Source organism: Vipera ursinii (genome assembly GCF_947247035.1).
Source record: "Vipera ursinii genome assembly, chromosome: 1".
In the NCBI taxonomy this organism is placed as follows: Eukaryota; Metazoa; Chordata; class Lepidosauria; order Squamata; family Viperidae; genus Vipera; species Vipera ursinii.
This window is the reverse complement of record NC_139512.1, coordinates 196115876-196187964: the sequence shown is the minus strand read 5'-3', so window position 1 is coordinate 196187964 and position 72089 is coordinate 196115876. Positions and strand designations below refer to the sequence as shown.

Sequence of the window (72089 nt, the reverse complement as noted above, 5' to 3'; positions counted from 1 at the left end):
TATGTCACTGCTGTCTCTCTTGGGTGCATCCTGCAGAAAGAAAATATACATGCTATTCCTTAGTTTATAAAACATATTCAAGTCTAGACATGTTCAGTTTCTAATTCATTGTTAACCAGTCTCTTATTTATTTTTTATTTATTTATCAAATTTTAAAATCCACCCTAACAAATGAGGCAGCAGCTCTTACACGGTTTATAATCCAATAATTGTAAGACTAAATAGAAGAATTCTGAAGTAAATAGGTGAAAACTTAATGAACTATTACTATTACAAGAAAATATAAAATTGAAGTATTACTAAGATCTAAAGAACTTCCTAACCAATTGAACCTCTGGTGTTTCCTTGTTTGTTTGTTTGTTTGGCATAAATATATAGCATTTATATAGCCATCCCTCTTTCAGCAAACTCTGGGCACCTCCCAAGCATTTCTTATCTACGTATGAAAAAATTGTTTATCTCTGTGGCATCATTATTTCCTTCTGTTGGTAAGGAATCAGACATATTGTTAAATAAAACTGATGTAATTTGTAAATTAGGGACGCGGTGGCTCAGTGGGTTAGGACGCTGAGCTTGTCGATCAGAAGGTCGGCAGTTTGGCGGGTCGAATCCCGAGTGACGCGTAACAGAGTGAGCGCCTGTTACTCGTCCCAGCTGCCAACCTAGCAGTTCGAAAGCACGTAAAAATGCAAGTAGAAAAATAGGGACCACTACGGTGGGAAGGTAACAGCGTTCCGTGCGCCTTTGGCATCTAGTCATGCCGGCCACATGACCACGGAGACGTCCTCGGACAAGCGCTGGCTCTTCGGCTTTGAAACGGAGATGAGCACCGGCCCCTAGAGTCGGAAACGACTAGCACGCATGTGCAGGGGAACCTTTACCTTTTTACCTAATTTGTAAATTACTATTTGTAAATTACATAGTAAATAGACAACTGATCCAGAAAGATAAAAAAATGTTTGAACAATACATATTTACAAAGTGTATAGAGAAGTGACACAAAGCATCTGGGGAAGAAAGAATTCACAAAACTTTCTCTGCTCTTTACTTCTTCTAGTGAGAATGTGGAAGCCTTCAATTTTTGGGAATCTCTCATGGCTTGGTTTCACACAGATTAATCCATCAGGTGGGTTGTTTGCTTCGGGCTTAACATAATGTGTGGACCCAGGAACTGTCCTTTGCGATTCATAATTTATGACTTTATGCAATGCGTAACATTGCAATCTGAGCATTTTTTTAATGAGTCTGTGGTTGGTAGATCTCTGGTTGGTGGATCCCATGAATCTGAAGTCTACCAAATTTTACCATAAAGAAAGAGGGAAGATTTTCTGAATGCTGCTATTTCTGATCTAAAATAAATAGAGATGAGCAAAACCAGATCTTTCAGCCTGCTATCTTTGGAATTCAGCTTTAAGATGTAGAGGCCAGTCATGTTTGGTCTAGTAGTTAAGGCAGCAAACTAGAAACTGGAAGACCATGACTTCAAATCCTGGCTTAGCCATGAAAGCCACTAAGGAAAATAGGAGGAGGAAGGAGTATTAGATATTGTATGTTCGCCACCTTGAGTTATAAATAATAAGTAAGTAAATACGTAAAATAAATAAAAGTAAGGGAAACTGCAAATCAGCTCCCTGTTCCACTGCAATTGAAGGAAATATTTTATCCAATTCCTTCCTATTAATCTCATATAGGAAACTAAACACTTTAGCCACCCACAGTAGAATGCATTCAGTGCAAATGGCAAAATATAATTTGAATGGATCCTCAATATGCTGTGACTCATACCCAGAATAGCTTTTCACCATAAAGATTAAGAGATTGCTAGAGCTTGCCCGCCCTTTCTTCCTGATTTCATTTAAGTGCAAACTTGAAAGAAAAGAATAGCAAGACTGCCTTGAAAGACTATCATTGTATGCCTTACTTACTTACTGTACCCCTTCGTACTACTGCCAAATCAGAAACCAGCAAATATATCTCTGAAGAATTAGGCCTTTGAAAGGGCCCCATGATCTGTGTTCTTCTTTCATCCAGTGTTGCAGCGTGCATCTTGCTTTGGGTGTCTGGTTGCATCTTCTGCCCACAAAATAGCCACTTGTCAAAATAAGTCAAAACTGTTCTGTCTTCTGCCCTTGGCTGCATGTAGCTCACCTTGCAGCAGAACTGTTCTGCAGACATAGCCTCATGCTTTTTCTCCTTCCTATAAGGTGGAATCCATTTGGCTCTGCTACATTCAAAGTAACCAATGAACGTTTAGTTTTTATTGACAATTTTGAAGAAGAAAAAAGCTTGCACGTGAACGTCTTTTATTTAGTTACTTATCATGAAATTCTATCTTGAAATCAGAGTACTAGTCTAAGCCATCTAGGTGTTCTGTACCAGCCTGCTAATGGCCCTGCAGAAAAGGCAGGGACAACCCCTTTTACAAGAAGGCAAGAGGCTGGAACTAAGCCTGCCAAATTTATTAACATAAAAACATAAACAGAGCAAAGAGAGCAAACACGAACCATGAAACAGGAGCTATTCAAACGGTTGCCTTCAGCAAACCAGCCCTCCCACACATTCCCCTTTTAAACAGTTCAGGGCGTGGCTTCTCTCTGCCTCCTTCCGAGGTGCCCCATTGCCTTCCTCTGTTTACTCCTGATTGACTGCCTCCTGCGTCCGGCGTCCTTGAACAGGGCCAGCTGTGGGTCATCTTCATCCACGCTGTCAGGCTCACACAGCTGGGTCTGCGTCGTGACCAGATGGGAGGGGCCTGGCTGAGGGCTTTGTGGAGCCTCAATATTATTCTCAGCAAGCTCTCCAACACCCCCCTACTCCTCCTCCTCTGAATCGTCCGACCCAACTGCCGAACCCACAGGCTGACTCTGAATCACAACACTAGGTTTTTATCACTGCTTCCAATTGAGCAAAAGTTGTATTCCAAGCTATTACTTAGATCTAAGTATACAGGTGAAACTCGAAAAATTAGAATATCATGCAAAAGTTCATTTATTTCAGTAATGCAACTTAAAAGGGGAAACTAATATATGAGATAGACTCATTACATGCAAAGCAAGATAGTTCAAGCCGTGATTTGTCATAATTGTGATGATTATGGCATACAGCTCATGAAAACCCCAAATCCACAATCTCAGAAAATTAGAATATTGTGAAAAGGTGCAATATTCTAGGCTCAAAGTGTCCCACTCTAATCAGCTAATTAAGCCATAACACCTGCAAAGGGTTCCTGAGCCTTTAAATGGTCTCTGTCTGGTTCAGTAGGAATCACAATCATGAGGAAGACTGCTGACCTGACAGTTGTGCAGAAAACCATCATTGACACCCTCCATAAGGAGGGAAAGCCTCAAAAGGTAATTGCAAAAGAAGGTGGATGTTCCCAAAGTGCCGTATCAAAGCACATTAATAGAAAGTTATGTGGAAGGGAAAAGTGTGGAAGAAAAAGGTGCACAAGCAGCAGGGATGACCGCAGCCTGGAGAGGATTGTCAGGAAAAGGCCATTCAAAAGTGTTGGGGACTTTCACAAGGAGTGGACTGAGGCTGGAGTCAGTGCATCAAGAGCCACCACACACAGACGGATCCTGGACATGGGCTTCAGAGTCGTATTCCTCTTGTCAAGCCGCTCCTGAACAACAAACAATGTCAGAAGCGTCTTACCTGGGCTAAAGAAAAACAGACCTGGTCTGTTGCTCAGTGGTCCAAAGTCCTCTTTTCTGATGAGAGCAACTTTTGCATCTCATTTGGAAACCAAGGACCCAGAGTCTGGAGGAAGAATGGAGAGGCACACACTGCAGGATGCTTGAAGCATCCTGGTCTTCCATAACACCTCAGCAGTGCCACAGTCTGATAGCTTCCATGCCACGTCGCATTGAGGCAGTAATTGCTGCAAAAGGGGCCCAAACCAAGTACTGAGTACATATGCATGCTTATACTTTTCAGAGGTCCGATATTGTTTTATGTACACTTCTTGTTTTATTGATTGCATGTAATATTCTAATTTTCTGAGATTGTGGATTTGGGGTTTTCATGAGCTGTATGCCATAATCATCACAATTATGACAAATAACGGCTTGAACTATCTTGCTTTGCATGTAATGAGTCTATCTCATATATTAGTTTCCCGTTTTAAGTTGCATTACTGAAATAAATGAACTTTTGCATGATATTCTAATTTTTCGAGTTTTACTTGTAGGTAGTCCTCATCTTACAATTATTTGTTTAGTGAACGTTCAAAATTACAATGTTGCTGAAAAAAATTACTTATCACCATTTTTCACATGACCGTCACACGATCAACATTTGGGCACTTGGCAACTGGAATGTATTTATAACAGTTTATACCTACCTGTAATTCAGGATATCATATTCTATTTTATCTTTCTAAGAATACTACCTGGCTAATGTAAACAAAATTATTATACAGGCAGTCCACTTATGACCACAACTGAGCACAAAAATTGTGTTGCTAAGTGAGAAATTTCTTAAGTGAGCTTTGCCCCATTTTATGAATTTTCTTGCCACATTTGTTAAGTGAATCACTGCAGTTGTTAAGTTAGTTGTTAAGTGAATCTGGCTTCCCCATTGGCTTTGCTTGTTAGAAGGTTGCAAAAAGTGATCGTGTGACCCCGGGATGCTGCAAACGTTATCAGTTGTCAAGCATCCAATTGTAAATCACATGACCCTGGGGACGCTGCAATGGTCATAAGTGTGAAATATGGTCTATAAGTCACTTTTTCCAGTGCCGTTGTAACTTTGGACAGTCACTAAGCAAACTGTTGTAAGTCGAGGATTACCTGTACTCCTATGAACGATGAACTGAACACCAGTCTATCCATGTTTACACCTATCACTGGAGAAACAATATGCTATGTTCAATCAAAGGTTATCCTAGCTGCAGGCAGGGAAACAAAGACCTTGTTTTAAAGTTCAAGAGAAACAGGAAGGATAAAAATAAATTTTAAGAACATGATCGCGGGCACTGATGTTAATTTTGTAATCCTATTAACAATAAAAGTGAAATACTTTTAAAATATTCCTACTTCCAGTTTCTTGTTTGTTATGTTATAACACTAACATCTGAAAAAGTGGTTTGGCGTTCATTTAACTGTCTTGTTTGTATATACAACGAGCGTATCAAATTTGGATGCAATGCCCATCTCCTGTCCTCTATGACTCACATAAAACACTGCAGAATGACAACTTCAAACTGCACTGTGCCGTTTTCCTTGTTAGTGCTCGGCCAGTTCTTTGGAGAGATACATTGGGAAATGGAGCAATAATTCTGTCAATGCCTGACTTTTTGAAAGAAAAAAAAAGAGACCCTACAGAGCCCAATTTTGTAGCTCTAACAATTATGCACAATCAACCTATTTGCATGGAGTCACAATACTGCACTGCATCGGCTCACAAGGCTTTATGTTTCAAGTTTGAACACAGGGGCGGGGGGGATGTTTTCCAGATTGTAATTCCTAATAAACGTAGACCCACATATTCTGAAAACGTTCTATTTATAACGAATGAATAAATAACCAAAGGAATATACTGGATTAGAAGAGTCTCTGCATATATAGAAGCATGCTGCCGACATTTTTAGACACGGCCTTGCCTGCTTGTATATTTCTGATGATGGTGGTGGTGGTGATGGTAATGATGATAATGGTTCATTTCTAAAACTGGACGAACCCATAAAAAACAGTACGATTTATATGGATCCACAGCAGATAGTTCTGAAGTCCTGTCTTGAGGCTTTCTTTCTACTTACCCTGCACAACTTCCTTCCAGCCTGCTATCCTTCAACCTCCCTCCCTGGAGTCCCCCTGGCGCTGGCTGTGATAGACTAGCCAGGAATCCCCCACTTCTGCCCCAAAAGCAGAAAGAAATCTTCCTCCCTCAGCCCCCAGGCAAGGGAGGAGGTCAGCCCCTAATTGTAATTGTGAACAATATGGCTATTCATTGTTTTGCAGTTCTGGGAAATACATTTGAGTTCGTCTTGCTCAATGATCTGGCGCTTGAGGAAGCCACAGCTGCCGCATATCTGTCCCATTCCACTGCCCCCAAATGCCGCAGTTCTCATTATAGGCAATTCGTCTTTTGACATATGGTCCTTCCATTATACTTGTGGCCCTGTTGCTAGGCAAGGATGTATATATGCATATGCATATGCATATACACAGGGCTTTTTTTGTCATAGAAAGCCCAGAACGGAGTTCCAGCACCATTTTTGGATGGAACCTTGTAGGGTAGGCAAGGCGGGTTGTATGACGTGTGTGAGTTCCAGCACCTTTTTCTTTTACAAAAAAGCACTGCATATACATATACATATACATATACATATACATATACATATACATATACATATACATATACATATACATATACATATACATATACATATACATATACATATACACACAGAGACAGACACACACGCAGACACAGATACACAGACACAGATACAGACATACACAGACACTCACACAGACACACACAGACACAGACAGACAAATACACACACACATTCTTCCCTCATCAGCAGACCATCTCTCCTGAAAAGAAGTGAAAGGCAGCGCTTTGACTGCCCTACAGGGAAAAGCACAGCAAGGCTGGGGAAACTCTTTAAACAGCACCCCTTGTTTTAATAGTGCTAAACATTTGCAGTCGCTCTCCTCAGACTTCCTATGTGCATCTACAGGAAGAGTTTTCCCTCAGACCACCATCATCGGCTGGATTGGCCTCAAAACCATTCACATTCCTCTGTTTCACGGTGGGCTAAAACACAGGATCTCAACAATTCCCCTCCCCCCCCCAAAATGATACTGATAGTATGGAGGGAGTTTAGGGCAGTTTTCTCCACCCTAGAGCTCTTTAGGTGCACTGGGACTAAAACTTCAAAAATTCCCTGCGTATCTAGAGGCAAGGGTGGTACTGATTATCCAGAAATGGATTACTGAGTGGAAGAACATGATTCCTTCCAACAATTACCTGGGATGAATATCTTTTCATCTGAAAATTCAGATCTTTCACTTGGTGGAGGGCAAGATAGGGAGTTGGAGAGGGCTCAAGTAAACAGGAAAGAGAATGCAGATAATTCTCAAATTACAAGCATTCGTTTAACGGCAATTCCAAGTTACAATGGCACTGAAAAAGGAACTACCGGTTTTCACACTTATAATCATTACACCATCCCACAGTCACATGATCAGGCACTTAGCAATCAGCATGTATTTATGATGTGTGCAGCATCCCGAGATCACATGATCACCATTTATAACCTTATCAGCTGGCTTCTGACAAGCAAAGTCAATGGGGGAAGCCAGATTCACTTAGTAACTGCAGTCATTCATTTAACAACCATGCCAAAAAGGCTGTAGAATTGGGTGCAAGTCATTTAACAACCACCTTGCTTAGCAATGAAAATTCTGGTCCTAATTATAGTCGTAAGTCAAACACAACCTGTAGACCAGGGGTGTCAAACTGCCAGCCCGTGGGCCGGACATGTCACCAGGAAACCATGCCCACCCCATTGCCGGCAATGGGGAAAAAGCTCCGATATGTCACGCGACGTCATGTGAGGTTGCGAGTTTGACATGTCTGCTGTAGACCAATTCATACTTTGCCAACCAACTATAATGTCCTCCAAAACAATCTTAAATCAACTCTAAGCTATTCAGTGTTGCAAGGAGCTTGTATTTTCATTGCTATTGTTTCCCTCTGAAAGAATACTGCAGGTAGAAAGTGACTGGAGTGTAGTTTCAATAATTACAATATTGAAAGAAGTGTGCAAATATTCTTTGGGTAATGCTGAATAGTAAACATTTGTATCTTCTTAGGAATTGTAGTTTTCAAAATAAATATGGAAAGTTACCCAAATATTTTTTGGTAAGCAACATTACGTATTATTTATATTCCTGGTCTTATCTGGAATTCTATAAGGATGAAACAGGCGTCCTCAGAAAATGGCTGACATGGTGGTGCACACGCCCAGTAACATAATGCTTACATTCTGGAAAGCAAACTTGGGGGGATTGCCCAATCTCAGGATTGTGTCTTTTTTCTGAGTAGGTGGGTTCATTGTCAAACACAGGTTGTCAACCAACTACCATTTTTCTTTTCCGAGAATTATGCTAAGACATATATTTCAGCAACATCTTTATAAATAAAAGCAATGTTTACAAAAGCATTGGTCCTATTTTTTATATAATGAAGATATATTTAAATGTAATAGTGAGGTCTGGTGGGGTAGAGACCTTGGTTGGTATGAAGGGGGAGTGCCAATGAACATACTTTCTATCGCTGCTCCTAACCATATGGTAGGAGCAATTTGGAATTGTATTAGGAGATCTTTAGTTCTGCAAGAGAAGATAGTATGCTGTGCTCAGTACAGTACATTGTGAACTGGAAATGTTTGGTGCATTTTGGGACTACTGTTTAAGTCCAGACTGAGCCATTAAGAAGACCCAATAGCCATCCCAAAATATCAATCTTTTTATTTTTACTACCCTGTAATCCAGGGGTGTCAAACTGCTGGCCCACAGGCCGGTTTCATCATACCGAAGCCGCACCCACCTCATTGCTGGCAATGCAAAAAAAAGTTGTGATACATCGCGACACATCACGTGACGTGGCACATTTGACACCCGTGCTATAATCTCTTAATTTGGGGTAAAAGTGGGGCAATTGAATGGAATTGAGCACCCAGTAAATCCAAATGCTATACTTCAATGGTCACATACAATGAACAGAATACAGAAAGGATACAGGGGAAATTCCATGATGGTAAACAGAACATTGCTGCTCTTATTCATTTCACAGGGTTAGTTTCCTCCATTTCCCCCACTGACATATTCTCGCTTTCTGCTACTTCTTTCAGGCCTTCATCAGTTTCGGGGTGTTAATTTTATCTTTGCTTATCTGATGCTCCTCTTTCTTTACTCTCATGCATTCACATCGGGGCTGCAAACATCTTAATTTCCACTTGAAGGCAGCGTGCACAACCCCAGAGAATGGAAGAGATGTTTAAATCCTTTCTACCTGAGGAAGCCCTTAGAAATTGTAGCTGAATAACAAACATTTTAAATGAAAAGTTATTTTGAATCCTGTGCCAGAATTCATCTGAAAATATTATTTCTGTTTTAAAACTCATCATTATTTGTAAGTCATCAAGTCCCTCTATAATGTTGGCATGGAACTGCATCTGAAGAACAGGGGGAAAAACTAAGAAGCATATATATGGATAGGAACGTGAGGAAAAAATGGCAAAGCAATGTTGCAAACAGATTTTAATTATTACACCTCGTGATTAATAAGTGCTGTAATATTCATTGATTTTGTTTTTTTAGGAAAAAAAGCACACAAATTCTTGGATAACATGGCTACTGCTTTCACATGGCTGAAGTGGTATCCTTCATTTCTATGGCACATACACTTTTAGGATGGTAAAACAGACACTTATGGGCAAAAGACAAGGAGCTCTTGAGAATTTCAAGGTTTGCATAAATATAACGTACCATCAGAGAAGGAAATTTCTTTTAAAATGTGGGAGTAGGATAAATAAAACCAGTTCAATAAGGACAGGAACAGGAAAGGAAAACGCAGAGAAGTACACAGCACCTTCTGATATCATTTCCAGCAATCCTTAACGTGGGCCAGGTAGCCTTGAAGTTGTGGTTTAGCAAAAATCTGGAAGGATGTGTTGTGCACCCACACTTGAGTGAATGAAGAGCCTCTGCGCTGCAGTGCTGTAATGTTGTAACTGCTGGCCATGCTAGTTTCACTTTCAAATAAAAAAATATATATGCTTCTTTGCTTGATTTAGATTGACTAGATATGATACTGCGAGTACTAAAAGAGCCTAAAACGGTTTTAAAAACCAACACCAAAAACTAATCGTTACTGTAATATTAAAAACAAACCAGGATGTTGAGTGGGTAAACAGACTTCAGATTCATGAAATGAATATTTTTTTACTTTAAAAGCCACCAACTAGCAAAGTCTACCTGTTTACATAGTATTAAACCGGATGTATTTAGAATTAAAGAATTTTGAATGAAAGAATGTGAGTCCCAGAATTCATCTGAATTCACAGTGTTTTTTTCATCCTTGGCCATGTAACATTCCTCTTTCATTTCAATGGTTTTATCAATGTGGGAGAATATTTTAGTGCTTCCAACGTTAAAGAGTTAAAGGTAAATAAATTCTTGTAAATCATTAGAGCTACCTATAAAACTCAACCTGTTCCCTGTTTATCTTTACATGTAAGTGCCATTTATTATTTATTTATTATTTCCCTATTGTTTGCCTTGTTGTCTTGGGAGTTTCCCGGTACTCCCATGTTACACCTTTGCTCCGCGAGCTGCATTGGTTACCAGTTGTCTTCCAGGTGAGGTTCAAGGTCTTGGTTATGATCTTTAAGTCCTTACATGGCATGGGTCCGGGTTACCTCAGGGACCACCTGCTGCCGGCGTCAACTCCCCTCCGCCCTGTGTGCTCCCACAGAGAGGGCCTCCTCAGGGTGCCTCCGGTAAGGGAATGCCGACTGGTGGCCCCCAGGGGGAGGGCCTTCTCTGTGGGCGCTCCGGCACTATGGAATCAACTGCCGGTGGAGCTCCGGATGACATCAGACCTCCGAACCTTCCGTCGCGGCCTGAAGACCCACTTATTTGAATTAGCTGGTCTGGCCTGATGGGGGAATATGGGCTTTTAAAATTGTTGTTCTTAGTATTGTATTATTGTTTTTATCTGGGCATTGGTTTAATCTTATTTTAACTTTTGTATTGTAATTTATATATGCCCTGTGAACCGCCTTGAGTCCCTAGGGAGAAGGGCGGTATACAAATTAAATAAAACCTAAACCTAAACCTAAACCTGTTTGTAAACTACAGCACATTCTTCTGTTAAAAGAAACTATATTTATTAGTTCTGTTGTTTCAGAGGAAACATAAGGTTCTCCAGATGTGGCTGGACTGGAACTCCCAGCATCCCTCACAATTGTCTATTGATTATACACAGCTAAGAATTGTAACTTGAGGATCTTAAGCCTTCTATTTCCGATCTATATTCCCTGTTTCTGAGGTAATCTTATGAGAAGGGGGGAAAGGGTGTATGAATGTTGAAAACTGGTTTGGCATCTCTATCCTCCTCTTCCTCCTCCTCTCGCCTCCCTCCAACAATTGGAGATGAAATTGTTTCCTCAGCTTTTCTTCCTAAATCAGTTTGACTGTTCTTGGCAACCTCCGTCCTTCTGCAGGGCTAGTGGGGATTCCCTCTTCAATTCCTCCTCTGGGCTGTTCCAGCCATCCTGCTTTGTGCAGCTGCGATGATGCCTTCCTCTGCATCTCTCTCACTGTTAATTATATTACCAGACAAGTCTACAGCCTGAAGAAACAGACTGTCCATATTCTTTAACCCAACAGCACCTAAAAGTCATTTCCTTCAGTTCTTCTCTTCTAGCAACAAAGAGCTTGGACAGATAACAGACAACTGCTCGATTCCCACACCCCTTTTTTTGGCACGCATTTTACTCATTTGCAGAGAGCAAAACATCAGCTTCTGAACATATTCTTCTCTTTTCCCTGGACATGGAGAAATTCAATCGCCAGGATGTTGAATTTCCCAACTGTCTCCAGATGGGGGAGAAAAGCATGCAGATAAAGTGATTACCATATGCAAATGACAGGTAACAAACACATCAGCCATGAGAAATCTGCTTCTTTTACAAGGAACTGTTTTCTGTATAATTACATATGGAATTACACTGGACGTTTTTAAGAAGAGACTGGACAGCCATTTGTCCGAAATGCTATAGGGTTTCCTGCCTGAGCAGAGGGTTGGACTAGATGACCTCCAAGGTCCCTTCCAACTATATTGTTGTTGTTGTTGTTGTAGTTGTTGTTGTTATTACAGTATAAAGAGTTCAACCAGAAGCAATGCAAAGGGGATATAGCACAATTATATGGGTAAAGCAGAAATTAAATACTTTATTGCCTGAAGTTTGATATTATTGTCTTTAGGACAAAGGATTTAGTACTGTATATCAATCATTCATTCAGAAGAACTGCTTGATGTGCTTACTTATCCTGATGTTCCATAATCCTAAAGCTAAACCCATTTTTTTTGTTAACAAGCACATTGCAAAAACCCTACACCTATTTTCACTCAACCATGAATTCTCCATAATCTCAAACACACACTCCTGGGGCTGAGACCCACTGAAGTCAGGGAAAGTTATTTCTGAGCAGAATGCTTGACTTCTGGAGACTACATAAACAAGTAGTATTTGCCACCGTCTTCTTCCAGGATATTTTCTTTTTCCAACTTTCCAGCTAGCCTGCTGTTCTTTGCTGGTGGATTCTCATCCATGTACAAATCATGAAGATCTCAACCAAATGGAATTAAAGCAAATAGTTAATACAGGCTTCTCTTGTTCCTTAATGCCATCTCCCTGTATTGTAGCTTGCGCCTGGTTTTGTGTTTGCTGAAATTCAAGAAAACGGCTCCGTGCATTTGGTCATGGAAGCTGAGGACTGGGAAGGAGAGGAAGCCAGCGTACCAGAGCCTGTTTTTGATCCAATTAATGTCTGACAATCATGGAAGAAGGGAGAGATGTTGATCTTTCAAAACGTTTAGCTTCTAAAGCTTTCTATATTTATCTTTTATACCAGTCAATCTTTTGCCAGGAGACAAAGAAAGCTGCAATAGCTAGACATGATGCAGGATGGATGAGGTTGTCATATTTCTGGATTTGACTGGAATTGTTCATGTTTGTACTGGGAGGAAAAAGATGTTTCAAGGCTACTACTTGCCTATATTTAATTTCTGTATTTCTCTTTTCAACTTGTGTAGGCACATGCACAAGCATTTACAGGCATACACATTTTTGTGTGAATTCTTCCCCTCCAGTTTTTTGAGCACTTTCTGAAGTAATTCCATGTTATACTTTGCAATTCAAGTTTTTGTGCATTACAAGTTTGCTGTCCTTTAAGTGCCATGAGGGTTTTTTTTAATTAAGAAGAGCACTTCTTGATATTTTTCAGCTCCATTCCTACCTTGTTGCTTATCAGAAGGTATAAAACGTTAAGTCCTGAGCAAGTTGGATGCAAAAACATTGTACACTGAAACTCTTACCAGACAGCCCTATACAGGTAGTCCTCAACTAATGACAATTGTTAAGTGAGCTATTTGTTGAGTTTTGCCCCATTTTACAACTTTGCTTGCCACAATTAAGTTAGTAAGTTAGTAACCTGGTTGTTAAATGAATCTGGCTTCCCCACTGACTTTGCTTGTGAGGTCACAAAAGATGATCACATGACCGTAGGACACAGCAATGGTCATAAATATGAACCGGTTGCCAAACATTTGGATATTGATTGCATAATCATGGAGATGCTGCAAAGATCGTAACTGTGAAAAATGCTAACAAGTTACGTTTTTCAGTGCTATTGTAAATTTGAATGGTCTCGTAAGTCAAAGACTACCTGTACAGTTCTGCCCCAAAATTTGCCCCAATTTTTTCTAATCCCATGTCTAAAATTGAGAACTGTTCTGGATCCCTAGATGCTAATGAGACTTAACTCTGATGGTGGTAGTAAATACATGTAAACAAGTATGTTCTGGAATCAGGCTTTTTCTTTAAGACCAACCAGTGCCGGACCTGCCCAAATGCAAGGAAACATCAGTGGAGCGAAAAGCCCCAGATGATGCTACAAAACACCATTAACCATTCTGAGCGTACAACCAGTTCACCCGCTGTGGTACATCCTGGCTAGTGTGCAACTATGAACCAAATGGACTAGTAATCTTAGGCAGCCAAACAACTACCCTGTACTAATCTCCTGGCTAATTACCATAAAATAAATTTAGCACCATATGCTAAATAAATATATAGTACTAAAACTGGTCATGACCTTAACTAGGTGAATAATGGATCTTAGGGCAAGGCTTTTCAACCTTTTCACCCATTGTACCACTTTTAGGATATGGCAATATCCCAGTACCACCAGTCACCTAGCAAGGTGTCAAAAACTTGACAAAAAAAATAAAAGGAAAAAGTGATGAAGTACAGATAGTCCTAAACTTAAAACAGTTTGCTTGGTGACTGTTCAAAGTTACAATGGCAGTGAAAAAAGTGCCCCCCAAGCCACAGCTGAGCAAGACACCTGCCTGCTCGCCTGGTGGTGCTCTTCCTCCTGTCTGAGGTTTTCATTGTTGTGAGCATTTCTGTTGAGGATTGGCAGCAGGGGTGGGGTGGGGGGGGTGTTTGGTTTTTATTTTCCCCACACACACATCCTCTGCTGGGTGGTTGCAGCAGGTTTTGGTTACTTCACATGACCCTGGGACACTGTCATAAATATGAATGTAAATCACAAGACTCTGGAGATGCTGCAACATTCAAGCTGATCGGCGCTTCTTCTGGGCTCAGCAGAAGCGCCAGGATCAGCACTGAGCTCCAGCTGGAGCCTGGCACTGATCCTGGTGCTTCCGCTGAGCCCTGACAGCCCCAAAGAAGCACTGATCCTGGCGCTTCCGCTGAGCCCTGACAGCCCTGTAGCTCCAGCCATCTCTCACTCAGGCTTGTGCGGTGCTGCCACCAGTTCAGCTCATTCCTCTCCCCTGCTACCACTTTTCTAGGATGGTCATGTACCACCTTCCAGGTGCCAATGTACCACAGGTGGTACCCGTACCACTGGTTGAAAAGCCGTCATAGGACAAGTTTTTAAACTAAAATACCTCAAATGGGCTAACCCACAGAATATGTACAAAATCTGGGATCCATGATTCCCAAGGGGTTGAAATTTGGGGAAATTATGGTTGCTTCAGTGCTACTGGCTTCTGCTAGGCTGCTCTTGCAGTCACATCTAAATTTTCAATGGTTCGTGACAGTTTCCCAGCCAGTCTCACAATGCCTTGCTTCTCCCCCACCCCCAGTAGCCTCTTACCTGCCTGATGGGAAGGAAACAGAAAAGGAGGTTTCCCATGCTTGTCAGAAACTCGATGGGAAAGCAGGGTCAGAAGTCACTCCTGCTCCCACTGCTTTTTTGACCACTCTTAAATCATTGTTTCTTTGTTTAGGGAAGGAAATACTTCTGAAATGATGGCTCAACAGGGCACAGATTGTGATGATATATAAATAAAATCCTTGATTCTATATTGGAAAGGTCTAACTCTATATTTAAGGATGCAAATTTTTGAAGCATAGTGCACAATAAAATAAGACTGTAATATATTCTACGTAGGATGTTTTTGAAGGCAATTTGAGAACTTCAGTTGATTCAGGATGATGGACATCTCCCAAAGCATTTTGTGAATTTATTTTTCTATTTTAATTAATGATTTCTTTAATCTTTTTTGCAAGAGATTTGCACCTCTGTTAAATGTACAAACTTGTTTGTTGCCTATTATTTTACATCACCAAAAGGGATTCCCCTCTACTAAAAATGCTATTGACTGGAAACTTTTTGTACTTATTCAGTTGTCTCCACTTAAGGTAAAGTACTGCTAGGTTTGGCTATATATTATATAACAAAATCTTTGCCCTAAATTCTTTAAAATTGTTTATCTTGGCAAGAATAGAAATCAGTGGCTAAATATCTCAGCGTGGAACTGGAGAGGTGAGGAATGCATGTTAATTTGCATGCAATTAGCTTCATTCACCATTAACAGATCCTGGGAATATCAAAGTCAGTTCTCAGTCAACTTGTTTTTTACCCCCTTAGCTCTTGTTGGGACTCCTTATCTTTAGAATTCCTATGTACTTTATTGTCTGTGGCCACAGCCCAGTATAACAGGCCATTGATTTTTGCAGGCTTGAATTACACACAAAAATGATCCAATATCATTTTTAACAGTTTCCTGAATACAGTTATTTTAGAGATTAATAATTGCCAATGTTTTTATTTAAATTTATTTCTGAAAGCTTTGGATATAAGTTATTTCATTTAAATCTAAAGCTCTTTTTTCCCATTTCTGATTGAAAGCTCTATCCACTCTATCCAGAAGAGTTTGTATTGCACATAGCAAATTTTGGGAAAGTGCCTTCTGAACTGTCATGCTAAGGACAATTGTGTTAGTGTATGATATGGTCTTTTGCTTGTTGTCATGCAATTAATGTCTTTGAAGTTGACTGTCTTTTTTTAACACCTTGATATACTTTTCTGCTTATGCTTTTTAAGGTATGTTTTTTTAAAAAAAAGATGACTTACTAATTTCAACAGCATGCCCTATTATAAGGGAGCTCCCTCCACATTCTTTAAATATATTTATTTTATTAGAAATTACACTGATCAGTTAACAAACACTTCTATCTTTGGATTGCTGGCAAAATAGATACAAGGAAAAAAAAGAATAAAAGCTTGTAAGCAAAAATGAAAACCAGACAAGTGGAACCACTATAAAATATTACTCTGCTGTGGCCTGGATCCTAATTCACTGTGGAGCACATTTGCAGATTTATGCTTGTTTGTAACAAGTATCTTTACAGATGTTAAGGCTATATATATTAAGCTTATCATTCCTGCATCAAAAGAGGACAGTACTAGCAGAAATAAATATTTGGAGCCATTATGTTTCATATGAGATAGTTTCCTTCAATTGTCTATTTGCTGTTTATGCTGCCCGAAGCTACTCCAGCCAAATGTTTAGAGCAGACATGTCAAACACAAGGCCCGGGGGCCGCATCCGGCCCGCAAAGTGGTTTCATGCGGCCCGTGAAGCCATCCTGGAAACAGTGAGGGAACGGCCCCCTCTGCCTTGGCCCAGAGACCCTCCTTCTGCCAGAGACCCTCAGATCTGTCCCACTCCTGCCTAGGCCCCCATAGGGACCCTTGATGCCAACGATGCAGAGTTGGCCATGCCCACCCAGTAGGCCATACGCACTCTAGCCACGCCTACCCAGTATGCCACGCCCACCCAGGCCATACCCACCCGGCCCCCTGAGGGCAACCGTAATGCTGATGCGGCCCTCAATGAAATTGAGTTTGACACCCCTTTTAGAGGCTTGTATTTTATAGGCATATATGGTTGAAAGGATCATATATGGACCAGGAAAGGCTTTGTGAGAACTAACTAACTTTCTTGTTTTCTGACAGATCTCCAATCACTGGGTGATAACAATAATTTTTCTGTGGTATGTTTGCCTGAAATGACACAATATTTCAAATACTTGCTTTATTTCTCTTCTTCCCGGTCAAGACTGAGCTGAATATTTACCAGACAAACAAAATGCCTACGTTCTGAGATCTTTCCCCACCCCCCCCACACACATCTGCCACAAATTCAAGATTCTTTTTTTAATAACCTACGGAATTTCCATATATAAATATGTGGATGATTTTAAGTAACATTTAACAGTCATATAACTTTTTTTACAAGAATTACTTAGCACTGATTTTTTTACTGTGTTCAAAATTTAATACAATTCAATTTTTTTGTAATGTACCAATAATTCAAGTTTACAGACTTTTTTTTAAAACATATTACTTATAATAGATAATATCCAGGAAATCCAGTCCCAGATGACATTCTAATGTTGCCCATTTAAAAAAACAACCCTTTATGCCCAATAGCAAAGAAAGAAGAAATGGTACCAAAACAACAAGGGAACGGAGAAGAATCTTAATTATATGTATTCAAGAACACAAAAAGATTTCCTACAGCCCAGGGTAGGAAAATACACTTCCAAGAGAAAAATGCAAGAGGTTTGGGTAACTAATTTGTAGCAACAGCCAAGCAAATTAATGGCTTTTTAAAGGAGTAACATTGAAATTTTTCTTAACTTATACTGCCTGATTCATCTGGTCATAGCCACTTATGATGGTACTTAAGCCTAAAAATATTCTGGGATAACTTTTTTTAAAAAAGGATGCTGGTAGTTTGACTTAATTTCAGAATTCCTATGTAAGAAATAATGTCACTAAACAGCAAATAAGGATGAAGGCAGAAGAATCAAAAAATAAATCACTACAATCACCTGATAGTCAAGAACCACTTTTTTTGAGACCTTATATTAATAAAAATATTTGATCCATGATGAGCTTATAGAATAGCATTACAGCAATAAAGCAAAGGGGGAAAAAGCTTATTGGAATTATCCAACTGCATACTGGGAAGGAAACAATGCAGTAAGCAGGCTGGTCTTTCTCTTGTTTTGTTTGCAAAGAAGTGGTCCAATTAAGTAGTTAAATATAGACACGTTATCAAATATCTAACAAAAAGGAGCAGAACAAAACCTAGCCTTTGAGTCTAAGGATAGTAACAGGCCTTTCCATTTCCTGCAGCTGAGTGACTTCAACCATTGGTAATAAAGGAATGACAACAACAAAGCAGTGATGGGGAAAAGCCTCCGAGTTTATCGAACAGTCACACCAAGTTTCTCAAGCACACGCACTCCCTTCTCTTGATATTCTTGTCTGGTCATCCAGAAGTTGTCTTTGTCCTTCATGATGTCTGCAAGAACTGCACCACCTAGGAACACCATGTGCTTTCGACGAGGTGGATCTTCAATTCGAATCTTAAATTTCTTACAGGGAAAAAAAAAGAAAGATACTCAATATTACTGAAGTTTGTGGGGCAAAATTTCCAAAATATAATGGTGGTGGTGATGATAGGTTTAAAATGCTTTTTGAGTAAGTGGGCAATGAGTTTATGTTCTTAAATGTTAATTAAAAAACATTTATATAAGATCCTTAGTTTAGAGAATATTGTTAAACTACAGAACTATAATTATAAAGTAGTTTAAGTGCTATGGGACCCAGTGGAGTTTCAAGCTGTTTCCAGTTTTAATCGCTTGGATCAATGTGTACTCGATATGCCCGTTCTCTTAACAACACAAAATAATGGACCTATTAAGTCCACTGTATATTAAAGCATGTAAATAAATAAATACTGGAATATTCTTTTATTACTATATAAATTATTTGGAGGTTTTTTTTAAAATCAATATTCCACTCTACTTGGGTGATTTTTGATAAAATGTTGTCTTTAGGGTAAAGCGAACTATGTAAAGCTGTGCAAGCTGACTCCTATATGTAACAGGATTTTCTATCCTTTGTTCCCTCTGCAACCCCAATCTAGTCTTGATGATTCCACAACCCCATGGAACAGAAGTGGGGAATTGAAAGGGCAAGACATCTGTTCCTTTGATGGTTGCTGTTTCCTCAGTTATGGACCACAACTGGATCTCATCTAAAGTTTTACTATATTAAGGGCATAGATCAAAATATATCCATTTCTATATCTACATCTATCTATATCTTTTGGATATACACATCCGCATACACTTCTTCCCAGGAATTATTCTTTAAATAAAATAATCCCTTATGTCACAATTTGTGGGTGCAAAAGGCAAGAGGTTCCAATTTTCTTCAGTAACTGTGAGAAGGCTGGAACTATGCAAGGTTCTAATAAAGAAATGAAAGTAGGTCCTATAAAGTAAAAGTACACTGCCTAGGTTATGGCAAGCAAAATGACAGGTATTTTTTAACTGTGTAGATTTTATAAGTTGCAGAATGTTATAACAAATAGTTTCTTCTAAAATGAAACATGCTTATGTTCTGATCAGTCCCTAAAGGCAATATTGTTCCAAAGTTCAAAAGGAAAATATTAATGTTAACAAATTGAAATGTTATTTCAAGACACACAGTTCTGTCCTATGAACTGTTAAAAGATTCATGAAAATGTCAAATGATGCTATGAAGAGAAAAGAAGAAACCCAGTTCTAATAGTGGTTACATTTAAGGTAAAAGGTAAAGGTTCCCCCGAACATGAGTGCTAGTCATTTCCAACTCTAGGGGCCAATGCTCATCTCCGTTTCAAAGCCGAAGAGCCAGCGCTTGTCCGAGGACGTCTCTGTGGTCATGTGGCCGGCATGACTAGACGCCAAAGGCGCTGTTACCTTCCCACCGTAGTGGTCTCTATTTTTCTACTGGCATTTTTACCTGCTTTCGAACTGCTAGGTTGGCAGAAGCTGGGATGAGTAACAGGTGCTCACTCTGTTACGCAGCACTCGGGATTCGACCCGCCAAACTGCCGACCTTCTGATCGACAAGCTCAGCGTCCTAACCCACTGAGCCACCGCGTCCCTGGTTACTTTTAAAGATCATACTAAATCATGTCATTAGATCATATACTAGATCTTCAAAATCTAGTATAATCCAAAGTAGTTAACAGTCCATAATTATCTGATGTGGAATTTTAATCATCTCTATTCAAAGTTAACATTCAAAACTCACAAACTTAATTCAGGCTGTCCGCTATATTAGTGACCCTCTTGCTCCCTCTAGTGACCACCTTGTGCATGTTGTAATCAGTAATTATTTGATGGGCGAGTACTTACTGAAAGTTTTTCCACATCACCTTTCAGAACTCGTTCCAGATAAAGCTGCTTCAGTTCACGTTCTAGGCGAGATGGTAGGCCAGGGTACATTGTGGAACCCCCAGATAATACAATGTGCTTATAAAATTCAGATCTAGAGACAGAACAGACACCTCATCAAGATTTTTGTATAAATGCCGATACATCAAGGTATATACAGTATAGTCGTTTAATTTATTTGATTTCTGTACCACACCCCCCCATGTCAACAAGTGATATGGGTGATACTGGGTGGTATACATCATAAACAAAACAGAAATATATACGGCTGTTGAGTAAAACTATTGCCCTGAATGTTAATGTAGTCGAGCACTGGGGCCTTTAACATACTTGGCATGCAGTACATATACCATAAACCCTCAATTTAATGAACCTCAGATTTAACAAACAATATGGGCTTTGGCTGAAAGGTTCCTGTGGTTGATATCAACTTGATGTCTATGCTCACTATTCATCTCTGTTGTTTGAACTTGCTAGAAAAACTAATCTGGTGTCCAGGATTGACCTGGATTGTAAGGCTGGTTGTTATTCTGGCTCCTAGTATGTCACACTTATGGTTGACAGATTTATTTTCACAAGGCTACTGCTCAAATATCTGTGGCTTGCACTGCCTTTTGCTCCCAGACCTACCTACCTGCTTCAGCTTTAGCAGGAAGCACTTCCACCTCACTAGTTAAATCAAATATTGAGCTTCCACAAAAAGAAAGATAGTCCACTAATAAGCATGCAAATGCTATAATAGCCATATCCTCTTCATTTCAATATCCTCTCTGTAACAATGACAGATACCACACATATTACCATTTTTTATAATCCGTGAACATTTTTCTTTTTAAAGAATTTCCTCATCCAAGTAGAGCTACAAATCAGGACATGTCTTTTCTCCCATTAAATGGTTCCTGCGTATGTGTGGGTTGTTTTTTTTAAAAAAAAACCTGTGATAATAGTGTAAGAACTACCAACATCCAACTCATACCTAGTATCAATATCAGCAGCTTGGATGGTGTTGAACAGCAGCTCAGCAACACCAACTCCTTCCACATTGATTAAGTGAGGCTGGAACAGGGCCTCAGGTGCCTCAAATCGCTCACCTCCAACTTTAATAATTCTGCCATCTGGGAGCTGTAAAATAGAGAGAGTCTGAAATAGCCCTGTTATCATTATTTCTCCTAGTCTAAACTAGGTCAAAAACTTGCTGGGGAAATTTCTCTCTTACTAGCTAGCTGTGTAACTTGGACCATGCTTCCTTTGCTACAAAGTTAATTTTGCTTATAAATGCCATACCACTTCTTTAAAGAAAACATGAAAAGGTAAAGGTAAAGGTTCCCCCGCACATGCGTGCTAGTCGTTTCCAACTCTAGGGGCCAGTGCTCATCTCCGTTTCAAAGCCGAAGAGCCAGCGCTTGTCCGAGGACGTCTCCGTAGTCATGTGGCCGGCATGACTAGACGCCAAAGGTGCACGGAACGCTGTTACCTTCCCACCGTAGTGGTCCCTATTTTTCTACTTGCATTTTTACATGCTTTCGAACTGCTAGGTTGGCAGAAGCTGGGACGAGTAACAGGCGCTCACTGTTACGCGGCACTCGGGATTCGACCCGCCAAACTGCCGACCTTCTGATCGACAAGCTCAGCATCCTAACCCACTGAGCCACTGTGTCCCTTCAAAGAAAACATTATAAAGGTTTAATAACAATTAAAACAAAAATACAACTTTCATTACTGGAACCTCTTCCCGTTTGCCAATAAAATTTTAAAAGTTGAAGAAAAAAAAGGAACATTTCCGACTTCAGTCTTTACTGATTTATATAATCAAATCTTAGACTAATTCAATTTTTTAAAAAAAGATATCTGCCCTGTCCTCTGTAGTGTTAATTGTCACTGTCAAAAGTCATTCTCACTGTTGGTACTATTTCACTTATTCCCAATTTGCAAACATACAGATATATTCTGTGTATATGTTACAGAAGTGGTTTGCCATTGTCTGCTTCCTAGAGCTTAGAGTGCATGGCTGGCCCAAGATCACACAGATGCTTTTGAGCCTAAGGCAGGGCTAGAATTCATTGTTTCTTAGTTTCCAGCCTGGTTAAGTTAACCACTATACCAAACACAAGGCTTCCTTAACTATATATTTTATATAGATAGCTGGAAAGACTACAGAAGAGGATGGACAAAATTAACGGGAGGCTCAAAAACCTCCTTCTCTTCTAGAAAAGGGTATAAAGTTTGGTACTCTTTAGACTAAAATGCAATCAAATGGGGACATAACTGAGCTGTGTTAAACTGCACACAATATAAAGAATATGAATATGGAGAGAAGCTGACCAGAAGACTTAAGAGAGACCAAGAGAAGAACTCCTTTACATAACATTAAGTTAACCTAAGAAATTATAAAATGTGATTAGGACCATTAATTTAGAACACAGAACATCAAGGTTGGAAGGGACATTGGAGATCTTCTAGTCCAGACCTTACACCCTTTCTGGAAAAATGGTTATCCAACCTTCTCTTAAAAACCTCCAGTGATGGAGCACCTTGAGTTTCTGGAGGCAAGCCATTCCACCGATTGTTCTGTCAGGAAATCTCTCCTTTGTTCTAGATTGGATTTCTCTTTAATAATCTTTCACTGTGTTAAAGAAGGCAATAAGCATGACCTGTTTTTAACAAATCCAAACTGGCTTCTAGTAATCACCATGCTTGTTTCTTTGTTGTTGTTGTTGTTAGTTGCGAAGTCGTGTCCAACCCATTGCAACCCCATGGACAATGTTCCTCCAGGCCTTATTGTCCTCTACCATCTTCTGGAGTCCATTTAAGCTCACGCCTACTGCTTCAGTGACTATGCTTATTTCTAGGTACTCACAAATCCGCTATTTGATTACCTTTTTACAGGATTTTCTCAGATACCGTTGTCAGGCTAATTGATATATAGTTTCCTAAATTCACCGTTTCCCCCTTTTTGAAGATTGGAACCACATCAGCTCTGTTCCAATCCTCTGGTAGGTCCCCCATGCTCCAGGAGCAATTGAAGATTTTGTTCAGTGTTTCCGAGCTCATGTCTGCAATCCATCTGGTCCTGAAGATCTAAATTCATCTAGAGTGGATAGGTGTTCTCTTACCAATGTTTTGCCTATTTTGACTTGCATTCCTGTTCTGTCTCCTACAGTGTTTGCTTCTGATAAGTATTTTTTCCTTTTGAGTGAAGACAGATGCAAAGAATGAATTAAGCAGTTCTGCTTTCTCCCTACTACCGTCATCTCCTTGCCATCTTCTCCCATTAGCGGACTAATCGTTTCCTTTATTTTTTCTTGTTTCTCATAAAAAAAGAAACCTTTTTTTTAAATAAAAAATTGCAATTGTTGCAAGTCTTAATTCTTTTTGAGCCTTAGCTTTCCTGATTCCATCCTTGCAGATTCAGACTATTTGCTGATATTCTGTTTTAGTTATGTATTCCTATTTCCATTTTTTTATACTTGTCATTATTTCTAAGTTAGTCAAAGTTCTTCATGCAATCCACTGATTTTGTCTGGGGTCTTTTGTTTTCCTTTTTCTGTGATATTGTGTTAGATTGAACTTTTATAATCTTATTTCAGAGTTTCCCAATCATCTTGAATTGTTTTCCTTTTAGGATTTCCATTCATGGAATCCTTCCTAAACTCTTAGTTTGTTGAAGTCAACTCTCTAAAACTCTAAGCCACTTAGTTTGATTTTGTTCAATAGCTTGTGCCGGCATATATTGAATTCCAGTAGGACATGGTTATTCTTCTCTAAGGTTTCCACAACTTCAACCCCTTCTATCATTTCATGCTCTTGCTTCCTGCGCACCTTAGCTTAACTAATTAGCAAAAGGTTCATCTATTTCATCTGCTTGGTTGGGTGACCTGTAGTATACACCTATGGCTATGTCATTCCTTTCTCCTTTTATATTAACCCAAATGCATTCAAGAGGATTTTCATCCTTGGTTTTGTGCATTTTCTGAAGAAGGCGGCTTTAAGTGGATTGGATACATTCATTATGGACAGATTATTCTCAACTGGAGACAACATGCTTCCAAAGAGCAGGTGCAGAGGAATAATGGTGGTACAGGGTACATCTCTAATCCTTTCCTAAAAACATTTCAGGAGTTCCTGGTTCACTGAGAAATTTGAAAAACAAAATGCTAGGTTAAGACGGGCTTGGTTTGACCCAATATGACTGTTCTTACATTCTTATAAAATACAATAAATCCACTCCACAAAATCTTGCATCATAATAAAGAAACTAGAGGATGCAACCTCAGAACAACTGAATACAATCTTTGAGAAATACTGGAGTACAGGGGAAGTGCCAGGAGAAAGGAGAAGAACTACTCTTGTTTCTATTGCTAAAAAAGGCAAAAAAAAAAACAGGCCCAGGAAACTATAGACCAATCAGTTTCCCTGGTCTCAATATCTAGGGAAATCTTAGAAAAGATAATCAAGCAGTGCGTTTGCAAGCTGTTAGGAAGAATTATTAGAAGCCAGCAAGGGCTTGTTAAAGAAAGGTTGTGCCAAGTAAATCATTTTGCTTTCCTAGACAAAACAAATAGTAGACTGAGGGAATGCTGTGAATATACCATTGTTAAATTTTCAGCAAAGCATTTCACAAAATTGACTATAGCCTCTTTATTGATAAAATGGTACAACCAGATAGATTTGCAGCCACTTGAACAACTGCATTAAATATGTGAGCCTTGATGGTATTGTATCAATATGCAGAAACACATTTTTATGGGTCAATCCCAGTCAGGCTGGCCTTCTGTACTATTTTAAAAATAAGATGTTCCCTAAAGAATTGTGCTAGGTTGTTTTATGAGCCACATTGGTTAGCTGCTCCTGTGTATTTGTTACTGATTGGTAAGGTGAAGAAAGATATATTAGATTTATGGCACACTGTATATTGATGGCTATATAATTGCTTTAAACTAACTAATCAATTCACCTGTCTGTTCATCTTGTGGGGTACCTGAGGATTCTGTCCTGAGCCCAGTGGTCTCCAAAATTTTCATAAATGACTTAGAGGAGAAGATAGAAATTTGCAGATGCCTCCAAGGGATGAGGAGGAATTGCTAACACTATAGAAAACAAACTCAAGGTTTAAAAAGATCTTAACAGATTGAACAAGAAAAGCAGGTGCAGGTACAAGATAAGCAGCTTAGCAATGATACTTGAAAGAACAATGTGCATCTTGACAGACCACAAGTTAAGCATTAACCAGCAATGTGCTGCATCAACAGAAATATAGTGTTGAAACCATACACAAAGACACCGAAAAACTGGAAAAAGCAACGTGTAAGATGCTAAGGACTCTGGAAGTTCAATTTTATGAAGAACCTTTAAAAAGACTGGGTACCTTTTAGCCTAAAGAAGAGAAAGCAGAGGTATCATGATAGCAGTTTTTAAATATTTGAAGGGTTATCACAAGGAAGAGAGTGGATTTATTCTCCATAAATATACTTTCTATTATTTATTGGATTTCTATGCTACCCATCTCACTAATATAGTGATACTGGGCAGCTTAGAATGCAAGTGTTGAGTGTAGAGCAAAAACCAATGGATGGAAGCTTTAGGGAGGTCTAAACTTGACATAAGGAAAAATTTCCTGACTATGAGAACTATTAAGCATCATGACATCCTGCTTTCTGTAGTTGTGGGTGCTTCATTGCTGGAGGATGGAGAAGCATTGTTAGAGATGAGAATTCTTGCCCTGGACAGAGGACTGGACTAGATGATTAGCAATTCCATTTCAACTCTATACTACTACTACTACTACTACCACCACCACCACCATCATGTTACTGTTGTTATTATATTTTTTAAAATATACTGGTTGCTAGTAATGATGGACAATGACTGCTTTATGTAGATATTTGCTTTCCTAAAGCAGTAATTACCTTTCATTACTAGCAACAACCTACAATTTTTCAATAAAGTAACAACATATATTAAAATTCATAAAATTTAATTGAGCATGGCCATAGCTGTCATACCATGATGTAGCCAATCCAATTAATGTTTAAGGGTAGAAAAGAAACAAACAACACATTCATATTTTTGTATTTGCTATCCATTAAAGCAATCAACTTGAAGAACACTTAATAAGAATGGGGGAACATTATCTTTCTAAACATTGGTATAGCATGATACCAATAACTCTAATTACCATTGATAACATTCAACTTATAATGTCTACTTTGAGGGCAATTCTGGATGGCAAACTTAGTAGCTGAATCATCACATTCAATTTTTAGACTTTTTATTCCCGTTCCATTTTTGTCTAAAGAAGCATTTCAAAAATCTCCAGTTTTTGTATGATCTTTTGTACCATTATTCTGCTTATTCTTAACATACCAGTAATGTCTGAACTGTTAACAGGGGCTCCAGATGTCTTAAAGTACCTAACCATGTAATCCCTTGGCATATCAACTAAGGTTTATTAGAGCTGAAAAATAACAGGCTGTCTACTTTTGTATTATAGTGGAAAATTGCAAATGCACAGAATTACTCACCGTGTAGGACTCAACTAACACAGTAGTTTCCAAGGCCAATTTCTGCTCCTGTTCAATATTGTAACCCACATAGCAGAGCTTTTCTTTAATCATGCGAACAGTCTCAAAATCAGCAGAATGATTGAAGGCATATCCTCGTAGTAAAAGTAGCTAGTACAGAAGTAAGACAGTTAATGGCGGGCCTGAAATAAGGCTTTCAGATTGGGACATTTTTTTATAGCAAAAGTGATAAATTTTATCATTTATAGCAAAAATGACATACATTGCATCTTGATTGATAGCTGCTTATATTTTATTTTGAACTCAAACCTATTACTTGAGTTTTTCATCAGCCATTAACAGAAAACATGCAAGCTGATCTACCCAATACTTCAATATACAGACATACCCCTTTTCTTGAAAAGTGTCCCTAGGCTCTTTCTTGCACATAAGGTGCATTTACCACAACTTATTTGCTTGACCCACTTTTAAAACCCAAAATGATTGGGACCTCACGTGTATCTCTGTGAATGCCTTCTCTCCAGATAAGCAAACAAATAATAAATGCCTCCTGCAACAGACAACTGGATCCTCAAGACCAGAGGTGCCCAACCTTTAGGGTACCAGGAACTATTCCATGGGGGCGTGGTTTTGTGTGCTGCCTTCATCCCGCAGATGGGGCTTTGCTTGTTTGTGCGGCCCAGTTGCTGGCATGCTGCGGCCCGGTGCTGGTCCACGGACCAGGGGTTGGGGACCCCTGCTCAAGACAATGCAAGGAGGCCTTGCTCTAAAACTCTAGTGATACCCAAACCCCAGCTTTTACTGATAATAAAAGTACTGCTCCTTGAGTAGCTTATAATAGCTAAAACCTCTTAAGAATGGAAATAATTTCATTTGTTTCTTCATTGCTGCTACACTATTTTGTAAGACAATTTTTCATTTACATAATGAAAATATTGCCATAAATAACTTCAAAGTGGCAAGAGTAGCTTGGAATTCAGCAAGCCTTAGACAAGTAAACATTTTCTAGTATTTTGAATAAATGCTCAGAGCTCATTCCTTCCATTTTTGCTAGAAATATCCCATTGGGTGGTTTTCTGATCTTCCCCACTGTAAGCCTGTGAAAAAAATGAGCTGAAGACCTGGATAGTTTTAAAAAAGTTTTAAAAAGAGGAGCAAACAGCCACATGCTTCTCCCAGAAGAAGGAAGCTGAAGCCACCAGCCTGATGATGACGGATGGGATTCCATCGAAACGTTGCTCGCGTAGAATTGAAGGTGTAGGAGCAACGTTTCGACGGATGGGATTCCGTCGAAACGTTGCTCCTACACTTCAATTCTACGCGGGAAAAAACCCAAATGACCAAAGATCCATATATGTGTGTGTGTGTGTGTGTGTGTGTGTGTGTGTGTGTGTATCTCTATCTATATCTCTATATCTATATCTATATCTATATCTATCTATCTATCATCTATCTATCTATCTATCTATCTATCTATCTCTCTATATATCTATATCTATATCTATATCTATCTATCTATCTATCTATCTATCTATCTATCTATCTATCTATCTATCTATCATCTATCAAATGTAACAACTCCAACTTACTTTGATGAGATATCTGGTAATATCTCTACCAGCAATATCTAGTCTCCTGGTGAGATGAGGAAGAGAAAAGCCTTCATAGACTGGACAAATGTGAGTAACACCATCTCCAGAATCCACAACAACACCAGTTAGCAAACCTGAAGAAAAATAGCAAACAAAAAATAAAACAAAAGAAAAAGAAGAAAAACAAAAACCCTCATGAAACCATTTCAATCTGATTTCAAACACATACTACCTTGGTCTTCCACACTGATCGCTTAGGTTTGCTGAAAGTGACTGACAATTTTCTTAGAATTATTAGTGGTATTTTACCTATAAAAGTATGTTAGTTACAACATTCTGCTGGAAAAAAATCATCTGTTAATACAGGATACTTTATTTCACAGGTGCCACTTCTGGCACAACCAATTCTAAAACAGTGATATGTTCGCAGATGGTTTTTCCATACAGAACATTATAATGTGCAGCTGTTGTTTTTCCTAAAAATACTTGGGATGTTATTTTGTCTCTCAGGCTTCAATGTTAGCATCTGCAAGATGCCAATAGAACATTAATTGGACTGAGCTATAGTTCTTGTTAGATTCAGGTGAAGTGATGGAAATGATGAATTAATGTTTGGAAGCAGTAATAAAATGGATGCAAGGCAGTAAAATCAAATTCAATCCAGACAAGAAAAATGTCCTGTTTATAGCTGACTAAACTAGAACGGAAAGGTTTTTTAAAACCAGATTTTTATTTCCTTAAGCTTTTAAGCATGTAACACCATCTGGTTCTGAGTTTTCTACCTTATAGTTCTAATGTGTTTTCTCACTCCGCTGCACTTTGTTCCCTTTTGTGGAACAAAGCACAATGCTAAAATATTTTTCAGATACTTTCTATTTACATATATAGATCTTAATATTTGACAAAGTGTATCTTAAAACAGCCCAATAACAGAACTTCAAATATTCATAAAAAACTGTAAAATCAGAAACAGTAAAAACAGCAACTAAAATAATAATGAAGTAATTAAAAAAGCACAGATGAATTTATACAACAATGCATCTGGATTTACACTTTAAATTTATTAAGCAAAATAATATCCTTAAGACAAAAAATACTGCCAGAAAGGCTGCCTAGTTTAAGGAATTTTTGTAATCTGGATTTGGTTCAAATATATTTCTTTATGAACATATAATTCAAAGTAAAACTTATTCTCACCTTGTGCATATAGAGTAAGAACTGCTTGAATGGCTACATAAACTCCAGAAAACTGGTATGTTTCAAACATCACCTGAAAGATAAAAATTGCCTTTTGTCTACAAAACTGAAAATTACATAGCTATGAAATATGGAAGATGATTACAAGTATTTCCTAAACAATATGGAACATACGTTGCTGTGTAAACTCTCTTTTCCTAAAAGCAACATAAGAAAAAGCATAATAATTGTGTTTGAGAAGTGCAATATGAATTAATACCTAGTTTCTCAGGAAGTGAGTTTATTACTCAAACAGAAAAGTGAAAACTTCCTTAAATAGTTTCTGCCATTCTCTTCCTCATTTAGTTTTTAGTGTGCCAAAACCACTATTGAGTATATAATCTAAAATTTTATTTTGTCCCAAATAGACCTATTACATTTTTGTTTATTTACGGTCCATTACCAATATTTTGAAATATTTAAAAGACAATATAAAAATACATCTGATATAAAACAGCAGTATAAATTAACAATATAATAAAATGATGCAAAAAATCCTCAAGCAATAATAGCATAAAGGAAGCACCAGATGATTTTTACACATCATGGCCGTTGTTAAAAAATTAGCAACCTTGTTGGCGATATAGGTAGTCCTCGACTTATAGCCACAACTGAGCCCAAAATTTATGTTGCTAAGCAAGATGGTTGTTGAATGAGTTTTGCCCCATTTTCCGTCTTTCCTGCCAGTTATAAAGTGAATCATTACAACTGTTAAATTAGTACATGTTTGTTAAGTAAATCTGGCTTAACACTGACTTTGCTTGTCAGACAGTCACAAAGGTGATCACATGACTACAGGACAGTGCAATAATCATAAATACAGGCCATTTGCCAAGTGTCTAAATTTTGATCATGTGACCACAGGGATGCTGCAACTGCCATAGGTGTGAAAAACAGTCATAAGTCACTTATTTCAGGGCTGTTGTAACTTTGAACAGTCACTAAAAAAATGGTTATGTGAATGTCACTTCCAGAAATCCATTCTGGGCCTGGGAAACAAAAAATTAGCTACCGCTTCTGCTGAAGTGGTGCGAACTGGCTGAATCCCAACACTGACTAAGGTATTCACTCCTAGTAGAACCAATGTGTGGGCTCTACCACATTCTGAAAACTTAACAAAACTTAACACTTTCTGAAAACTTTATAGAATGGGAGGGACCAGACTGAGCACAGGAAAAAGATGAAGTGAAGTAAACAGTACAATGGCAACTTTAGAGCTGAGTATCACTAGCAGATTGATGATACTGCAACCCATGGTGACAGATGATCTCACCCAACAGCTCCATGTAAATGTTAAACAAGAAAGGAGAGAGTACCAAACCCTGTGAGATTTATGTAATAAATTAATGTTATTTTACTTTGAAAAGTGGTAATAAGAATCAGGCTGTGATTGAAAGACAGTTAATATGTATAAGGGAGCAAAAATGTGTATATATTATACACACACACACACACAGAGAGTTCTGTGGAAAACTGTCACAATTGCAGATTGCTAAAATTATTGTGGCAGATGGTTTTATTGGAAGTTATTTTCAGGACGAACAGAGATCCATATAAGCTTCTTAGTACTTCATACAAAATTTTAACATTCTCAGTGGATTCAAAATGGAATATATTTAATTCCACTACTAAATCATTTATTTATAAATATTTGTTTTAATTTGCTAGCTTTATAACCCACTTTTCCTGCATGAATTGAAGGCAGCTTACATGAGGATTGAGACTGAGCAGAGAAAATGAACAACTAACCTAAAGTCACCCAGTAAGTTTTCATACCTGAGAGTGGACTTGAACTGCAATTTCCTCAGCCATGTTCGACGCTTTAATCCAGGACTTTGTAAACTGTAGCATGGTACCCAGTTTGGTATGCAAAATATATTTACAACTATTTCTTTAGGCAAAGCAAGAGCACTCTCAGAACTTAATCTTGCTTTGTCTAGGCAAGCCTGTAAGTTAACTTGAGTGTGCATATATGCATCCATCCGTCAACTAGGGGAGTTTTAATGTTTATTTATCATTTAGTTTTATTCATAAAGGACTGTCACACAAATTCATTTATCATGTTAATAAATTGCAGTATTAAGAATTTAGGAACCCTTGCTTTAAATCTTTGTCTAGGTTTCACTACAGTATCTTGATTCACTATAGAGAGAATACTGAATTCTGTCTAGTTTGTCAGGCACTGCTATTTTAGCTCTGCTCCACGGGGGGAAAAAAAGAATGGATGCAAGATGCATTTTCATTTGTCACTTTCCCGATAAAATTAATGCAGAGCTACTCAAGCTAATAATCTAACTCTACAGTCTTCTTTTAGAGAAACAACCAGGTGCAATGGTCAACTTGTTAGAATAGGATTGCTAGGGGAACAAAATGAAAATGAATTCCCATGTAAACCACTTGAGCTCTTGAAGGATAAGGTGGGATATAAACAGAGGGGGAGGGATACTGTATATCTTTAAGCAGTTGTTAAATTTGAGTTCTGAGAATTCAGTCAGTTTTATATATTCCCATCAAAACTGTTCAATAAAATGGTTTACACCACATATACAATATATTATGACACAATTCCAATTTTGTAAATGAGGTATTACACCATCAGGCAAGGATAAATTGGGCCATAAATAGATCCAAATTCAGCAGCCATTTTTTGTTTCTTGCTCCACTAATAAGAGGTGCATTCATAAAGTTTAAAAGGTGGCACAAAACGTAGCAGCCTGAGTTCTGATGCAGGAGTACAACATGCATCAAAATATTACTCAGTGCTTAAGTATTTACGGTACTCTGAATTCCTCATTTCATTTAAGCAATACAGGATATTGCTCAAAATCCAATTTCCACCCAATTTCTCCTCCTGCCATGGAGCATTCAACCTGTGCATTCAACCTTGAAATCTTTTCCTGACCATTAACTGGAAAGGGTACACAGTAACAATTTCAGAAGGAAGAAGTTAAACTTCATTTTGTTCTGCTAATGAGATTATTTTATCAAATTAATAATTGTATTAGTTCTGGTTATAAAGATCTTTCAGAAGTTCTTCTCTCTTCAACCTTATCAGTAAAATCCATTTCCCTCTGAGCTCCAAATTCAGGAACTGTTGTCAATTTGTAATTCTTTTGTCCTAGAGTTGATAAATCTCAAGCATGACTATTTTACGACATACTGTAAAATGAGCAATTAAAGTGAAATTGTACTGTTTTCCAACATACCTCTTAGTCCTCAACAAATGTATGGAGACCAGAATCAATAAAGATAAAAAAATTACTGCAAATTTAATATGTTTAATTTACTTCCCAGACTACATTACCATATGCCATTTAATTGTGAAACCACAATATGTGTTGTGATGTGATCCTGAGATATATTTATACACCGAATGTAAAAATGTGTCATTCCCCTAAGCTAGACCTCCAACCTGTAATTTTTCCACATTCACTGCATTAACAAAAATGATTACATTTCACCTGTATAATATAAATTTAGCAATTATAGGACATTTCATTTGTTGATAGGATCTTCTCCTCTAAGTAAGAATCAGTAAGAATCTCAGGCCAAATTCTCAACTGAGCCAGACTATTCAACTTCCAGTTTTTGAGTGGAACATCAGATCATAAAAAATTGCTCTATTTGGAAGTAAGCCTATTATATTTGATGTCCTTTTCTTTCAAGTTTGTTTTTAAACAAGGAAATTTATCATACAATTTCTATGTCAACTCGGTTCTTAACCCTTTCTCAATTTTGTTTACCATGCAAAGCAGTATTATAAGCACTCAGGATACCAAAGCTCTAATTCTATGAATTGGATTATGTTTCCGATTATCAGGATGTCCACTTACACGTTTTAACAGAATTACTAAAAATATTTGCAAGCAAGTAAGGTGATTTTATTTTAGAAAAAAATATGCATAACTTCATTCAAAAAGCATTCTATAGAACTTTACTTCTACAGTACTGTTTTTTAAATAATTTCTGAATATAGATCTAATCTGACCTTGGATAAAATGTTAGCTTGACTCTTATTCATTAAAACTAAATAAGAACGAGTAGAATGAGTAAGTTAAGAAATGCTGCTTTCCTTTAAGAAAAACTAATTCTAGGTTGGATAGAATGATTTTTTTTTAAAAGGCACTTACCTCCACAATCTTTTCTCTGTTCTTCGTTGGATTCATAGGAGGTTCTGTCAGAAGTATTTTACAGTTTTTTGTATCGATGTTGAGTTTTTCTGGTCCAAAGGTATAGTCCCAAAGATGTTTCATATCATCCCAGTTTCGGACAATGCCATTCTCCATGGGGTAATTGACTTCCAGCATTGATCTCAGCTCACTTGCTTCATCCCCAACCATAAGATCCTACAAGTTGCAAATGGATACCAATAAATTGTTGTTTTCTATAAACTTTTTATTGAATGTATGTTTTCTAAAAAGAACCCTCCCAAAAAATGAAATGGCTTTTCTAGTTATCCTTTATGATACAACATTTGAGGAGGGGAAATTGATTTATATACTCAATTGAAAAGCATAAAAAGGCATTAATAATGAAAAAAAATACAACTATCACTCTTCAAATAGTTATGTCCATATACAGTTCATGGATTTGATTCATTTTCATGCAGGTAAGTTTATGTCACCTGAGACTGATTTTAAATAACGTTAGCGTTATATACCAACTACTGTTGAAGCCTCAGGTATATTAGGGATTCTAGATTTTGCTACCTTCAATGTTACTTTATCATAAATATATACATAAGATCTTGAAATTCTGCACAAGAAGAATAGGTGAATTTAGCAGAAAAAAATTTCCATGCATGTTTCATGTTTCTGTGCACATTACTAAATGGTAATAACGAGTGCTGCATAAGCATAGAGAACAAGTAGCAAAAGCAAATAAGGGACTGCAAATTTCATACCGATTAGAAAAAAATGGATGTTTTATATTAGTCTACAGTAAAAAATTGATTTCTGAGAACCATTTATTCCAATCCTGGGCTACTGTTCTCCTGCATAAAAATATGAACTTCACTTCTAAGTCTTAGTTTAAATACTTTCAAATGATTTAAGAGTCCTATCATTATCATAAAAATTACACAATACTTTATTCTATAAAATAATGAAGCTCCATTGGCTGTTTTCACAACACATGAATACAAGATTTTTAAGTTTTTGTCCCATCCCATCATTATCCTAATTAATATATTAAAAATAAATATATTTCATAAGGAACCATTAAATATGACTTCAGGTTTTGAAGTTAATATTCCCCATAAATGGAAGCAGATATTAAGTATCTTCTAACAAAAAATAAAGAACTAGCATTCAGTGACTAAATAGCACAATGTCTGAATCATTGTGGTAATCCTAAAAACTAACAATATACAGAATTGTCAATTAGCTTTTAGCAATGTAGTTTTCTTAGTGCTGTAAAGCCAAATTAATTTTTTAATAGAGCTGCAACAGCTTATTTATTGGAAAAATGTGAATACAGCCCTTTTCTAATTCAAGACAGTTCACCCTATAATAGATCAAACTTTGTAGTTGTAATTATACAGCCTGTCAAAAATCATTCATGAATCCAAGCAAAATTATTTATGTTTCAGAAATAATCTGGATTGGACTCAAAAATTTCATCATCACTACACTAGTTCTATAATGCTGCTTTAAAATATTAATGTTTAACCATATACAACACTCATTCTCTTAACATCAGCTTTTAGTGCATGCTTCAGACGTGATTTGCTTAAAACTGAATTTCAGAAGCATGAAAAAACTTTACTGAATTGTCCATTCAGTTCAAAAAGGTGTAAGTAAGAATCCCCTATGTGGGAACATAACAATACAGAACATACTTAGGGTAGATTCACACATATAAACCAAGTGCTTTCCCCATCCTGTTGTAAGAATTTCTTTCATCTTTGAAAATAGGACTTTGTAGAAAAGTACATGCATGTCTTCTTTGGTTTTTATACAGATGCATATTTCCGTAATTATTTTAGCTTTGCTTTAAAGGACAAATCTTTGATTGCCATTGCACTAATAAATTCATTTATGAATATACCTATTTCACTAATGTGAAACTTGGATATGACCCAGAGGCAGGAAAATTACGATAGAAGGCTTTATGAAGAAAAAAAGGGCAGTTTCTATGTGTGAACTATCCTACTTGTTCGAATGATCCTACAGAATAGGTCTTGCCCATACACTAAGTAATGTGTGGGCATTTTCTGTATGTTTCATTTCTGTCAGTTCAATAAGCGGTTTCTAGCATAGGTACTAAACACATACAGACCTGTAGATGTCTTGCATCTGCAGTTAACTACAAATACCTACAAGAATTTGATGTACTAGCTACCAAATCAAAATGATGAAGAAAGATTAAAATAGGAATGTATTCAAAACATAAAAATAATACAGGACAAAGGGGGGAAAAGCACACAAAAGAGAGAGAAAGAGAGAGAGAAAGGCTACAAGCCCCATGAAGCAAAAGAGTGGATGATAGCACAGGGGCGCCTCACTTACCATCTTTTTGTTATTCTACTTCAACAGGTCAAGAAAGATGAAGAAAAGGCAGAAGCAAGAGAATCAGAAGAGGCCCTGGTAAAACCTTTATCCAAATTATTTCAAGTATACATAACAGAAACAAAGCAGAAAAACAGATGCAGAGATAGGTGGAAATGCTTTGAATATAGCATACTTTAAGGTAAGTGACAGGAAGGCTACCGTTAAAAGAACCCAAACCAAAACAACACAAAAATAGCTCCAAGAAAAAGTTATCTCCATGCACAGTGGCTGATGGTTTTTATCAAAAATGCTCTGCAGATATCCTCCTGTATCAGCAAATTTGCTAAGAATAAACCTTCCCCCATGCTAATCTCAATGAAATTCAATCATAACCAAGTAAATCTATCTATATCCTTCCCCAGGAACTAGCAATAAATTTAACATCTTCAGTACCTTGATTGCTCTAAGATTGTAAACGTGAATATATTTTGACAAGAGAAGCAAATAACAAACTAGCATTTTCAGTGCTATGTATCCCCAAATTTAAGAATACTGCTTTCCTATCATTGAGAGAAAATGTACATTTTGAATATATTAAGACTGATTTCTACATTTTAACATACGTCAATAAAAAAAAATCACTACCATTTCTGCCAGAAAGAAGTAGAGCTCTAATTTAGTAAAACTGGTTTATTTTAATTTAGAATAAGCTAGGATTTAAAAATGTTGGCAAATGTTTAGAATACAAAAAAAAAAACTTTGAGAGCTCTCATCTGGGATGCTTTCAATGGCCTTGGCAGTTTCCCTGAAAGTTTTCTATCTTAATGTTTTTAGTATATTGCAAAAACCTGATATTCAAAATATATGACAAGAACATCACCATAGGCTTCATGAATAAAATTTCACATTGCTCTAAAAAAATTATATTCTGACTTAGTAAAAAATGTACCCCAATTTGCATTTATATTAGCAACAGCATTTTTTGAAATATGCTAACATATTCATAGCCAATATTTGTATATTAGCTCCTATCCTCTTATTGATATGGGTTTTTTTATTTCATTTTTCAAATTAGCTTCTAGCCTCCAAGAAATATGAAAGTTTAAAAAACAAATTATATGTAAAAACATGCTTAATCTTTTTTTTCTCACACATTTCTGGCATATTTTATATGCTGTATATATCTCTGACTTGGGGAAAACTACTTTCAACAAAGGGAATAAATATTGTATGATATAAAATACCTTATATACTTGAGTATAAGCCGAATTTTTCAGCCCACTTTTTGGGCTGAAAAATTCCACTTCGGCTTATACTCCAGTCAACAAAAAAACTTACCGAGGACTTGTGCGCGGCCGAGGCTTTGGTCCTTCTGGGATTGTGCGCACCTCTCCCAAGCCACCGCCGTCCGGAGACCTGCCGAAGTTTGGGGAGGTTTGGGGAGGTGCGCGCGCACCTCCCCAAACCTCCCCAAACGTCGGCAGGTCTCCGGACCTCCGTGCCCTGCCTGCCTGCTTCTTTCCGCTGCGGAAAGAAGCAGGCAGGCAGGGCGCGGAGGTCCGGAGACCTGCCGACGTTTGGGGAGGTTTGGGGAGGTGCCCAAATATAATTATTTAATCCTAAATAATAAAATCTCCATGATGTAAAAAAAAAAACAATTGGATTGCACTGCTACAATTTCTTTGCTGACAATCTTTTGCTTAACTATTTTCGTCATCTATCTTTGGAAATACTTATAAGAAACCTACATCTGGCAGTCCTAATCTAATCTGCTGCACTCTCAGAACCACCATGCATAATTGTTAGAAAGTGGTAAGACTCCTTTTAAAAAATACTAATTAATTGCTCTTGTAATTTGTAACGTAGTCAAAACATTGAACATCCTTGCTTCTCTATGTTTGTCAGGGAGTTTTATTTCCAAACCCACTTTGTTTATTTGGGGGATGAGCAGAAATGAGAACTGTACATTATACTGTCTCTAAGATGCTATAAAGTAGCCAAAATAGGAGAAAGAACACACATTTACACCCAAAATAGCATACCAGAGAGGAAGAGTACACAAGATCCTAAATAGTAAGCGAATGGGACAAATTATTTATTACAACAAAAAAAGTGTCACTATGTTTTCTTTTTTTGTTCCATCAAAAGCATATGGCTACACTATTAGGATATAAACTGGCCAGAAACCCACCTAATTAAATAGAAATTTTTAAGGTACCATCCCCAATGGCTAAAAATGGCCCTAGTATTATGCTGTTTTAGAATGCAAGAGGAATTCCAGATTTGACTGTTTATGCACTCAAGTGGCTAGGGGACATGAAGGAAGCCTCCCCCTGGGCAACAGTGTTGTCACCAGCAATTTTTTTTAACCTACGGTAGAAGCACCCTTTGATTCGCTTAGTAGGTGCTTCTGACACAAATACAGACTCCTGTGGCTCCCAGTCCTCTGCTATGTGTAGTCCAAAAAAAAAAGTGGGACTAAAAAAGTTCAACCAGTCAATTCAAATATGCAGGGTAGGTGCATATCTCGCCTTGGCTCCAGTCTTCAGTCAAACCCTGTTCTGCGCATGTGCGTGCATGCGCACACATTTTTTGCGGCTCCCAGTTTTTCCTTTTGTGAGGGAACCGGTTCCGAGTGGCTCTTTCACTGTTTCAGGTTGCTGACCTCTGTGCTAGCTGAAAGGCAGACTTTAAAAATCAAACACTGCAGATTCAATGTTGCAATACGTTTCACCATAGCCTCTTTTTAAACAAAGTTATTTCCCCTTCTCTCAGACTGTACGCTTGTCTTGCTCAGAGTCCCCCACCACACCTTACCAGTCTCAGTTTTGCAATCTGAATACAGCACCTTCATTCACTATGCTTGGTGGGGAGATTTCAAGATGCTTCCCTCACATCTTGATAGTAAGACAAAACCATTTTTTAAAATGTTATTTTAGGGAACAACTATGGGGAGAATGCATCCACCTAAAATGAAGCAGCTATCGGACAGTTCTGCTGGAGGAGGAATATATTACCTACCACAAAATAAATGAATTCTACATGGTAGAGGGTCCGAACATGGAACAAAGATAACATACAAATGTTTCTCCTGGTGTTGTAGAGAAGCAAAAACAATTTTTTAGCCCAGAACAAAACCACAGCCTTATATGGAGACAGGTACAGAGCACAAAAGTCAAGAGAAGCTTGGAGAAGGGAATAAAAAAACACCAATCTATTGTATATTGCTTCAATCTATAAATCTATCAATCAGCTAATTTCTTGACTCTGTGGAATACTCTATTGGTCAAGGCTAACAATTATAAGTTGAGATATTCGCTTATTGACTTGTCTCTCACCGAACAAATTGGAAGAGGCAATTGAACCTAGATTGTATTTATTTATTTATTTAGGCTTACCAGCCATTTCAGTTATGATTAACTCTAATTCTCTTGTAAGAGGAATATGAGGTTTTTGCATTGCCATGATATATATGTTTCTTTAATTTTAAAGCAGAATACATTCCACGTATTTAATTCATAGGAATGGAGTTCAGAGTATATCTTATGAAGAAAAGTGAGGGAACTAATATTGGTAAAAGATTTCATGAAGGTACATAAACAAACAATACCAGGGGATTTTCTTCTCTTTCACTCAAGGAAAATAACAAGTTGTTAGAAGAAACACCCGGAGGGGGAAAAAAGCCACATCCTATTTTTTTTATATCCATATGCTAATGCTTTTTGCAAACTAATAACATTGATGAGTTATTTGATCATTGCATAATGTCTCAGAAGCAATTATTCTGACAAAGAGAAAAATACCCCAAATTACCATGCAAGGATTCAAGTTTCTTAAGTATTACCTTGATTTCAATGTTTCCCACTTTGGCAGTTGAACGAATAATCGGTCTTCCAACCAACGCAGGGAAGATATGTTCTGGAAAATTGGATCCTGCATATCCACATTTCACAAACTATAAAGAAAAAAAAATATCCTCCATGTTAGTTTCCAGATACGTTATTCTATAATTTTATCAAACGCTTTAAAGATCACTAGATGTATCATTTTAATTACTTTTGAAAGCAACCTCTTTTGCACTCATATGGTTTTGTTTCACAGGAAATAGCTGAAATTATGAAAACACAGATACACATTCTAAAGGCTATACCTGGTTAAATATACCCAAGCCATTATCTAAATTATAATTAAATTTCTCTAGACTTTAAATTTATGCCAATAAAAGACGCTATATATGTGGTATGGAGACAAGAGTAAAAATCTGCAAATCTTGGCTATCATGAAAAAATTAAGATATACAATGAGGCTTAAAGACAAGCCTCCTTAATTTGCAAAATTTACACAGATTAACACACCAGATATTTTATGTCATTAACAATCCTGGCACTATCAATTATCATTGAATTTGCAAACAGTTGCTAAACAAGATAGTCGCTCAATGAGAAATGGCTCTACCCTTCTGCTGATGCAATGTAGGAATGACTTTCTCTTCTTTTTTCTTTTTCCTTCCTTCCCTTCTTTTTCTTTCTGGCTGCTGCATCCTGGTGTTGGCTTGTGCTATCTTGTAACCCACCAAGATACCAAGTCTGTATGTACTACCGTACTCCCTAGTATAGTTTCCTCCACAATGTATACTTGAATTTTCCTACACAAATATAGGATTTTGTATCTGTCCCAACTGAAAGTCTATGTACAGCAAGGCAGAGATAATGTTGGTGGAAAAAATATAAGAATCTTTAGTAGGCACTGTAAAAGAGGTACAAAATAACATTTCAGCCTTGGGAAAGTGTGAGCTGAAAAGATGATTTAAATTAACCCTGCTTTGATTCTATGTGGCACATAGGAGCAGAAATAAGTCCTGGCAGCTTTCTAGATTCATGATTTCAAGACTCACACTGATATTACCTAGTTGGTAATCATCTGTAATCATCTGTTAAGCACTGACTATTAAAGAGTAATAATTCATGGTAGTTTCTCCTGAGAGAAATGATAAACTAACATTTCTTTAGACCAGGGATCTTCAAACTTGGCCCATTATTCTGTGTTTGTGCAATATTAGTCAAGTTTGATTGACACAAACTTTAAAAACATTCAAAATCAGATATATTAAATATTAATTTCAACCTATTGTTTAATTTTTCAATTGGTACCTATTTATTAATCAAATTTACTAATTTATTAAACAAAATGCATCTAGCTTTCATAAATATTTATATCAATGTTGACTAATCCTATTTCTCTTATATGCAAAGCAAAACCATAAAATATTCATAAAGTCCCAGCTTCTCTCAGTGACATTAGAATTGTCACAAATTACCAATATCACAATAAATGTATTTGATATAAAAACAATGAAAACTTTTTTTAAAAGACTATGCTGATTTTTTTAAAAAAAAAAAAGAATGAAAACCTTTAAATTTCCAATCTAATAGGAGGGTTTCAGCAAAAGCAAAGGACACAAGATCAGATAGCTCATATAATGTGACCAATAGAGAAAGCAACATGTGCTGCAAGAAGAATTAAGAAAAACAATCCTGGTTCAACAAAAGTTGTGATTATCAGTAGCACAAATTCATACTCTGGACATGCGACAAAACTGCACGTACTAGAAAATAGCTACTCTGCCTGGCAAGCTTGAAGGAAGTACACAAGGAAGATAAAAATCAACTCACCGTCTGAAGCGAAGATTACTTCAGTGTGCTACTTCTCTATTTATAGAGCATTTGCATATGTGTTTAAAGTGCCTTTCTTTTATTTTTTTTAGCATACTTTTAAAAGGGACCCTTGGTAACTTCCTTGTCTTTGGACCGTTCATTGCTTCAAATAAAAAGCTGCGAAAACTTCGCTTACAAAATTTGGAGGTGGGGCGAAGAAGCGTCATGCAACACTTTTTTTTCTTCTTCTTCTTCTTCTTTCCCCCAAGCCAGGGGTAGGCAACCTCGGCTCTTTTATGACTCATGGACTTCAACTCCCAGAATTCCTGAGCCAGCCAAGCTGGCTCAGGAATTCTGGGAGTTGAAGTCCATGAGTCATAAAAGAGCCGAAGTTGCCTACCCCTGCCCCAAGCAATGCAGGACTCTGTCGCGACTTCCGGTGCATAACCACAAAAAAAAAAAAAAACCAACCCCACCCGAGTCCGTTTGAATGAACGAGAAAGACTAAACCATAACCCGCATACAGGAAATCGTCCTGCTCGGGGTTGAGCAAGAGGAAGGAAAGGGGCAAAATTAGCGGCAGAAGCTAACTGGCTGCAATGCGTATAACCGGCATTCCGGAGGCTGAGGGCGAAATACGAGAAAAGGGAGGGAGAGCGAACGAATCGCCCGCCAGCCTTCCCGTCCCTGGGCTGGCCAGAGGGAACGGGACGAAACCCAAGGCGCCCCCCTCCCCACGCATCTTCTGGGCTGCAGGACGGGAATGAGAAGCCGGGAGTCCCCGGCCTTTTGGAGGGAAGCGGGCTTTCCTGCCAGCGCCCTAAAAGAGCCGCAGCTTCCTGGAGAAGGCGCAGCCCAGCTTCCCTCCGGCCAGGAGGGTATATATTTTGCTTGTGGCGGCGGCGGCTGCTGCTGATGCTGCAGCCAGGCCCGCCGCGCGGGTCTCCCCACCCACCTTCTACCCAAACCGGCCATCCCCGAAAAGCCCAGGCTTCTTTCCTCACCCCGGTGCCGTTGTCGCAGACGACTACTTTCCTGCCGAGCGCGTCCATCTTCCTTCCTCCGCCGCCGCCGCCGCCGCCGACCGAGCGAGTGACTGAACCGAATGACAGCGAATGCCCCGTCCCCGCCCGCAGCTCCACCAGGCCTTCGCTACTTCTCGCAGCCCGGAAGGGAAGCAAAAGGAAACGGGCGCCGACCACGCCCGGCCGTGACCCGCCTCCGCCATTCACCCGAGAAGCGCCGGCAAGCGCCGCCGCCGCCGAGCGCCCTCCCACTTCCTTGGCCGTGACTTGACAGGCTCGGCGGCGTCCAATCGGAGGCGCGGTTTTCCCCCGGGCGTCCATATTTGTGCCGATCGCTCCCCTGCCGGGGCCGTCTTCTCGCAGTTGCTTCCCCCGTTCGATTCGGCCGTTGCGGCGCTGGAACCTGGGCCTTTTGCTAAAAGCAGTCGCTGCTTTAGGGAACAGTAGCAGCTGACGATTTGCAGGAAGTTATGGTAGAGCAGAGGTCTTCAAACTTGGCCCTTTTATGACTTGTGCACTTCAAGTCCCAGAATTCCTCAGCCAGGCGTGCCTGGCTGAGGAATTCTGGGAGTTGAAGTGCACAAGTCATAAAAGGGCCAAGTTTGAAGACCTCTGTGGTAGAGGCTGAGCGTCAAAGGATTGAGGCCTTTGAACTATGGTGCTGGAGAAGACTCCTGCGAGTCCCTTGGACTGCAAGGCGTTCAGACCAGTCAGTCCTAGAGGAGATCAACCCTGACTGCTCTTTAGAAGGCCAGATCCTGAAGTTGAAACTCAAATACTTTGGCCACCTAATGAGAAGGAAGGACTCACTGGAGAAGAGCCTAATGCTGGGAAAGGTTGAGGGAAAGAGAAGAAGGGGACGACAGAGAATGAGGTGGCTGGATGGAGTCACTGAAGCAGTAGGCGTGAGCTTAAAAGGACTCCAGAAGATGGTAGAGGACAGGAAGGCCTGGAGGAACGTCGTCCATGGGGTCGCGATGGGTCGGACACGACTTCGCAGCTAACAACAACGTGGTAGAGCTCAAGATTAAAACTAGTTGCCATTATTATATACACAAGATGAAGTCACATCTGGCAGTTCTTTAGCTGTTCACCTTCATTGGCATAAAGTTCTTCCCAAGAACCTAGGATATCGTAATGTATTCGCCTAGTACAGAATATGTGCGGATCCAAGTAGGGTGGTCAAGGGGTCCACATCTGACTTAGTACAGATATTCCCAAGGACCATTGGCTGATTTTTAGTCTTTGGACAGGCAAGTAGTTTTGATTAGTGCTTAAAACTATATCCGAAAGAATCCTGACAATCAGCTGATGGATTCTCTTTGACCATTCAACACAACATTTTTGCCAAACCAGAATGGACCTGACCAACCTTTTCACGTGGGTTAGATATAGCAGATGTCTGCTATACTTATATTTATAAAGTTCAGCATGCGTTATCTGCCACATATCAGTAGTATCTCAGGGAGATTAAGATCTCTGAGGCAAGGATCAGGTTAGATACCTGATGTGTATCAAGAAGCTAGTTTGAAAGAACAGACTTCCACTCCTCATGATCCTCGAAAATAGGGAAGAGACGGACTGCTCAAAGCCATTTTTAAATTTTATTTTAGACCATTTGTATGGTCTTCAACTTATAAATCACTCTAGGTGGCCAAAAAAAAGTATAAGGAGTAAGTGAAAGGATGCAAAAAACACATATAAACCTGCTGGGGTCAAAATTCACATGTATTAATATATATTTATGGCTCATGGTCCATCGAGTCCCAACATCTGATGGGAGAAGCAGGTCTTCAGAACTAAGGCCAGTAGGTGCAGAGTAATCCTGGTCTCCAAGAGAATGTTATTCCATAGAGCAGATAGAGTTAGTGAACAGGCACGCTGCCAGATGGCACTATTTAATAGGTGGTACTAGAGTTAACCAACAGTGTAATCTTGTTGGAAAGGCAGAGAAAATTGGAGATAGCTGGTCCTTCAGATGGCCTTTTGAAAGGCTTTGTAAATGGAAAATCCATGTCTTAAATTTTACTCGAGAGCCTCCTGAGGCAGAAGTGGTGTTACACGTGCATGTCAAGATGTACTTATAACTACCTCCATTGCAGCATTCTGCACCAGGTGTAGCTTCCAAGTGCAGTCCCTTGTGGATTGGCTGCAGTAAACTACAATGGACAATCACCTAACTCTAGGTTCCCTTCCCCCAGATACAACGTAACAAATTGCAATTCTCACCCCCATGAAGCAGTCATTAATCATTCTCCAGTTACCCTGAAGCGCAGATTCTCCCCAACTCCTCAGCCCACCAAAACGTTATCAGTCTGTGTCCTTTAGTTCCCACGGAGCTGCATTATTATTATTATGGCTAGCTGAGTTCAAGCATTCATACCCTCCCCCCTTCTACATCTAATTTCTAAACAGAAGAAAAAGCATATTAAAAGCAAAGCAAAAATGGCTGCAATTTCCATCATCTTTCTCTTACAAGAGAAGACAGCAGAAGAAAAAGGGGAGAAAAAGACAGGAGACATCACATTAGCTCAGGCTCAATATAGCAACAAGAGAGAGTAGACAATGTAACCAAACCCATGACGTTTAGCAAATATAGTTGGACATAAAAGAGACTTAGAGAAGACAGAATAACAGAGTTGGAAGAGACCTCGAAGATCTTCCAGTCCAACCTACTGTTTGAGCAGAAGACCCTATAACAAATGGCTGTCCAATTTCTTGTTCAAAACCTCCAGAGATGGAGCCCCAAAACTTCCAGAGGCAAGCTTTTCCACCGATTCATTGTTCTCACTATCAGGAAATTTCTCCCTAATTCTAGGTTGGATTCCTCCTTGATGATTTTCTCTTGGTTACTTTTTCTCCTGTTCTCAGATGCTTTGGAGAATAGGTCAGCCCCCTTTTCTCTATGGTAGCCCCTCAAATATTGGCAGACTGCTATCAGGACACTCCTAATCCTTTCCTTGGTGTGACTAGTCACACCTAATTTCTTTAACCGATCGTCATAAGACTTAGCCTCCAGATCCCTAATCATCTTTTACTTCACAGTTGGATGGACATTTGGGCAGGTGGAAGGTATCAACTTGGCTGGCAAGGCTGTTGGCCAAAGCATGCTTGATGTCTTTCCCCTGGGCGCTCTTGAGGTTTTCTTTCTTAACATCCCAGGTACTTGGGGCAGAAACGTGCAGGGCACCATCGTCCTGTGTGACACTCAAATTTCTGGAAGCATTTTCCTGACTTTGACCCCCAGACAAGAAGGGAATGCCAGAAGCAATTTCTTCAGGAGCGTATTTGGTGGTGAAGGAGAATTTTCATAATATAGGTAGTCATCGTGTTACGACTTCATTTGGGACCAAATTGGGACCAATTGCCATTGTCTTTATTAAGGGAAAAGGTGTAAAAAGTGATGTATGTCACTTGACTGCATCTCTGAGCCACAGGTGGTCCTGGTTGTTCCTGGTTGGGTTAAGAAGGGAGAAGAAGGAGTCCCCCAAAAAGGTACAGGTGTCTTTGAATTCACTGAAACAGATTAAAAACAAGTAGGTTAGAGTGGAAATCATGTTAGTGCAATCCTGTATTTGAAGATTGTATTTGAAGAAAAACCAGATCTTATTTTGAAACAGAGATAAAAATTTCAGTAAAAAAATAACTTAACACATTAAATTACACATCAAACAGCTTTTTTGTCTAATCCAACCCAGCAAGTTGAAAGAGACAATAATTTATCTGATGAATAACTTCTCAGCAAAAATTAGCAGGTAGAATATTAGCCAATTTTTAAATTACATTTGCCTTTGGAACAATTTAGCCCAGCACGTCAACAAAAAGCCGTCTAAGCTCTACATAAGAGGGCATTCTGTCTAAAATCTCCTATTACATAGCTGAATGTTATAGCGACTCCAAAATATGTTATCATATTTTATCTATATCTAAAATTTGTATTTTATTACTATTTCATCTTAAATTGTATTTTATTTTAATTCCATTTTAAATTGTATTTTATCAAATTCCATTTTGGATTGCTTTTATCAAGTTTTGGTGACGGTTTGTTGCTGGAACTTTGCACTTTGATATGGCCCAAGGGCTAATCAATGAAGTTGTTGTTGTTGTTTACCTAATGTGGTATGATAACTTTTCTATGGAAAAAAAACATGTAATGTCTTTAAAAAGCGTAACATTTACCTTCTTGACGCATTCAGATGTTTTCTCCTATTCGCTTCTTGCAGAGGCTGAAAATTGTTAAAGAGATATTTTAGAACGGGGTTGAGTCGCATCAACTGAAATATGTCTATTTCTCTCCCAGAAGCGGAAGGACAAAACTCACCGACAATCTTCTCTGAGAGCAGGGTATAGAGAGCAGGTGGGAGCAGACGGCGTCGATTGCCTGCTCCCGAGCTCTCATAAGGTCTCTATACCTCTCCCTCTCTCTTTGAACCTCCTGTCAAAAGAAATTGAGCAAGTACATTATAAAATCTTGCTTACAGAGGTTGTTCTAATTTCTTACTATCATGTAAGATACTTACAGCGGTGAGTTGGCTGATTGCCTTCTGGTACCTTTCACGTTGGTTCTTTAGGATTGCAACTAACAATTCCTCTCTGTCAGCATCTCCTGGCAAAAAATGTAAAAGAATTAGAACTCGTACAGCCAAGATGAATAAATCGCTTTTGTTTTTAAAATGAAAACAATTAAAATGTTGTTAAATTAAAAATAATACTCACTTTCTGGATCCAGATTTAGTTTGTGCTCCAGGTCCTCCTTCTGCCTCACTAGGTGGGACAGTTCGCTGGATAAGCTGCTGTTCTCCTCTTCCAGCTAAGATGCAGAAATTAGAGGAAGCGTGCATCTGTCATTGAATATAAGTTCGCAGACCAAAAGAAGGACTTAAATCAGGATTGTAAGGGAAATGAATGACTTACAGCTCTTATGGTGGCATCTTTATCTGCCAGCTCTTCTGTCTGCCTCTGTTCTGTATTTTTATGGAAAAACATTTGTGCTGTTAAACAATATTCCCAAAAGACATTACATATTAACACACAAACAACACTGAAATTTAAGACTGGTCATTCAATAGGAAGGGTCAGGTGTGGTGCAGAGGAAGGGTTGCCTTTGTATCCCCACTCCTGCCACAGCTTCTCACACACACAAAAAGAGTTGGTTACTCACTTAGTTCTCTTTGGTGGTCTCTATATTTCTGCAGACAGACCTGCCAAAAGAAGACATTTTGAACACGTCAGGACAAACCAACTGGAGGAGGTGAATTTACTAAGTATTATAAATCATAGTGTGGATACAATCATAGTAGTTGCAGTCATATCCAGTTACAATGCGCGTTGGCTGCATGCTGACTGTTTGTTCTAAAGCACTTTGCAGTAGTTCTGGCAAAATGCTTTGACCAAAAAACCACATTTTGAAAAGCAAGGTAACTAAATCAATCTATGATTACTCTTACATTGTAGCATCTTTTACTAGTTTTCAATGGAATTTAGAGATCCCTCCTGTAAGCAAAAGTTTAATACTTCTAGTTGAGATAAAATTTAGATCTTTAAAAATGATATCAACCTTGCATATAATCCATAGAATTCTTCTATGATAACTCAAAACTGAGATCTGGAAGGTATTATATTAAAATTTATATTTGTATTCTAAATATAGGTACATTTTTGGAAATGTTGCTGTTTGGGAATAATCATAACATGGGTCAACAAAACCGATTGGATTAGTGAAAAGGCTTTTTTTTCACCTGCTCTGCCTCTGCAGCCAGTAGAACATATTAGATTGTTTCCTGTAAAGTTAAATCAGGCTAATTATATAGGTCTGGGCGCTCTTGAGGTTTTCTTTCTTAACATCCCAGGTCCTCGGGGCAGAAACCTGCAGGGCACCATCGTCCTGTGTGACACTCAAATTTCTGGAAGCATTTTCCTGACTTTGACCCCCAGACAAGAAGGGGATGCCAGAAGCAATTTCTTCAGGAGCGTATTTGGTGGTGAAGGAGAATTTTCATAATACAGATAGTCATCGTGTTACAACTTCATTTGGGACCAAATTGGGACCAATTGCCATTGTCTTTATTAAGGGAAAAGGTGTAAAAAGTTTTTTATTTTTATTTTTTCCAACTCTTCCCCCATACATATCAACAAATATACCGTAGTATTTTATCAAGTATTAACATACATTCTTTTTATATTGTTATCTGTCAGATAGTCTCCATAACATAAATACATACACATAAATTTTGGTGTTTCTCGTCCATTTCCCCTTTCCTCTTGTCTACCTTCTTTCTCACTTTCTTCTCTATTCCATACTTCCCTCTTCTTCCTCTCCTCTCCTCTTTCCTTAACTGCTCTCCTCCCATTTCTCCCCACTTCTCCTCCTTTTCTCCTCCAACCTTCGTACTACCTTCCCCCCTCCTCTACTCTCTTGCCTCTCTCCTCTCCTTTCTTCCCTCTCATCCCTCTTCAAATACAATTCAGGGGTAATGTCCAAGCAACTCCACTCCCTAGATTTTCAATATCTATATTAGGTACAATAACATTAATTTTCTATTTGACCTTCTCAGTATATACTTCTTGAAATATTTATACTACCTCCATTTATCCAATACTGTGTCGCCTGGGTCTCCCTCCTTATCTCCTCCTTTTTCTTCCATCTAAATTAGTGTTAGCCGTCTTTTAACCATATTCTCTTTTCACCCAATCATAAAAATTTCCACAGATTTCATAATACTCTGACTCTGTCTTATCTTTATCACCGTTACTGTTCATTTCCGCACATTCCAATATTTTCCCAATCACCTCTCCCTCAGGGGAGCGGGGGGGGGGCCTTTCAGTGCCTTCCAATTTTGTGCAAACACAATCCTAGCTGCAGTGGTTATATGAATAATCAAATATATTTTCTCTTTACTATATTTCTCTGGTAAAATACCCAACAGGAATGTTTCTGGTCTATATATTGTTGTATCATCTTTTCTATCCATGTTCTAATTATATTCCAATAAGTTTTAGCTTCTACACACGTCCACCACATATGATAAAAAGAACCTGGTATTTGATGACATTTCCAACATTTCATAGATCTGTCCTTAAATATTTTAGCTAATCTTTCTGGAGACATGTTCCATCTGTAAAACATTTTGTACATATTTTCTTTATACGCTGTCACCATTGTTAGTTTATAGTTTCTTTCCCATAATTGCTGCCATCTATCAAATTCAATCGTACATCCAAAATTTCTTGTCCATTTTATCATTGACTCTTTCACTTGTTCCTCCTCTAATTCCATATGTAGTAACTATACATCTTTTTTATCCATTTTTCTTCAGTTCCCGTATTTCATCTAACTCTGTTGTCCCCAAGTTAAAACCATCTATTTTAACATCTTTTTCATATCTAGATTGTATTTGCGTTCTCATGTACCAATCCATCTTTATTCCTTGTTCCTCTAATTGTTTGGTTTACAGCTCCCCCGTGTCTGTTAGTAGGTCTTTATATCTTATAATATTTCCCATATTAAACATATTGGGGTATATTAGCGCTTCCATAGTTGAGAGCCAATTTGGAATCTTCAAATAATGCTTTCTCTTTATTTTCTCCCAAACCACCAATAAAGAATTCCTTATATGATGTCTCTGGAAATAGCTATGTATTCTATTTTTCCCATACGATATAAAAGCATGCCATCCCAACTGCAAATCATGTCCCTCTAATGTCAATAATTTCCTGTTCCTCAATAAGATCCATTCTCTCATCCACGATAATGCTGCGGCCTGGTAATATAATTCCCAATTAGGTAGAACAAAGCCACCTCTGAGTCTTGCATCTTGTAACATTTTTACATTAATCCTTGCCTTTTTCCCTGCCAAATATACTTCAGAATTATTTTATTAAGCCCCTCGAAATATTTCTTTTCCAATCTTATTGGTATTGTTGAAAACAAAAACAACAATCGTGGTAATATATTCATTTTGATTATTGCAATCCTTCCCATTAATGATAGTTGTACATTTTTCCATTTATCCAAATCTACTTCAATTTGTCTTTTCAATTTGTGATAATTATCCTCTTTAATTGTTGTACATCTTGCTGTCAGGTGAATCCCCAGATATTTTACCTTCTTTACAATCTGTATATCTAGCTTTCCCATCAATTTTTTTTTTGTTTTTCAGTAATACTTTTCACTAGCATTTTTGTTTTATCTTTATTAATTTTCCTCACTACCTGATCATATTTTTCTATTTGGTCTATTAATACAGGTCCTATCTCTAGTGGTTCCTCCAAGATAAATACTAAATCATCTGCAAAAGCTTGTAGCTTATATTCTTCTCTCTTACTTTTCATACGTTTTATGTCATTAATGTGTCTTCTATTTTTGTTTAGTACCTCTAATGTCAAGATAAACAATAATGGAGATAGAGGACATCCCTGTCTTGTTCCCTTCATAATGTTAATCTTCTCAGTCATATCTCCATTTATCATTACTTTGGTTAATTGCTTATTGCAAATTGTTTTAATTACATTTATAAATTTCTCCCCAAATTTTTCCAGAGTACAAGGTATCGTTGTCATCGTTCTGATAGATCTGGGGGGGGGAACGGCGGGAGCAGGGCGCTCCATGCAAGGGGTGGGGCAGGGGCTGTTGCTTCCCTCCCCTGCCAGACACCTGCCGAAGTCGTGCAGGATAAGATTGCCGCCCTCACCCCCACCCAGATGCCCTCACAAGAAATTAGAAAGCCTGATGGAACTTTTTTTTTTACTGCAAACACATGGCAAAGGCTGAGAAGCAAACAGAGAAACGGAATGCAGCTGAAAGGCAGGTTAGTAAAACCTTGGGGGAAGCAAGGGCATCTGGGCGGGGGCGGCAACCTTACCCTGCATGGTGGCGGGAGGGTTAACAGCAGGCATGGGGGCCCCAGGAGCTGTGCAATGCAGGCGGTGTGGAGGCCGGGCAGATTGCGGGAGCCAGCGGCAGTGGCAGCATGGAGACCAATCATAGGCACAAGCGGGACAGCTACCCAGGACAGAGGCGCTGCCCAGGCCCAGAGCGGAGCCGCCACCACAGTCCGTCCCAGCTCCACTCCGGCCCTAGGCAGCACCTCTGCCCTGTGCAGCTGTCCTGCTCACACCTGCGATCAGCCTCCACGCCAGCGCCCTGCAGCCCCGCCCGGCTCCACTCTGGCCCTGGGCAGCACCTCTTCCCTGTGCGGTTCTCCTGCTTACACCTGCGATCAGCCTCCGCGCCTCCTGTGCCCCCCCATGCCCACCATTAACCCTCCACACTGCTGCCACTGCTGCAGAAGTCACACAATGGGGCGTGTATCTGGGCAGCTTTGGCAAGAAGGTGGGCTTCGTAGGGCTGGACCTGAGTCCTCCCGTGACGGGGCCCTGCTGATTGCTGGCTCCGAGGGTGGTGGCAGTGGTGGCAAATGCGGCTCGATCCTCAGCAAGCCCTATTTGCTGCCTCCTGCCCAATACCGCTGCCATGAGGGCGTGGAACAAGCCGGGTGGAGGTGGCGGGAGAAGGGCACTCTGCAAGGGTTGGGTCTGATGCACGTGGGGCTGCTGCCTCGCTTTCCGTGCCATGCCGGGGCTGGACTGGGAGTGGACCCTCCTTGCCGCTTCTTCCCTCATGGACATCAGGAGCTGATTGGTTCCAGGGCACCTGCCACCATCCCGTGCTCTCCAGCCCATCGCTAGCCAGCTGGGCGCACCGAACTCAGGCCTCGGGCAGATGGAGGCTGGAGGGGAGCAAGAGCCGTGACTGTCCGGCTCCTCCGCCTGAGGATGCATGTGGGGAAAGGCGCTCGGTAAGCCACGGTCCGCCTGGAGAAGGAGCAGAAGGATGGACGAGGAGGGCTGGCCGGAGACAGGGCTGCCCATGAGGGGAATCTGACCAACTCCAGCCTGGAGGTGGGGGGAGAGGCCGAAGGAGCCCAAAGGAAGGCATCCCGACATGCCTGGCTGGCCAGCGATGGGCTGAAGAGCGCAGGATGGCGGCAGCTGCCCCGGGACAAGCTGTTGGTGGCATGGGCACTCCCGATGTCCACAGGGGAAGAAGCCACGAGGAGGCTCCATGCCCAGTCCAGCCCAGTCACGGCATGGAACGGAAAGCGAGGCAGCAGTGCCATGTGTGTCCCCGTGCACGAGCGTGCACCTGCCCTGCCAGGCAAGCGGAGCTGCATCTGCTGCAGAAGAGCACAGGTGGGCAGCGGAAGGCATGAGGAGCCCCAATCCCACCACAGACCCTTCCCACTCTCCTCTTCACCTCTCAAAAGAATTGCATGGCTCAGGAGCCTCCCCCCATGCCCCCCCACCTGCTGAGCAAGATGCCCTCCTACCCACTGCCCCCACCAGCCAGAGTAACATTGAGCTGGCTATGCCCACCTAGTGGGCCAACACCTCCCCAGGAGGCCACGCCCTCCCAGCACCCAGTAAGTTGGTTTTGGGTTGCAGTTTGGGCACTCGGTCTCTAAAGGTTTTGCCACTATTGACTTAGGTTTCCTTGCTAAGCAAGGGCCTCATGAGCATTGCGGTTGCCCTCAGGGGGCCGGGTGGGCATGGCCAGGGTAGGCGTGGCCTACTGGGTGGGCATGGCTAGAGTGCGTGTGGCCTACTGGGTGGGCATGGCCAGCTCTACAGCGTTCGCATCAAGGGTGCCTATGGGGGCCTGGGCAGGAGTGGGACAGATCTGAGGGTCTCTGGCAGAAGGAGGGTCTCTGGGCCAGGGCCAAGGCAGTGGGGGCCGTTCCCTCACTGTTTCCAGGATGGCTTCGCGGGCCACATGACACCACTTTGCGGGCTGGATCCGGCCCCCGGGCCTTGTGTTTGACATGTCTGGCTTACATATTTAGAATGTATATTAAATCCTTAATATCATCTAAAGTTTTCACAAAACTGATATTTCGCCATTTTTACTTATTTTGTAAATGTCTTAGGAAAATAATACTCAGAGAATGTTTTATTTTATCCTCTAATGCACAGGTCCCCAAACCCTGGTCTGTAGACTGGTATCGGGCCATGGCATGCCAGCAACCGGTCCACACAAACAAGCAAAGCCCCATCTGTGGGGTGCAGGCAACACACAAAACCATGTACTCTCTGGTCCCTAGAAAAACCTTTCTCCACGGAAACGGTCCCTGGTGCCCAAAAGGTTGGGGACCTCTGCTCTGATGTATAATGACAAATACAAAGATGAAGTGGTGGGATTCAACCAGTTTGCACCAGTTCGGCAGAACCGGTAGCTAATTTTTTGTTGCCCAGGCTCAGAATGGACTTCCGGAAGCAGCAGCCACACCAAGAAGGACTACATTATATATTGCAAATATTGTTATACTCTTTATTAATAGTACACAAAGCACAGAATAAACTAGCTAATGGTACTTCACCAGGCAATACCATATTTAAACTGTTTAGGAAATGCTTATGGGTAGACCTTTTGTAAGTTTCTGACATATTAGTATGGCATTGGATAACGGAATCTCAGCGTCAATTATTTAAAGGCAAACAGCAGGGTAGTATTAATCTGCAAGGGTTTACTTGGCGTCAAAGTTTCCGTTTTATAATCCATTCTAAATTGCGAAATAATAAGTCCTCTAAACCTCCCTACAGAGTGCTGATCAGTCCCCACCTGGCACAGACTCACATTTTTAAAAAATCTACTGGCATTATCTGCGTAATATTTATAGATTAATACTTTCCCTTTTACCGCGACGTTGGACTCGAAACTTTATCCACGGGGTATTTTTTTTCCAAAAAAATAATAATCTATATTCTAACTGCTACGTCTAACCTCAGTTCAAATTCCAATTCCACGTGATCGCTCCGCCCACAAAATAGCTGGCGTCGCTTTTCCCTCCCTTCGCCGCTTGCCCCGCTTTCTCCCTATCCTGTCTGGAGAAATCAACGGCTCGCCCAAGCTGCCACGTTTCCCTGCTGACGTTGCCCGGCCGGCTGAACCTGTCAGCCAATCGGTTACCAAAATATCAAAGTTGAGTCAACCGGGAAAGACGGGGAAAAAAAGAGAGCTTGGATTACGCACGCGTCAATCTGCCTGTAGGTTTGCTGGGAAAGCGAGTTTTTCTGTGGGCTCGGCTCCAAAGCAACCCGAAAGCCGCCGCGGGACTTGGGAACTCAATTCCCCAGCATCCCTTGCCAAGGCTCCCGCCGCCTTCTCACCCATCATGTAAGAGCCGGCCCTCCAACGGAGGCTTCTCCGTTTCCTGGTTTCGGAGGTGGCAGCCATTTTGAGTGTTAGGTGCCAGAGCGGAGAGGAGGCTGCAGTCGCCGCTTGTGTGGGGAGGGGTTTGTCCCTGTCGGAAGGAGACGCCGTTGTTGCCCGTCTTTGTCACCTTTGGGTGTTTGGTTGGCTAGGAAGCCCGACCGTTCCAGGAGCCGCCGGTGGTGGGTCTGACCGCCGCCTGCTCCGCGGAGAGAGCTCATTCTCTACAGGCCGTGGGGGGCCCCGCTGACATGTCCAGTATGAATCCCGAATAGTGAGTACTAATGGTAGCTGCCTTGTGCGTGCGTGGGGACAGAAGGGAGTGACGAGGTTGGAGAGGGAGCGGGAGACGGGGACGATGGTGGGGTAAGTGCTGACGGGGGTGAAAGGCGGTGAATGGAGCAATTGCTCCTTGCCGAAGGAAAACAGGGACGCGGAAGCGGCTTTGGGGCCACAGCCCTCGGGAACAGGGAAGGCTGCCGGGGCTCTGGAGGGGGATCTAGAACGGTTGTTCGTGCCCGCAGCAAGTAAACAGAATGGTGGCTTTGGCTTTCGTGCTTTTCAAAGAACATTCTGAGATCACGCACACACACACACACACACACACAGAGAGAGAGAGAGAGAGAGAGAGTGTAAACAGAATGGTGGCTTTGGCTTTAATGCTTTTCAAAGAACATTCTGAGATCACACACACACATACACACACACACACATTGAAAGATAGTAAACAGAATGGTGGCTTTGGCATTAATGCTTTTCAAAGAACATTCTGAGATCACACACACACACACACACACACACACACGTACAATGAAAGATAGTAAACAGAATGGTGGCTTTGGCTTTGTTGTTGTTGTTAGCTGCGAAGTCGTGTTTGACCCATCAAACGACCCGTTCCTCCAGGCCTTCCTGTCCTCTACCATCTTCTGGAGTCCATTTAAGCTCACGCCTACTGCTTCAGTGACTCCATCCAGCCACCTCATTCTCTGTCATCCCCTTCTTCTCTTGCCCTCAATCTTTCCCAGCATTAGGCTCTTCTCCAGTGAGTCCTTCCTCCTCATTAGGTGGCCAAAGCATTTGAGTTTTAGCTTCAGGATCTGGCCTTCTAAAGAGCAGTCAGGGTTGATCTCCTCTAGGACTGATCGGTTTGATCGTCTTGCAGTCCAAGGGACTCGCAGGAGTCTTCTCCAGCACCATAATTCAAAGGCTTCAATCCTTTGGCGCTCAGCCTTTCTTATGGTCCAACTTTCACAGCCATACATTGCAGTGAAAGTTGGACCATAAGAAAGGCTTTGGCTTTAATGCTTTTCAAAGAACATTCTGAGATCACACACACACACACACACACACACACACACACACACACACTGAAAGATAGGGTAGCCTGAAGCTTTGCTGTGAATCCTGTTGTGAGATGTAAATAATCCTCTAAGAATAACTCAAAAGCGTTGGATGTCCCAGCCCTTCTGATAGCTAAGCAAGTTGGTTCGTTATTTGGTATATTCTCTAGCACAGATGGGAAACTTGTGGATCTTAGTCTGTCTGTCCTTAGCTGCTCTCCGAGAGTGACTTATAAATTCCCACCTACTCTTCTCCACGATTTAGGTAGGTAAGCAATCCAGGATCGAGATCCCAGCTTCCTGTTGTTAAAGCTTATAGTGGGGAAATGGTGTGCGGGGAAACTTTTGTTAATGGAAGTGTCTTAGGTTAAGTGAAGGGGGAAAGTGTAGTTTCAACGAGGAATTTAGGGAAATGTACAGGTTTTTTTCCCCTTTTCATTTAATTCTCCCAACTGTGAGGATGGATATACTGGAAGATGATCCAGGGTCATTTACCAAATGATGATTGTGACACTTGGAACACCATACTATATCAAGTAGACCTCAGTCTTGATTTTTTTTTAATTTTGTTCAGTTCACCTTGTCTTAATCGGTGACCGCTTAACATGCATACATGTGCACTCCATTGGCTATAGTTTTCCTTAGATGTCTCTGGTTGTTCTGTACTCTTTACATGTTGTACCTTTATGCTTAGTGAGCAGCCTTGACTAAAAGCTGTATTTAATATTTAGGAAAAGCAGGGGGAGACTGTGGGCTTTGGGGAAATTTAAGTTGACTGCTGTAGAGCTTACTTCTTATCTGTTCCCCACAATTAATGGCAGTGAATTGTACCATTGAGGTTCAACAATCAGGACCAGAAGCATTTACAAAGGGAGATTTAAGATTGTCAGTTGCCTGCCCCTATATATTACATTCTGTCTTTATCAGTATTCTCACTTTTATCTTTGCTTTATAAACAAATTTATCTTTTCATCTGTATCTCTAGCCATTCCTGTTCTTGTTCATTTCTTTAAACCTAAAATACAGCCTAACTCTGGACTTCTTTTCCTGTTCACATGTATTTAGCTTGTTTCTCTGTATCTCTGCTTTATCTTTACTTGTTCTCTTCAGCTTGGCAGCATTGGTACTTCAAAGCACTGCTCTTTGAATAATTTATATTGAAGGATAATTCGGCTGCAAAAGTTCAGAAAATAACTCATATGAATTTATATATAATTAATTTTCCATGGTGCAACAATAACAAAAGTAGGGATATAGTATTCTGAATGTTGGTGGACTTAGTGTATGGCAACCACAATTAAGGCAGCTACAGTTTTTGAGGCCGCCTTAATAGAAGAGTAAATGAGTACTATGTGGAAAGTGTAAAAAGAATGACTTTGAGATGGACTCCTAGTGTAAGAAAAGCCATTCAACAGTGTTACCATTTGATCTCTTTGTACCTGATTCACCCTTTCTGACCAGTTGTTATTGACTGATTATTGTGGATGTTCATTTTAGCTGAGGGTCATGTGTTTGCCACATGATTCTTACAGAATGCTTTCTGGGCTTAGGTTGATTTTGCAATGTTGCTGCATTGCAGTGAAATACTTCTAAGCAATGAAAACTGAAATGTGGAAGCAACACCAAAAGAGTAATGCTGACTTTTTTTTCTTATTAAGCACTTTTGATTGCTCAGAAACTTTTCTCATCATCCACCCTTACCCTCTGAGTTCTACAGCTTAAAGGCTGAGTACCATCAAATTTGTTCTACTGTTTCCAGGCAACATTAGTAATGACACTTTGGAACAGCAAGTCTAATTTTATCATGAGTTAAAGTTGCATGTGGTGAGAGCAAGGGCCTGAAGATTGAGTGTGTGTTTGTTTTTAGCATCCAAAACAAATGTCATCCTATCTGTGGTGTAACTTAACAAATTAAAACTATGGCTTGCTTAGTGATGTAGGATTCTGTACATTTAAACTGTGAAAATTTAATAATTTTCTGGAAATTCCCAAATGAAATACTGAGCAACATCAAAGGTATATGGGGATGACTTTTTAATAGGATCCTAATCCATGATAAATATAGGGGGCATTTTCTTACCTATCGGATTGGGGTCAGATAATGTTGGCATGACTGTGATATTTCTGAAGGATAGACCAAGAGGTGATGCTGGCAATTGTGCTGCCTCACTGGCTTTTGAGGATTCCATCTTGCCCTTCAGTCCTTTAAATATCCATATGAAACTTTTGGGAAATATTTTTTACAGGTTTGGATTAGAATATTGCTTTAAACTCACGAACGTGAGAGATTGAGATGAACCTGAAATTAAATTCAAATAAAAATGCACAGATACTACTAGTATAGGTACTGTAGGAGAAACTGATTTGTGGGAGATGTGCAATCATTTCTAGATTGGATTGCATTCCTTCTGAAATACAACATTTGATGATCCTGGATTCAGTGCATAGCAAGCAACCAAATCAAGGCTCCATTATTATTTTCAATTTTACTGGTAAGCCTGCAAACACTTTTAATGTTAACACTTTTAAAGTTGATGCTTCTGTTTACTTAAAGAGCAGACCAGCATTAGATTTAATGCTTCAGTTATATACAGTTCAGAAAAGTACTTGAATGCAGTTGTAATTATTAAAATCAACCTGTAGTTCACATCTGCAGCAAGTTTTCATTGATTTCCTTTATGAAGTAGTGCTAAGTTGTATTAATTAAAAGTATTAACCATTTTATTTTGCAGTGGTGAAGTAAAATGTAAGATATATATCTGTTTCGTATAGGTAAAGTGTTGAAAAGTAACTAATTCAAATAAAAACTTCGGTTAAGGATGCATTTTAGCCAAGATATCTGCCTGACATAGCCTGGTTTTGGAAATTAAGCAGAATCGGCTCATCTGATTAGAACCTGGATTGGCAATTTACAAAGTATAACAAGGATGTAGGCTAAACTGGAAGATTGAAAAAACATCCTAGAAGAAGGCAGTGGCAAATTACTGCTGTTTTGCTGCTAAAACAAATATCGTAGTGAAAGTTTGTAAACCCTTTAGAATTATTCATAATCCTGATCTACTTGATTTACAGTGTAACCGGAGTTTCATCTGGCTAAACAAAACACAAAACAATACACTGTGTCATGTCTTTATTGAATACTGAGCCACCATTCTCTTAATGGGTTACAATGAGTTAGAATTTCAGACATGTCAAACTCGCGATGTCAAATGATGTCACAAGACGTATCGGGACTGTTTTGCCATTGTCGGCTGTGCTGGACCAGTATACAGCTGGTCCATTTTATATCTAGTTTAGGAATTAAGAACTGTGTTAGAGTATTTAGCATTTACAGGGTTAATGCTGTATCATTAAGAAAAATGTGAGGACATTTAGCATTTAACGTGTTAAACACTATTTCCTTAAGAGATGGCTTCTGGGAAATGTAGTCTAGTTAGTAAATCTTATAGTTTATCTAGAACATTGGGAGGAGTTTCTGAGTTTATTGCAGGACTTCCTGGCTTTGTGCCTTTGTATCATCGCTCTGGGTGAACCCTAGCCATGCGGCTGGGGGATAACAAGCTCCGTATCAACATGTAACATTTGCACAGGATGAGAAAGTCCATTATTCTTTTACCTAATGAGATGGGTCCAGATTACAATCTATATTCCGGAAGAATTTCTGCTCTAACCGTGAGTTATTCATTGAGGATACCTGTGAATAAAGTAATTTGCTTATCCCATTCATTTGAGTTTTATTCTGGCTGTCTCACCAGCAATCTCATCTACTTGGGACAGCACACCAGCAATGGGGTGGGTGTGGCTTCTGTATGACGTGTCCGGCCCACAGGCCTGCAGTTTGACACCCCTGAGTTAGATGATCCAAACAATGATGATAATCACATGTAACTTTGAGGAGGTCCTTCTCTTAAAAAAAACCCACAGACAAGTTGTGTCTGCTTTTCAGGACACAATTTTTGGAATTGAATCGTGCCCTAATCAGATGAGATCTCTTTGAACTCTGAAAAGGATTATCAGTGTTCAGGAAACTGGAGAGGACTATGAAAACTTTTGTGAGCAGTTTGCTCTCCATCATGCTCTGATCAGACACATAGTATACAAATGGAGAAATACAATAACATTGTTACTTTCTTCCCACATGTAGTTGTCCAGAAAAAAACACAACAACAACATTGCAACAATAAAGTACACAATACTCTTGTCAGGATGCAAGGGCTTACATATCATCTGGTATTGACTGATTAGTCCTCCCTAGGTAAATACTAAAGAGAGGATAGAAAGCAAGAAGTCTCTGCTTTCCAGAAAGCACACTGCCACCTGTTTCAAGTTTGCCAAAGACTACATATTGCAGACTGGAACAATGCTGGGTGGGTAGGCAAGACAAAAACGGAACATTGTGGGGTTGATGAGAAATCAGAATTCTGTATTCCAACACAAGAATCTTAATCCCATCAGTGAAACGTGGCATTGTTTGAAATCGTTTTGAAGGCTTAGGAATCCAGTGGCTTTCAAATGGTCAGGGAGCAATGGATTCTGATTTGGACCAGTAAATTCTAAAGAGCTTCAGCCTAGCCAGCCCTGAGTCGAATGTGAGTGATGTGGTACAACAGTGGTCCTAGGCATACATGTACAGCAGATTCACTGAAGTAGAAAAAAGTTCACATTTTTGAAAGAGCCAAATCTTAAGGCCTGAATTTAAATCTGTTGAAATGTTATGGCTTGACCTGAAGTAATTAGCATGCAAGATGGCTCCGAAATATCCAAGTTGAAGCAGTTTGTAAAAAGAAAAGGCTTCAAGTAGGATTAATACATACAGAAGACATTTGGATGAGGTATTTGCTGCTAAAGGAGATGCCACAATTAAGGTAATCTTCACATTATTTCTCTAACAAAAAGAGTGATTGTTAGTTCAACATATACAGTGAAAAAAATGACACAATATACTGTTTTTAAAGTTTGTATAATGTGAATCTAATTAGTAATAGAATGCAGATGAAAGTCAGATCCATTATAGGTTACAGCAGGGCTTTTCAACCTTTTCACCCATTGTACCACTTTTAGGATATGGCAACATCCGAGTACCACCAGTCACCTAGCAAGGTGTCAAAAACTTGATGACCAAAAAAAAAGTGAGGGAGAAAGTGATGAAGTACAGGTAGTCCTCAACTTACAACAGTTTGCTTAGTGACTGTTTGAAGTTACAACAGCACTGAAAAAAGTGCCCCCCAAGCCACAGCCAAGCAAGACACGTGCCTGCCTGGCGGCGCTCTTCCTCCTGTTGTGAGCATTTCTGTTGAGGATTGGCAGCGAGGGTGGGATGGGGGATTGGTTTTTATTCCCCCCATCTGCTGGCTGGTTGCAGCAGGTTTTGGTCACTTCACATGACCCTGGGACACTGTGACCATCATAAATATGAATCAGTTGCCAAGCATCTGAATGTAAATCACAAGACCCTGGGAATACTGCAACATTCCAGCTGATCGGCACTTCTTCTGGGCTCAGCAGAAGCACTGGGATCAGCACCGAGCTCCAGCTGGAGCCTGGCGCTGATCCTGGTGCTTCCGCTGAGACTTAACAGCCCCAAAGAAGTGCTGATCCTGGCACTTCCACTGAGCCCTGACAGCCCTGCAGCTCCAGCCATCTCTCGCTCAGGCTTGTGAAGTGCTGCCACCTGTTTAGCTCATTCCCTTCCCCCGCTACCACTTTTCTAGGATGGTCATGTACTACCTGGCAAGTGCCAATGTACCACAGGTGGTACCCGTACCACTGATTGAAAAGCCCTGGGTTACAGTACTAGGATTACAATTGCCAAGCATCTAAAATTTGATTGTGTGACCACAAGGAGGCTGCTACAGTCATAAGTGTGAAAAATGGTCTTAAGTCACTTTTTTATTGCTGTTGTAACTTTGAATAATAACTAAATAAAAGTAAGTTGAGGACTACTTGTAATTTAATTTGGCTATGACTTGAATAAGGAGTTAATGAAAAACCCTCTACTGTATAAAGAAAATTAGAGTAGCATGAAAGGTTCAGAACATCTTGAAAAAACATTACCTTGTATTGAGATATAGTTCCTGGCAGAAAATTATTGCAGTAATATAGGCATGAAACAAGGCATTTATTCACCAATAGAAACATAGGCTCCTCTGTCAGAAATGTTTATCAGAAAATAATCTTAAAATGAGTTTTTTATTCACTCCACTCCTGTAAACTAGATGACCTCCGAGGTCCCTTCCAATTTTATTATTATTATTAAATGTTTCTTGGGATTTTTCTGTAAGAGTTACCTTGCAGTAAGATGGACAAGCTATAGGTTTTATAAATAAATAACTGAACATAGGGAGCTATAGAACTTTAATTTATGTATGAAAAGCATTTTATCTACCTTGTCTTAGATTGTACAACTTATTTAAAAATCAGTTTGATAAATGCCTTGTGCATTTGAAGAATTAATTTTTTTCTGAAGCAGTTATTCTATTAGATATTACTATGCAGGCTGTTAAAATATTACATTTGTAAAGGGAGTCAGGCTGCAAGATCAAATGTGAGACAACTTAATTGTTCTAAGGAAGTCTGGGTCCAACTTTATAATTTTTTTAAACTCAAATGTTTAAACAACATACCCTTTTAGAACTAAAAAGAATGAAAAGAAATGGTTTTATTTCAAAAATGCATTGCTAATATTCATGAACTGCTGTGTATTTTAATTTTTATATTTCATGATGGGATTTTTTTTTAAATTTTAAGATGATTTGCAATACAGAATCTGTTGCTGACATGGGTACCTTTACAAATTGAATAAATAGTATTGATGATCATAAGTGGCCTGAAGATGTAATATAATATACTGGACATACGTTACTTCCAGCATAATCAAAAAGAGTACAGTACAGAATTCCATGTGAATCTCTCTGCTGTTCTATCTTCTTGAACTTCAGTCCGAAACCAATCCCACTGAGAACTTTTTAAACCATGTGTTTAGAAAGGGTTTTCCTTAAAGTTGTCCATGATTTATTTTCTGTGCTTGTCAGGGACCTGAAAGTCTTAGCATAGCTGATATTTTTCTTTCCATAATCTTTAGGTGTCTTCCTCATAGCTCCTTACTGTGATTGTTAAACCAAAACACATGAAGATTTGTCTACTTTAGTGGTATTTGTATGATTTCTTTGGTCTATCTGTGGTGATAGATAGGAATACATGAGTAAACAGCAGAATATTGAACCAGCCGAAGGGAGTGGGAAAAGTCTCAGTAGTAAATATTGATGATTTTTAATTTGAATATTTTAATATTCGATTTGGATTGAGAAAAACATATAAAAGAATTTCATCCACTTGTTTCAAGTACTTTAAAATTAATTTCCTGTGAGAGCATATAGTTATGACAGGTTAATTATGTTGTTCTGTAAGTTTGAAATCTCAGAATTAATCACTAGTATTTAAGACTGCTTAAATTTGAATACCGATACAAAATACAAAAATTGTTTCTGAAAATTATTTCATTATTTTTTATGTCAGAACTTTCCTTCCTTGTAGTGAAATGCTATAAGGTAGTTCAATTTAAAGTCCTTTCTTTCTCTATTGGTGGCTTCTCTATTCAGATGCCAGGGGATCTAGAGAAGGGTGGCTAATTGTATGCTTGATTTACCACAAAAGACCAAAATGCTACTTAAGAATGTTATTTGGAAACAAATGAAGGCTGTTGGAAGTTATGTAATGCAGGCAAGATATTTTATCTGTCCCAGTCAGCAATCTGGGAGCTTTGTCTTAGACCAACTTAAGTTCTAAACTGATTCCAAAGAAGTGCCGTGTGTACTGTACTCTGTTGCCAAACTGTTTACGACAGCGGTAATAATGTTAATACCAGTATTAGCAGAGAAGGAAATGAGCGATAAGAATATATTTACAATAACCCTAGGCTGATTTGTTTGCCTTTTTGCTGCTAAGTGTATTGTTTAAACAATCCCACCCATGAACTGACTATCAGAAGTAGTTCCATCTTCTCTGGAATGAATTTTAGTGAAGATTGTCTCTCTCCAAATCCCTTATTCAAGACAGACTGCAAAATGGTCCAGCAAAGGCTGGTAGTTATTTCTTAGCACCAGAATTCTCCATCAGATTGTTCCAATTACTATATTGACCAATTGATCTAGAAAGATAACAAAACTGAAGATCTCTAACAGTTCTGTTATTTTCTAATTTTCATCATAATTTAGTTTTCAGATAGCCACAGAATTTAGATTTAAATTTGGTTTCAGTATAACATCCATTTATACAATTCCTGGCATATATTGACAGAAAGATTGAAATTGTCAATTTTAATAAAGATAAAACAAAATAATATAAATAAAGAGATTTAATCCATCATAATATTGTACATATAATTGTGGTTTTCTCTTTGCAGTGATTATTTATTCAAGCTACTCCTTATTGGAGATTCTGGTGTTGGAAAATCTTGCCTGCTACTTAGGTTTGCAGTAAGTTGTCTTGCGTGTTCATCTTTGGATTAATAATAAATGGTATTAATATCTAGGGTGTTTTAGCCTCCATAATGTTTATACTTGCTAAGTAATTGTAAAATAAATTTTCAGTTTGCAAGAAAAGTTAGAAGAAATGCTAATCTTGTGGGTGCATTCATAAAGACAAGGAGCTAATCCTTTACAAAACTAAGAGCCTTAAGCACATAAAAAGTCCCGAGTTCTTAAATTGGATATATGGCTAAATTTGGGGTATTGAATTTTTGCTTGTCACGTAATTATGTAAGGCCAGTTTGTATGCTCAGCCAAACTAACAGTAATTAAGAAATAAATCCTGCATTTCATGCTCTGTCTTTCACTACAGTGTGAATTATTGAATCATTATATGTCCTTCCAGGTCTGTCTACAATGAGGGGAAAAATATTTGATCCCTTGCTGATTTTGTACATTTTTCCATTGACAAAGAAATTATCAGTCTATAATTTTAATGGTAGGTTTATTATAACAACAAAAAAATGCAGAAAAACGCATTTCAAAAAAGGTATAAATTTATTGGCATTTTAATGCATGAAATAAGTATTTGACCCCTTCGCAAAACACGACTTAGTACTTGGTGGCAAAAACCTTGTTGGCAATCACAGAAGTCAGATGTTTCTTGTAGCTGGCCACCACGTTTGCACACATCTCAGGTGGGATTTTGTCCCACTCCTCTTTGCAGAGCCTCTCCAAGTCATTAAGGTTTCTTGACTCATTGACAAGATCCTCCGATGTAGTTCTGGGCTGTTTCCTCACTGCTCTTATGATAATTGAAACTCCACGAGGTGAGATCTTGCATCGAGCCCCAGACTGAGGGAGATTGGCAGTTATTTTTTGTTTCTTCCATTTGCGAATAATCGCACCAACTGTTGTCACCTTCTCACCAAGCTGCTTGGTAATAGTCTTGTAGCCCATTCCAGCCTTTTATAAGTATACAATCTTGTCCGTAGCATACTTGCACAGCTCTTTGGTCTTGGCCATGGTAGACAGTTTGGAATCTGATTGATTGCTTCTGTGGACAGGTGTCTTTTATTACAGGTAGCAAGCTGAAAATAGGAGCATTCCCTTTTCTGACACCTGGGAGCCAGAAATCTTGCTGATTGATAGGGGATCAAATACTTATTTCACTCATTAAAATGTAAATCTACAACTTTTTTGAAATGTATTTTTGGGATTTTTTCATTATTCTGTCTCTCACTGTTAAAATAAAAGTATAGACTGATCATTTCTTTGTCAGTGGGTAAATGTACAAAATCAGCAGGGGATCAAATAATTTTTCCCCTCACTGTATATGTAGTCCTCAACTTACAACCATTTGTTTAGTGATCGTTCAGTTACAGCGGCGCTGAAAATAGTGACTTATGACTATTTTTCACATTTGCAACTGTTGTAGCATCATGTGATCAAAATTCAGGCATTTGGCAACTGGTTCATATTTATAACGGTTGCAATGTCCTGGGGTCACGGGATCACCTTTTGTGACCTTCTGACAAGCAAAGTCAATGGGGAAGCCAGATTCACTATTACCGAGTTAACAACTGCAGTTATTCACTTAGCTACTGTGGCAAGAAAAGTCATAAAATGGAGCAAAACTCATTTAACAACTGTTTCGCTGTGCAAGAGAAATTTTGGACTCAAATTGTGGTTGTAACTTGAGAACTACCTGTAGTAAGTGCAAAGTATACGATCTATAATTGGTGATGTTTGTGTGGTACACTAAATGTATAAATGGCTTGATTGTATTAATCATTAGTTTAAAGTAAGTTACTCTCAACAAGCCCAAGAAAACAGCTCTAATTTCTTCTTTCTCTGGCTCCAAAATTGACTTCTATGATACAGGTAGTCTTTAATTTATGGCTCTTCAGTTAACAATGGTTCAAAGTTATGATGGCCTTGGAAAAAGTGATTTACAAAAAAGTATATTCACACTTAGAGCCATTACATCTCCCCTATGGTAATGTGATTGCATGGATTCTTGGCAACCAGCTTTATCATCGATTGCAGCGTCACGTGATCATGTGCCTTTTTTTGCCAATTTCTGGCAAAACACCCATTGAGGAAGCTATATTTGCCCAACAGTTGAATGTTTTGCATAGCCACCGCTGTAAAACTTGTCATAAAATCAGGTGTGGTTCAATTTGATTTGTGCTTAGATTGTAAGCCGCCCTGAGTCTTGGGAGAAGGGCGGGATATAAATGGAATTAAAATAAAATAAAAATTACAATCATAACATGATGGAAATTCCAGTCCCAAGTGATAATAATTCAAGGACTACCTGTATGATCAATTAATGGCAATCTGATAATGTTCACTGAACCATCCCAGCATCATCATCTGAGCAGTCTCAACTAGAAGCTACTCATTTTTTGTTAAAATTCTAGCAAATTTATCCGTCTTGGCTTCAGTTGGAATTTTAATCAAGTACTTGTTTATTCTAAGACAGGTTTTTCCTTTCTGTGGTGGTGATGCTTTGGAATGCAGTATGGCTAATGATTCCAAAAATGTTTCCTCTTCCTAGGATGACACATATACAGAAAGTTATATCAGCACAATTGGGGTGGACTTCAAAATCAGAACTATAGAGCTAGATGGCAAAACTATCAAGCTTCAGATAGTAAGTATTGTCCACTGGTAAATCTCGAAAGAGTGCGCTATCTAGGGCATTGTAAGCTTCATAGGGTAGCGATGCCATAAGCAAATCTGCATTGTGACCAATTCCAAATTCTGACAAGCAGCAGCAGCAAAATTGAATACATTAAGCGTATATAACAAGAGTTGCTCGGCATTTTGTAGCTTGAAGGTATTTTGTGGCAAATTTACCAAAAGGCTCCTATTGTTTAAGGTTATATCCAGATACGCCTGCCATGAACAAAAAAAAAAATCCATTTGCTGACAGATGAAACCTAGATTTTAGGTTAGATTTTATTGGGTTAATTGTTATGTATTTATTACATTTATGATTTAATTCTTTTTTAAATTTTGTATTTTATGTTGTTTTTTTTTTACTTTTTATTGTTGTGAGCTGCCCTGAGTCCTTAGGGAGAAGGGCGGCATATAAATTTAATAAATTCTAATTCTAATTCTAATCCAACAGAGCCTCCTTGGAGGTAATAAGGCAGAATTCAAAGTGCAGATGGCTAACCAGCTAATTCAGAAATAAGAATTGTGTGGAATGCTTGCCCTGAAACATCAGAATTGGGTTTCTATTTAAAGATTTAAAAGAGATGGCAAGAAAGGACTTTTTACTGGTGCCTCCTGGTAATGCCATGAGCTTAACATTAAATCCCCAACAGCATTTTATAGTTGATTTCAGTGAAATGGATTCTATTTCATTGTTTCATTTATTTTATTTCATCTGATCTTTGGTAGGTATTTCAGAATAGTTAGTTGACTAGTAGTATTACCAGTGGGTTTTTTTAATCTGCCCGGTTATCAGATCAGAATGGGTACAGTCTTTTAAGCACTTTTCAACATTTTTCGTTTTGTTTTCATAGTGGGACACAGCAGGCCAAGAGAGATTTCGAACAATTACTTCTAGTTACTACAGAGGAGCTCATGGCATCATAGTTGTGTATGATGTTACAGATCAGGTAAGTATTTGTTAGTTGGGCATTGGAAGGAATTGCATGAGCAATAGCAGCAATTAGATGAAGGGATGATTGAATTCAGTGGTGACTGTATATCCTCACTTTGAAGTCTTAGTTCTCCTTGTAAGATGTCTTGCTGCATCCCTGATGCTTCCACAAATTATGGTGTGTCTTTGCATAAAAGAAGAGTCTTGAGGCACAGAGAAATCTTTCTTAATTCAAGCCAGAAATTCCTAATTTGTAAAGCAGAGGAGAGAGGTGGACACTATTGGGATTATGTTTAAAATGCATTGGGATTTGTCTTAGAATCCAAACACACTATGTTAAATGGCTGAGCTTAGATTTAATATATTCTTTTTATCTTTTAGGAGTCTTTCAATAATGTAAAACAGTGGCTTCAAGAAATAGATCGTTATGCCAGTGAAAATGTTAACAAGTTGTTGGTAGGAAACAAGTGTGATCTGACCACAAAGAAAGTCGTAGATTATACAACAGCAAAGGTATGCCTATCTTTTAAACAACTTTAATCTTCAAAAAGTATTGTTGAATCCATTGCAATAATTATAAACTAGGAAGGTGTATAATTCTGAGAATGAGTGTGGTGTAGTGGTCAAGATATTTGATTAGGGAAGCCCACATTCAAGTCTGTATTTACTAATGGAACTTCATTGGTTGAATTTGGGCCAGTCACCTAGCCTTCTTCACAAGGCTGTGATGATAAACTTGGAAGATGAGGACTGAATATGCTAGCCTGAATTTCTGAAAGGAAGGCTATATGAAAAACAAACTAATAATAGTTAAATCTATGTGAGGATATGTCAGAGTCGTTCTGATGCTTCCTCTTCTTTTCCAAATCTGGATAACAAAATTAAAAGTGATCTCTTTATTCTACAGGAATTTGCAGATTCTCTTGGGATTCCATTTTTGGAAACCAGTGCAAAAAATGCAACCAACGTAGAACAATCTTTCATGACCATGGCTGCTGAGATCAAAAAACGAATGGGTCCTGGAGCAACAGCAGGTGGCGCAGAGAAATCCAACGTTAAAATTCAGAGCACTCCAGTCAAGCAGTCCAGCGGAGGCTGCTGTTAAAACTTTCCTTCCCAACTCTTTCTCAACAATGAATTTGAAATCTGAACCCAACTGAAAAATGCCTGAATTGTACTGTATGTAGCTGCACTACAACAGAATCTTAACGTCTTCAGAAAGGTCAGAGATTGTAAATGGTCAATACTGACTTTTTTATTCCCCTGACTCAATAAAGCTAACTTCATTTTCAGAAATGTGTTTAAACCTTTTGTGTGCTGGTTTATAAACGTGTGTAATCTTTGTTACCTTTTCTTATACCAGATTGTTTCCTGTGCTTGGCTAAACTTTGAACATTATTTTGTTCAGATCATATTGGCACGTTTAGATGTCGGGTTTAGGCTTCTGAAGATGAAGTTTAGTCTTTTTTTTTTTTGGTATTCGACAGCACAATTGTGGCTGTCACTTTTCCATGCATAAAGTTCATGAGGCATTCTGTGTAAAATCAGATTTGCTAGTTCCACGTAGAGCTCTTGAGAAAATGGAAAGCAAACACACTACCTGGGGGATCAGCACTAAAAGCAGTGTGCAGCCAAAGCAGGTTTGGACTCTTCCGCAGCACTCCCTTGGCAACCCCCTTTGAAGCAGTAGGGCATTTCACAAAGGGGAGGGGGATTGCCATTCAAAAGGAAGGTGCAGTCCCATAATAGTTCTTTGGATCGCAGATGCTGATTTTTCTTCATACTCTGCATATAATTTGTGGCTGCAGACTCTTCTGATTTGTTGCACAAAATGTAACAAACTGAAGAAATGTTTAATAAATATTGTACTTATTGGAAGTAATATCAAACTGTATGGTGATAAGTATTGTCTTAATTCTTATGAATAAGGGGAAAGGCTTGCATTGTGGCCCCACTGAACTTTTTGTGTGCGGTATTGGCACTTTAAAATCACTTCCTTCTAGACTATACCTGCCCAGCCCAGCAAATGACTAGCAAATAAGGCCTACATGACTAAAATGTCATGTATTTCTGGCATGTGCTCTGTACTTGGAACACAACTTATATATACCATTGTTTATAGAACCATAATCACTCTAGATGTACCATCTCTCTTTCCCTTTGCATCCTAATTGTGTTTGAATTTATTTCTGAATGGTTCCATTTAGAAATTATTTGTCTCTCTCGCTCTGTCATAGAAAAGGAAACAGTATTTTTCCTAAAGTATGAATGACTTCAACCTAACAAGATGATGTTAACTCTAATGATATGTTATGTCTTTTTCTAAATAATGTTACTTCCATTCTCTCACAATCAATACTGTTGACTTTAATAAAATTTTGTGCAATTTATTGGTTGGCTTGGTTATGCACAAAGGCACAAGAAAGCTACAGTGGAAGGCATAGTAATAAGGCGGCTGACCGAAAGACAAATATACGTTTGTGGAGGGAGGCAGCATTTAAATACATATGGGAATTTGAGCAAAAAAAATATGGCTTGATTATTGCTTTGGTGACCATATGTAGAACTTTTGTATAAAAAAATTAATCCATTAGTGCCTGATATCTGGGTCTTAAAAGTTACCAACTTGATAAAAGAATATCTTATTTACAAAATAATTTAAAAGGGTCGTTGACACTTTTGTAAGCAAATACTCAGATGTGATTGAGAGGCAAATGTATTAGCAAATCTCTGAGAAAATTTCATTCCCATTATGGGATAAACATTAGCGATCTGCAACTCGAACACACAATACCTTAATTCTTTATAGTACTGTTGTTAGAAGATTGAAATTATTGAACTTTTGAATTTGCTCTTTAACTTCAACAATAAAGTGTACTTCAGAATGAGAAATGTTTAATCAGTTGATTCATAATGTGCTTTTAGTATTGTATCAATTCATAATGTTACATAGAAGAAAATCGACTACAATATTTAAATGATGATTTGGGGTCATTTTGAAAGTGCTGAAGCTCTTGAAAATAATAAACTCTAAATGCTATTAACTGAGCACACTTTTTAAAAAAATAAAGTGTACTGTTCTGACCTGAGAACACTTAGAATATTCTACTGACTTAGAATACTAATGAATACATATTTCAATACATTTGTTTGCTAGAGTGTATCCATGTTTCTTTTAAAACAGTAGTTAACATACAGTTGCAAGAAAAAGTATGTGAACCCTTTGGGATTACGTGGAGTTTTGCATGAATTGGCCATAAAATGCACTGTAAACGTCATGTAAGTCACAAAAATAGAAAAACAGTCTGCTTAAAATAATACTACACAAACAGCTGTTGTCATATTTTAATTGAACATAAGATGAAAACATTCACAGTGCAGGGTGGAAAAAGTATGTGAACCTTTGGACTTAATAACTGGTTGACCCTCCTTTGGCAGCAATAACCTCAACCAAACGTTTCCTGTAGTTGCAGATCAGACCTGCACAACGAACGATCTGGAGTAATTTTGGACCACTCCTCTTCACAAAACTGTTTCAGTGTAGCAATATTCTTGGGATGTCTGGTGTGAATCGCT

At 39.0% G+C, this 72089-nt stretch overlaps 2 protein-coding genes across 2 annotated transcripts; one reads left to right on the top strand and one right to left on the bottom strand.

Annotated features, from left to right (window-relative positions):
* Positions 1 to 18315: 18315 nt before the first annotated feature.
* Positions 18316 to 43084, bottom strand: ACTR2 (actin related protein 2). The gene is made up of 9 exons (XM_083362812.1): positions 42861 to 43084; positions 40047 to 40157; positions 33842 to 34057; positions 29673 to 29745; positions 28473 to 28609; positions 26884 to 27033; positions 21339 to 21484; positions 20324 to 20456; positions 18316 to 18508 (listed from the first exon to the last, which is right to left on the bottom strand). Exons 1-9 carry the CDS (start codon positions 42906 to 42908, stop codon positions 18338 to 18340), a joined length of 1185 nt encoding a protein of 394 aa, XP_083218938.1. The 5' UTR covers positions 42909 to 43084; the 3' UTR covers positions 18316 to 18337.
* Positions 43085 to 55298: 12214 nt separating this feature from the next.
* On the top strand, positions 55299 to 71855 carry RAB1A (RAB1A, member RAS oncogene family). Its single transcript, XM_083374620.1, has 6 exons — positions 55299 to 55363; positions 64831 to 64903; positions 67458 to 67553; positions 68434 to 68529; positions 68895 to 69026; positions 69421 to 71855. The coding sequence occupies exons 1-6, from the start codon at positions 55341 to 55343 to the stop codon at positions 69616 to 69618; spliced, it is 618 nt and encodes a 205-aa protein (XP_083230746.1). The 5' UTR covers positions 55299 to 55340; the 3' UTR covers positions 69619 to 71855.
* The last annotated feature ends 234 nt before the right edge of the window (positions 71856 to 72089 follow it).

What these genes read in the sequence shown, in the direction of transcription:
- ACTR2 (XM_083362812.1), bottom strand. Translation starts at nt 42,908, where the DNA reads ATGGACGCGCTCGGCAGGAAAGTAGTCGTCTGCGACAACGGCACCGGG. An exon ending in TCTTACTCTATATGCACAAG is followed by an intron (nt 28,610 to 29,672) that starts GTGAGAATAAGT and finishes ATTTTTCTTCAG; the next exon opens with GTTTGCTAACTGGTGTTGTT. An exon ending in TTACCAGATATCTCATCAAA is followed by an intron (nt 27,034 to 28,472) that starts GTAAGTTGGAGT and finishes CTTCTGTACTAG; the next exon opens with CTACTTTTACTACGAGGATA.
- RAB1A (XM_083374620.1), top strand. Translation starts at nt 55,341, where the DNA reads ATGTCCAGTATGAATCCCGAATA. An exon ending in TCCAGTATGAATCCCGAATA is followed by an intron (nt 55,364 to 64,830) that starts GTGAGTACTAAT and finishes TTCTCTTTGCAG; the next exon opens with TGATTATTTATTCAAGCTAC. An exon ending in TAGATTATACAACAGCAAAG is followed by an intron (nt 69,027 to 69,420) that starts GTATGCCTATCT and finishes TTTATTCTACAG; the next exon opens with GAATTTGCAGATTCTCTTGG.